This window comes from Phoca vitulina, unplaced genomic scaffold (genome assembly GCF_004348235.1).
Source record: "Phoca vitulina isolate PV1807 unplaced genomic scaffold, GSC_HSeal_1.0 scaffold7, whole genome shotgun sequence".
Taxonomy (NCBI): domain Eukaryota; kingdom Metazoa; phylum Chordata; class Mammalia; order Carnivora; family Phocidae; genus Phoca; species Phoca vitulina.
Window position 1 is genome coordinate 70,039,683 of NW_022589710.1, and position 63,461 is coordinate 70,103,143.

Consider the following 63,461-nt stretch of genomic DNA (forward strand, 5'->3'; position numbering starts at 1 on the left):
AACACCTCTGGCCTCTACCTACCAGATGTAAGTAATAACCCCTCCGGTTGTGACAGCAGAAATTTCTCCGGACATCGCCACCCTGGTTGAGAACCACCACTACGGAACACATTTCCCCTTTCTAGGATTTCATGTGAGGGGCTCATACAGGCTTTCTTCCATGTGTCCGGATGTCTTCACTCAGCATGTTTTCGAGATTCATGCATATTGCTGTGTTTAGTAGTTTAGTCCTTGTTGTGTGTTGTATTGATCCATTTACCTCTTGATGGTTATCTGGGTTGTTTTCAGGTTTGGGTTAATTATGAATAAAGTGGCGATGAATGTTTGTGTATTAATCTCTGTGAGGACACATACTTAATTCCTCTAGGGTAAATACTTAGGGTCACATGGTAAATATACAATTAATCTTTAAAAGAAGTTTCTCAGGGGTTTTCCGACTGGCTGCACCATCCTGCATGTCTGCCTACGGTATACGGGCGTTTCCATTGCCCCCCGCTCCCCCGGTGCTTGGGCCTGCAGCGTTTGAGTTTTAGTCTTTGAGTGGGTGGGTAGTAATGTCCCATCGTGATTTTAATTGTGTTCCTCTGAGGAATACTGATGTTGAGCATCTTTTTTTTTTTAAAGATTATTTGAGAGGGAGTGAGCAGGAGCGGGGGGTGGGGCAGAGGGAGAGGGAGACAATCTGAAGCAGGCTCTGAGAGTGCGTGAACCCAACGCGCAGGGCTCGATCCCACGACCCTGAGATCATGATCTGAGCCGAAACCAAGAGTCAGACGCGTAACTGAGCCACCCAGGTGCCCTGGTGTTGAGCATCTTTTTGTGTGACTATTATTTGCATTTCTTGTGAAGTATCTGTTCCAGATATTTTCCCCATTTTTAATTTGTCTAATTGCCTCTGACCTTGCACTGTTTGTGTTCCTTCCTGCTGCGTCAGGAAACGTTTGCCTGTTGAGGCAGCTTAATGTTGAAGGTGACAGGCTCTGACACTGGGCTCTGCCGGCAGGACCTGTGTCCTGGCTCCTGGGGAACCGTGGTTCTGCGGACCTCCTTCGGCCTCCCAGGCGTGTTCCTATTGCTGCTCTGGCGCAGGGGTGCAAGTGGAGTTGACTGAGTTTGTTAGCTGCTCTGGGTACAAATTCTTTGTCAGCGATGCATATTTTGTAAGTGTTTTCTCCCAATCTGGCTTGCCTTTACATTTCCTAATGGTGTATTTTGAACCGTAAAATTTTTTCATTTTAATATTTAATTTAGTCATTTTTCTTTTATGGTGAAGTCCATAGTGCAATAATATTATGTTTAAGAAAATCATGTCAGACCTTACTTTAAAAATACTTTATTGCTAAAAAATGCTAACCATCATCTGAGCTTTTAGCAAGTCATAAGCACTGATCAGTAGGTCACCATGACAAGTACAGTATAATGGAAAAGTTTGAAATATCATTAGAATTACCGACGTGCGACACAGACACAAAGTGAGCAGATGCTGTTGGAGAAATGGTGCCCACTGATGTGCTGGAGCCCGGGGTGCCGCGAACCTTCAATTTGTGGAACACACAGTATCTGCAAAGCACAGTAAAATGAGGTGTGCCTGTATTGTGAGGTTTTCCAGCTGTTTTTCTGTTACTGATTTCTGTGGATTCCACTGTGGTCCGAGAGCAATTTTGTGTGATTTCTATTAAATGTATTAAGGTGTGTTTTGTGTCTCAGAATGTAGTCTGTCCTGGTGAATGTTCCACGTGATCTTGAAAAGAACGTGTGTTGTGCTGTTGTTGGGTGAAGTGGTCTGGAAATGTCCGTTAGATCCAGTTGACTGGTGGTGCTGTATCCTTGCTCACGTCCGCGCACTGGGTTCGTCAGTTACTCGTAGAAGTATGTTGAAGTCCCCAACTGTGACCGTGGATTTGTCTATTTCTGCTCGCAGTTTCATCAGTTTTTGCCTCATGTATTTTGACGCTCTGCTGTTAGGTGCACGCACATTGAGCCCCATCATGCTTTCTTGGCCTGTTGCCCTTCCTTATCCCTGCTAAGTCTCCTCTTTCTGAAGTCTGCTTGTCTGAAATTAATTTAGCTTTTCCAGTTTCTTTTTTTTTTTTTAAGATTTTATTTATTCATTTGAGACACAGAGATAGAGCACGAACAGGGGGAGGGGTAGAGGCAGAAGGAGAAGCAGGCTCCCCGCTGAGCCAGGAACAGGACTTGGGGCTCGATCCCAGGACCCTGGGATCATGACCTGAGCCGAATGCAGGTGTTTAACCATCTGAGCCACCCAGGCGCCCCTTCCAGTTTTTTTTGATTTGTGTTACCATGATGGATCTTTCTCCACCCCTTTACTTTTCTTTAAGTCGAGGGGGAAATCACACAACTTAAAATTAACCATTTTAAAGGGTATGATTCAGTGGCATTTAGTGTATTCACAATGTCGTGGAACGCTGTCTCTCTAGTTTCAGAATGTTTTTGTTACCCAGGAAGAAACCCCATACCCATTAAGCAGTCATTCCCTTTGCCCCTTCTCCCCACTTCTTTCTCCCCTCCCCTGGTAACAGCTCATCTGCCTCTGGCTCTGTGGGTGTCCCTCTTCTGCATGTATTATGTAAAAGGAATTCTACAACATGGGATCTTTGGTTTCTTTCACTCAGTGTAATGTTTTCACGGTTTACCCAAGTGGCAGCGTGTGTCACACCTTGTTCCTTTTCGAGTCTAAGTAATACTCTGTTGTACGTCTGCACCACAGTTGGTCTACTTACTCTTCTGTTGGCGGACATTTGGGTTGTTGCCATCTTTGGCTATAATGAATAATGCTTCTGTAAACATTTGTGTACAAGTTTTAGTGTGGACACACATTTTCATTTCTCTTGGGCACATACCATCAACCTTAAATAAAACAGGCAAGGATTATACCAGCAAAATGAGTTTCTTTGGAAATAGTAAAGGAATTGCAGTTTGGGACAAGCAAGCTATGGTGAACCATAGGCAAGTCTGGAGAGCAAAGGGGCATTCTTGTGTAGAGAAAAAAAGGGGAGTTGGGAGGGGCTGCTCAGAGCCGAAGTGCCCTGGAGGGGCGCGAGAGCTGCAGGTGCGCGGCTTCTCTTTGGCTCAGGCTGGGCCGCGAGGACATCTTCCTTCTTCCTGCTGCTGCAGGACGCCATGGGCGTGGGGGGCGGCTTCCCCTTCAAGCCTTCCCACCTCCATTTCAAGTGAGGTCTTCTTGGCTCCTTTTCACAATACCTAGGACGAGAATCGCTAAGTCAGGTAGTCGATTCTGTGTTGAACTTTTTGAGGAGCCACCAAACTATTTTCCACAGTGGCTGCACCATTTTACATTCCTGCCCGCTGTGTGTGAGGGGTCCTGTTGCTCCCACATCCTCGCCCAAACTTGGTGGTTTCCTTGTTTTGTTTTGTTTTAAATTTAAGCCATCCTGGTGGGCATGAAATAGTGTCTGATTGTGGTTTTCATTTGTAGTCCCATACTGACCAGTGATGTTGAGCATCTTCTCATGTGCTTGTTGGTCACTTGTATATCTTATTTGGAGAAATGCCTGTTCAAGTCTTTTGTGGGTTTTTTAATTGGGTTGCCTTTTTGTTTTGAGTTGTAGGAGTTTTTAATATATTCTGGATAGTAAATCCTTATCAGGTACGTGATTTGTAAATATTTTCTCCCATTCTGGAGGTTATGTCCCTGAACTCTTTTTTTTAAGATTTTATTTATTTATTTGACAGAGACACACGGGAGAGGGAACACAAGCAGGGGGAGAGGGAGAAGCAGGCTTCCCGTGGAGCAGGGAGCCCGATGCGGGGCTCGATCCCAGGACCCTGGGATCATGACCTGAGCCGAAGGCAGACGCTTAACGACTGAGCCACCCAGGTGCCCCAAGGTTGTGTCCCTGAACTCTTGTTAGTGTCCTTGGATGCACAAAAGGGTTTAATTCTGATGAGGTCCAGTTTAGCTGTTCTTCTGTTGTTCATGCTTTTGGTGTTGAAGACTCTGTTTTCAAATCTGAGATCATGAAGATTTACTCCTCTGTCGTCTTCTAATAGTTTTATTGGTTCTGCTTTCATATTAAGTCATTGATCCATTTTGAGCTAATGTTTGTATGTGGAGTTAGGCAGGAGTTCAGCCTTTAGCTTGCCAAGGAAAAAACAGAAGACACAAGTAACAAATCAGAAATGAAACCAGAAATTCCTACAGAATTGAGGATCTCTTTTCCTTACTGCCAACCTCACAGAAATGAAAAGTATTATGAGATAATACTGTGAACAATTACACACCAGCAGATTAGATAACAGCTTTTCAGAAACACGCAAGTCGCTAAAACTGAGTCAGGAAGAAAGAGGGAAGCTCAGCCAACCTCTAACAGGAAAGAGATCGAATAATTGAAACCTCCCAGCAAAGGAGAGTCCAGGCACAGATGGCTCCGCTACCAAATGTTCTTGGAAACACGAGCGAAGCAGTGACACTAACCCCTACTCGGACTCTTCCAAAAATGAAGAGGAGAGAGCACTTGCTGACACGTTCCATGAGGCCAGCATTACCCGGACACCAGAGCCAAAGACACCACAAGAAAAGTACAGACCAAAAGCTCTTAGGAATATCAACGTAGAAATCCTCAACAAAGTAGTAGCAAACTGAAATAGCACCCTCACAGGCTCATACACTGTGAGCACGTAGTGTCCTGCCCTTGATTCTGTGTGCTGTCACTCCAAGGGAGTACAGTCCTGCCTCTGGTCACTGTGTACCTGCCATTACAGACTGTCTTCAGCAAGGAGGCAGAGGCCTGGGGACTGGGACTTCGGTGCTGATAGACATTGGTTTGGGGATTCACTGGATGTGCATCCTGATGGGGCCTGAGGTTGCTTTTGATTGTTTTTGATGTTGATGTTATAAACTTAGTAGTGAGGTTGTGGAAGAGTAGGACAGAATTGAGGATCTCTTTTCCTGTGAACCCCACATTTGTTTATGCCACCAGAATTAATAGTTCAATTATGCTGCAGTCATTTTTAGATTGCTTTTTATGGGTTATAGTTAAATGACCCAGCTCCTGAGTAAGTGCTAAGCTTCCTAAGAGAGGAGTTTTCATACTGTATTATAGGTCTCTTGAGGGTCAGATCTATGTTTTATTCACTTCTGGATCTGAAATACTTGACACCTAAATGGTATTCAAATACAATTTGCATAGAACCCACACCAGCTTGGGGAGGGGATTGTCTGCATGGGAGGGCCTGCCCTCAACGGTCAGGAGAGGAGAGGCGTCCAGGGCACACAAAACAGGGAGGTGATCTTCCGTATCCCAGGCCCTCTGACCTGGATGGCCTCTGGCTCTGACCCGTGTGCCTTGGTGTACTTCCCTCAAGGCAGCTGGCAGAGCCCCCTTCTCCTCGGTCACAGGGCTCATTGCTGTGGAGATGTCAGAGCGAGATACTGAGATGTAAGTGTGGCTTGTTAAATGTAGGATGGATTACGGAGTCATGGCAGTTCACAGTGAAGTGCAGAAATAAATCATTATCAACGTAAATAATGTTAGAAAAGGACAGCTTTCTAAACAGTTGAGTACCTACTGGTCCTAGGTATAGGGTGCTGGAGATAAAACAGAAATAGGAGGCTTGGGCGCCTGGGTGGCTCAGTTGGTTGAGCGACTGCCTTCGGCTCAGGTCATGATCCTGGAGTCCCGGGATTGAGTCCCACATCAGGCTCCCTGCTCAGCAGGGAGTCTGCTTCTCCCTCTGACCTTCCCCCCTTTCATGTGCTATCTCTCTCATTCTCTCTCTCAAATAAAGTCTTAAAAAAAAAAAAGAAATAAGAGGCTTTCTGCCTAGAAGAGCTCATGATATCGTGGAGAGACAGACAAACAGACCATTGAGAAGGGACGTGATCTGTGCTGTCCTAGGGGTAGACGGTGTGGCGGGAACTCTTATGAGGGCCTGGCCTTGACCCAGAGGAGGTGGGGTGTATGGGGAGGTTTGTTTCGGAAGTTTCCTTAGGTGTGGCATTTCAGCTGAGCTCTGAGGGAAGGTGGAGAGTCAGGTGACAAAGGAGGTTGGGGCAGGGACAGAGCATTGGAGCCCTGCTGAGAACCTGCCTGTCAGAGGAAAAATGGCCCAGAAAGGCTGGGGCCTAGGAGCAAAGGGAGGAAAATTGGCCAGAGGGAAGACTGAAGAAGCTGGGAGCATTTAATGTTTTGTCTGCTCATTACCACCACACCCTCCATTCTGAGAATTCCAGATACTGAACACCCCATTCTGAGTATGCTTCTCCTCTTATGCCACCTATATAGTGGAGCTGGTACTGATCGAGATTGTGGCACCTGCTGGCACTGGACCAGTGCACCCTTCAGGTTTTTAAATTGGAAGTTAGAGTGTCAGGCCCTTCTCCCTCTTCTCTTCTCCCCCTGTCCCTGTTTTGGCTGAAATCAGTAAGTGTGGAGCTGTGCTGAGAAGGCCAGAGTGATGGCTGGAGCCACCGTGCCCAGAGAAGCAGGGACAGGAGGAGCAGGAGGGTTGGTGGACATTTGAGTCTTTGGTTCTGGCCACCGTCGTGCCCCTGGGTGGGTTCCATGATACGGTTCAGCAACCTCATAATAGATTCTTTTTTTTTTTTTTTTTTTAAGATTTTATTTATTATTATAGAGAGCATGAGAGGGGAGATGGTCAGAGGGAGAAGCAGACTCCCTGCTGAGCAGGGAGCCCGATGCAGGGCTCGATCCTGGGAGTCCAGGATCATGACCTGAGCCGAAGGCAGACGCTTCACCAACTGAGCCACCCAGGCGCCCCAGATTCTGCTCTTTATAAGCTGGATCAGGTTGGGTTTCTGTGTGACATAATGTCAGTAGACAGTGGCTGTCTAGAGAGAAGCGTGGGATTTTATCATGGAGGCAGATCCCAGCAGGGCAATGACATCACATGCGAGCTTTAGGCGGTTCCGGCTTCAGAGTGCAGAAGAGAGAGGAACCAGCAGGAGCAAAAGGTGATGAGACCTGTTAAGCTTGAAAATAAAGCTGCCAGTTATCTCACCAGCAAAAGATGAATTTATATGGGAATAACAGAATTTCAACCCAGGACAAGCAAGCTACGGAAAAACCACAGACAGGCAAGTCCTGAGAACAAAGCACAGGAGGCTCTTTTTTGGGGGCAGGGAGTGGGGCTGTTGTAAACGGAAAGTCCACTGGAGTAAACTGAGAGCTCAAAGTATAGAGGTTTCTCATTGGCTGGGCTGGGGCAGTCTCTTATTGGCTAGGCTGGACCACCTGTCATTGGCTGAGCCGGGACTGTCTCCCATTGGCTGGGCCGTGACGGTCTCTCATTGGCTGGGCTGTTGCCAGGGGAGGAGGAAACCTTCCCTCGTCCTGCTGGGAAGGTAACATAGTATCCATGGGCAAGGGGCGTGTCTTCCTGTTGGGTCCGCTGTGGTGAGTGAGTGGGGGGCGGCAGCGCTGCTCCTGCCGGCCTCCTGAGGCCATTCTAACTCCGTGCTAACCGAGGTTCCTTTACTCCATTCCACAGGCCAGATTGGCAGAACAGGTAGCAGGGCAGGAGGGGGTGCCTTCTGGGAGGGAGGCAAGCAGCGACCTGGCCTGAATTCAGTCTGTGGAGCTGGGGAGAGAAGAGTGGATTTTCAAAACTCTGGCGGAGGCAGACTTGATAGAACAGGTTACTGAGGGAAGCCTGGGTGGCTCAGTCGGTTAAGCATCTGCCTTCGGCTCAGGTCCTGATCCCAGTGTCCTCGGATCGGGCCCTGCATTGGGCTCCTTGTTCAGCAGGGAGTCTGCCTCTCCCTCTGCCCCTCGCCCTCTCCATACGTTCTTTCTCTTAAATAAATAAATAAAATCTTAAAAAAAAAAGGACACATTACTGACCAGAAGTGAGTGGTGAGCAGTTTTCTGGGGTGGCCTTCAGGGCTTGTTAAATAACTGGGTCAGTGGTATTTGCTAGGAGAAGAAAGAACAGAATTGGAGCAGGGAAAGCACCTGTGCTTGGTGAGTGACATGTGAGAAGCCATGAGGTGTCCGTGGTCAGGGGAGGGGTCTGGGTGGAGGGAGAGGTCTGTGATGCAGCAGTTCACACGTGCAGTCTGAACTGTTTTATGTTTTCACATACTCCACGTAGAAGCCTTTGCAGATTTAAATTTCCAAAACACATCTTAAAATTTGTCACCTGTCACCATCTCCATGGCCACCGGCATCTCCTACCAATAGCATCCTAACTGGCTTCTCAACAGCTTCTGTTCTTCCTCCCCTCCTGTCCATTCCATCTATTTCTTTGTGAAATAAGGATCAGATCATTGAAGTGAATGTTCCATAGGTCTCATGTCTTCCAGCATTAAGGGTATAAAGGGAAGAAAACACAGTGTGGGTAATAACTTGGGAACTAGTCTTCACAAGGCAGCAGTGATCATGAGCCCAGGGAAGGGGCCGCGCCCTGAATCAGAACTTCCAGCAAATGGGAGAGGTACAGCAAGATGCACTTGAGGAAATAGGGAGAAGGAATAAGGAATAATTGTGCATAATGAACATAAAGTAATAAAGTTAAGGTGAACAGAGGCAAATATGTTAGTTATTACAGAGAGTGAATTTTCCCTCCAAAAGACAGACTGTCATATAGGGCTGAAAAATAAGCCCAGCTCTGTGCTGTCTACCAGAAACACCAAAGCCGTGCAGTAGAGAGTAAAGGCAGGCAGTGACGCCGGGACCCGCAAACAAAAGGAAAGCTGAATCTGGCACTGCTAATGTCTGGTGAGGTGAGGTGGAAGGTCAAGAGTGCCAGATAACGGGGAACGGCATGTAACATTGAAGGCAGAATTATGGTATGTTAGGAATACATGTGCACCAAGCAGCATAGTGATGAAATGATGTAAGCAAAATTTTTTTAGGGGTGCCTTGGGTGGCTCAGTCGGGTAAGTGTCCAACTCTTGATCTCAGCTCAGGTCTTGGTCTCAGGGGGTCGTGAGTTCAAGCCCCATGTTGGGCTCCATGCTGGGTGTGGAGCCTACTTAAATAAACTTTTAGAAATGCAGAGAGAATTACATGAAAATACAGTGACAATGGGTGATAATGGGTGATCTGGTCAATTAGGAGATGGCAATGAAATGATATAGTCCAACATCCTTCAAATTGAAAGAATCCTCTTCCTTATGTTTGTGAAATGTTCACAAGAATAGATTGCGTGCTTGACCACAGAGAAACACATTTAGTAAGTGAGGGGATTTTAAAGGTCAAATTTTTTGGTCATTATCCATTAAAATGGGAAATAAATAATAAAAAGCAGGTCCCTCCTTTCCCAATTTTAACTGCTTGGAAATTCAAAAAAGAAAATGCCCTTAGATAACTCTTAGGTCAAAAAGGAAATTAAAAGAATAATTACAGACTATCAAGAAGGCACGGAAAGGATACTAAAACTTGTGGGTTGCTCAGACTAAAAGTAAAAGGAACTAAGTATTTTTAAGCAATTAGAGAAAAACAAGTTGCTGGGAAGAGAAACATATTAAAGATAAAAAATCAGAAAATAGAAATTAATCAGGATAAATAGATCCAAAAGCTGGTTCCATAAAAATAGATCAGCCTTTCACAAGTCTAAGAGAAAATAAGAAATGGAACAGAACAGGTTACATGCAATAAAATTCCACCACTGGAAAATGGCCTGGCTTCAGCTGGGTTCACAGCTTCTAGAGAACAGAGCAAACACTGGATAACCTGTCCCAAGCCACAAGACAGGAAGTACTTCCCATTCATTTTAAGAAGCTAGTGCTAGATTCAAGATCTGCTGCTGAAGGGGCATCAGCAGTAGAAAACCACACGATGCCCATTTATAAAGTAAAGATGGAAAAAAAACTAAGTTATTAGTGAATAGAATCCAGTGATGTTCAAAAAAATAACTGAGGAAGCAAAGCCTATTCCAGGAATGTAAGCGCGGCTTGCTATCAAGAACTGGCAACCAAGTCCAACACAGTGGGCAAGTCAGATGGGTCTGTTCTGTGGGTCCTGAAGAACAATTCATGAGGTCGAAGACCCATTCCTCCACTAAGGGAAAGCAATGTGGTCAAACAGAAGTAGGGGAAGCTCCAGGCCTCTCCTGCTCCGTGCGGTGGGGCAGGACCACAGGATGGCTCGAGCTGGAGCTGCAGAGCCAGGAGAACAGATTGTTCCATAACCTTAAAAGGTCTTGTCAAAATAATGAAGACCCCCCCCCCCACTGCCAGTTATAAATATATAGAATGAGAAAAGAGTAGTACAACTATTTAGTACATTAATTTAAAAGAGTAGAAACATTGAGAATTGTTTTATCTCTTCGTGAAAAACTGTCTGTAGCTTCTCTGTCCCGTGGTATAACCTAGGATGTGCAGTGAGCATCTTTCCCGCGCCTCGGTCAGCTGTCACGGTCCCTCCCGGGTTATCAGCTTCTGGCGTGGCCTCTGCACTTGGAGTGATGGGAAGCGTCTCCGAGGACTCCTCCAGCGTGAAGTTTTCACGCGTCCCTACCTCGGGACATGGTCCTTCTAGACTCAGCCTCGCCAGGCTCCTCCGGCTGCTGGCGTCCCTGCTCCTCTGCAGCGCTTTCCTCTGGGACCCCACTGCTGGCGCATCCAGGTGTGACCTCCAGGGTTAACACTTCCTGCTCCTCGCCGCTCTCACCTTTGCTGGCCAAGTCCCGGCTTCACGGATGCACTTTTGCAAAATAGCAAGTGTATTCATCACGGAAGGCGGCGCAGCTCCCGACCGCCGGCTGCACGGGAACGGAGTAACGTGCGCGGTGACCAGTGACCCACGGACTTTGAAAGAAGCGCCAGATGGTCACTGATGATGACACACGACTGTGATGTAGGTAGTGATTTGCAGGCTGGAGAGCTCACCACGGTCCGTACCCGGTGCAATTACTCAGTTAATACACAGGGTGACGGGTACTTGAACTGTGCGGTTGGGGGACCAGTTTTACTTAAAAGTAATGAAAACCTTGGGGTGCCTGGGTGGCTCAGTAAGTTAAGCATCTGACTCTGGATTTCTGTTTAGGTCATGATCTCAGGGTGGTGACCTCAAGCCCCCTGTGTGCTCCGAGCTGGGTGTGGAGCCTGCTTGAGATTCTCTTCCTCTTCTTCTGCCTACCCCCCCCACCCCCGTGCACACGCACGCATGAACTCTCTAGAAAAAAAAAAGTGATGAAAACCAAAATCAAAAGCAAATGTTCTCTTAAATAGCAAAACATTGAAACCATGTCAGTTAAAATCAGGAATGTCCACTATCCCTACTGCTTAAAATGACTTGAAGGTTCAAGCAAATACAGCAAGACTCTAGAAAGAGAAAATAAGTGGTATAACATTAGACAAGATGTAAAGCTGTTTTTGCTGATATGATGTGATGGGGTCCCTAAGACCACCTCCAGGTTTGGTCATTCACTAGAAGGACTCACAGAACTCAATGTATAGTTGTCTTCACAGCCAAGATGTATTACGGTGAAAGGACACAGTAAAATCAGCAGAGGGAATAGGCACATGGATGAAATCCAGAAAAAGCACGTGCAAGCGTCTGAGTCCTCTCCCACTGAACACGTCGAATGTGTTGTGAAGTGGTGTCTACCTGAGAAGCTGATTAGAGTCTCAGTGCCCAGGGGTTTTATTGGAGGCTGCTCACATAGGCACCCTCTGCCCAACGTGTACCAAAACTCCAGACTCCCAGTTTGGCATAAGCCACATTGTTTATGCAAACAGGCACAGTGAGCCTAGGTAAGGCTTCTGGATGCAAGCTAAAGATACAAAAGTCATTCGCTTTCTCCACTGTGGCAGTAAGAGCCTATAAAACATTTCGTGTATATGATAAAAAAAAAAAATACACTTCAGAATAAAGGTGTAGGACTCATATGAAGAAAACAGATCTTACGGAAATCTGAACAGATGTGAAAGCATACTTAGGAAAATTTTACACCGTAAAAGATATCTAACGTGCAAATGTAATACAATTCCAGTTAGAATCCAAAAGAGGTATCTTTTTGGAATTGGATAAAAACATCTTAAGGTTTATATGGGTGAACAAATGTCCAAGGATAGAATGTCACTATAGAATATGTAGGGGAACCCTCATTCACCCAGATTGCAAGACCAGAAGCTATTCAAGAAGATACGAACATTATTAAACACCAAAGAACTTTGTATGCAAAGATTCCATAACCAATCAACAGATAGATTGGAAAAATATTTGTGATGTAGATGACAAAAGGTTAGTATATACTATGAAGAAACTTTAAAAAAATTGTCAAGAAAGAGCAATAAACAGAAAAACAGGACAATTACATGAATAGAAGGTCTGTAGGAGAGCAAATCTTAATGGCTAAGAAACATGAAAATGCCCAAATTCCTTAGTAGTAAGGGAAATAGAAATCAGTTGTGTACCAAGGGACTGGCGGGCAGGATTTTCAAAAGACTGTATAATTTGTTGTTGATGGAGAGGTGGACGGAAAAAATACTTACACGGTGCTGGTAGAATACGAAGTGGTGCAGATTCTATGGAAATCAGTCTGCCAGTATCTGAAAATTGAAAACAGGCCCCCTTTGAATTCACGGTGTCCATGGAAGAATACTAGGAGTAGTGAATGCCCGTCGGGGGGCGGCGGTTGACATCAGGGGGTGTGTACCACCCTGAGAGGAAGGGGGTGAGCGCTACAGCCAGCAGCCTGCTGGGATGGCCACAAGGTGTGGCCAGTGGGAAAAGAAAGAGGCAGAATTGTACATAATACCTCATTTGCAAAACAAGTAATGGAAGATGCCATGGATGGGTGCGTGCATGGGTGTGGGTTTGTGCTTACGCACGCCTGGGTGAGATGAAGAACCCAGGGAGGGAAGGATGCACTCTAGATAATGACCTCCGTCATCTGGGATGGGAGATGTGGGCCATTTGGGGTTTCTTCCTGCTGCTTTCCTGGAACGCCGGCCTGATGACTGGCACTTCAGCAGCCATCTTCTGCCTTGAGAGCTCCTCGATGTGGAAGCCGCCACAGTGGCAGAACCCGGCTTCCCGTCAGCCGTGGGCCATCCCACTGGACCGCCTACCTCCAGACTTCTTCTATGTGTGAGAGAAATTAGCTTTTTAAAGCATCTGTTAATTTTGGTTTGTGTCACAACTAGCCAAACATAATTCCTGTTTGATCAGTGTGTACTAAAAAAATAGGCACTTAAAAAGTAGAAGAATACATTAACAGTGCTGAGCTGCTGAACGAGTATTAAAAATCACGAGAAGAGACCAAGGCAAATGGATATACCCCTAGATCAATCCTGGGTTCATGCGGTCATGGGTATTTGCTTCTGGTCTATTTATTGACTTGCCCGAATTCACAGTAACTCTTGACCACCTGTTCACCACTCTAAAGAGTCCAGGCTTCCTTTTATCATCAGAATTAAAGGACGTAAATACGAGGGACCATCTTTTCTCTCCACCGTGGGGCTACCGCCTGCTTTAAGGAGTGTGAAAGACACACCTGACCCGGCCCCGCCAGCAGGTTCAGACTCACTTGGGAACGAGCGCCCTAGCAGAGCGGGTAGTGGTGCAGAAAAGAGTGCCCTGCCTGTAGGCGTGTGCTGGGTGGTTCCCTGCTTCTGTACTGCTTTGCTTTTGTGTTGGGACAATTACTTCAGAGCATCAACTTGAAAAGATTTTTTTTTTTAAGCAGAAGAGAGAAATGTCACTCTAACCTCAGAGAAGTGGCGCGATGATGAGAGACAATGGGCCAGGACGAGTGGGGTGTTCAGTTAGGCTGTGCTTTGAAGACCTGTGATTAGAAGGTGGTATATCCTCTCTCACGTAAAGTTTCCTTGCTCCAGGTGTATGTGGTGCCGTGCTGCGTGGGTCTCGGCCCGGCAGGTGGAGCGAGCTGGTCCCCCCCCACCCCCCCACGCGCGGGGAACCGTCCGCAGGAAGCAGCGCCACCTGGTGGTCGCTCTCAGGACTGCAGGCAGCCCTTGCGGCTCGTGTGCGTGCCGCTTGCAAACCAGTCCTAGCACGCATGCCGCATAGATGCAAACAGAAGTGCAGTTGGAAACTGGTGAGAAATGGTAACAAAACAACTTCTTCCAGCTTTTTTGGGGGGCATTTTTGTAAGCACCTTGTGTATGTGCTGTTGCTTGTGTATCGGTTCAGGTTGGCTGTGAATGACTTGACTTGAGGTGGCATCAGTTAAGACCCCGCCACGGGCGCTTCTGTGTCCCCCTGCTCCCGCATAGCTCGCAGTTGGAGGTTCCTTCCTCCCTGTTAGGGTGTCTGCGGTCTGGTTTACCTGCAGGGAAGGGCGCGGAGGGAGTGACCATCTCGCCGGGGACGAGTGGTGACTGCTGTGCAAGTTGATAGGGACGGAAGCCCGCCGCGTGCACCCCTGTGTGACACTCCAGAGGTCCGTTCGTGGGTCGTGTCAGTCCGTGATTTGTCCTTTTATTTTCCGTTGCGTAAATACACTGATTTCTTCATACTCCGACTGGCGAGCGTGTGCCCAGTGCTCGCGTGGGCCCATTGTGAATCAGGCTGCTGCGAGCAAGTCTTCATAGATACGGGTCTCCATGCCTCTTGGATCTCTCTGGGAGTCGTGGTGTTACTGGGTCGCGGAGGGGCTGCCGGTCTGACTTGGGAAGAAACGACCACACGTTCCAAAGGGACTGTAACGCACTCTCCCTTTGCCTGTGGCCTTTTCCTCTGAGCTCCGGACCCCACTTCTCTGCCGTCCTTGGTCGCCCGAGCCAGACCCTGGGCTTCCCCAGCCGGTGCGGCGCTAGGCCCTGCCAGCAGAGGGCGCTGGGGGCGGCGGCGGGGGCAGGGAAGGAGCCAGGGGCGGCTGGCGGCTGGCCGCTGGCGGGGGCTTCAGCAGGTGGTCTCCTTCCCCTCTCACCCGCACCCTCAGCCCTTGGGCGCCTCCGCCGCACCCCCTCCGAAGAGGTCTGGAGCTCATCCTGGGGCGGCGAACGGGGCCTCCGGTGTCCCTTCTCTTCCTGTGTTCTCTAGAGTCCGTTCGCCCCTTTAGTAGCTAGCCCTCGCTTACCGTAAACTCTTCAGGCTGCATTTTACCCGCGTCTGCCTTTGTGAGCAGCAGGCGGGGCTTGTGCGCCATTTGGGGCGTTGTTTGCGTTTTGGTTACAGAGTTGTAGGGGTTGACGATTCCATACGTCTTGTTTATGAAAGTCCTTTGTCAGATACGTGTTTTACGAACGTTTTCTCCTAGTCTATCCCTGCCTGCTCATCTTACTGTGGTAAAAAAAAAACACATAGAATTTGCCATTTTAACCATTTTTCGGTGTTAAGTACGTTCACATTGTTGTAAAACAGATCTCCCGAACTTTGTCATCTTGCAAACCTGAAACTCTGTCCCCACTGAACAACCCCCTTTCCCGTGCCCACCATTGTTCTTCTGCCTCTGTGACTGTGACGACCCTGGATCCCTCCGGCAGAACAGTCGTGCAGTATGTCTCGTTCCTGTGACGGGTTTATTTCATTCAGCCTCGTGTCCTCGAGGTTCATCCCTGTTGTCGCCGTGGACTTGCTTCCTTTGTACGGCTGAGTGGTGTTCCATTGTGTGGCTTGACCACGTCGTGTTCATGCCTCATCCACCAAGAACACCAGCTCGCCTCCAGTTTGCGGCTGCTGTGGATGGCGCTGCTCTGAGCGTGTTCGTGAGCATGAAACATGTGCATCTCTCTCTTTAAGACGCTGCATTTAATGCCTTTGGATAAATACCTAGAAGTGGGATTGATAGGTCTTGTGGTAGTTCTATTTTTAATTACTTGAGGAGCCTCCATACTTTTTTACACAGTGACCATACCATTTTATAATCCCACCACCAACATCTGAGGGTTCCACTTTCTCCATATCCTCACCGACATTTGTGGTTTTCTGTTTAATAGTAGCCATCTTAACGGATGTGAGGTCATACCTTCTTGTGGTTTTCATTTGCATGTCCCTGGTGATGAGTGATGTGCACCATCTTCTCATACGTTTACTGGCCTCTTGTATATAGTCTTTGGACAAATGTCCATTCAAGTTCTTTGTCAATTTTTTGAGTTATTTGATTTTTTATTGTTGAGTTATAAGAATTCTTTATATGTTGTGGATATTTAACCCCATGTCAGAGAGGTGATTTGCCAGTGTTTTCTCTGATTCCGTAGGCTGCTTTTTCACTCTGTGGATCGTGCCCTTTGATGCACACAGTTTGTAAGCTTGATGTCGTCCCGCTTGTCTTGTCCTTTGTTGCCTCTGCTTGGGCGTTGCCCCCAGGAACTCACTGCCAAGTCCAGTGTCCTGAAGCTTTTCCCCTGTGTTTGCTTCTAGGAGTTCTGTAGTTTTGGGCCTTACATGGAGGTCTCTAACCCATTTTGGGTTTCTGTATGTGGTGGATTCATTTTTTAACAGTGTCTTTAGGTGAGTAGCAGTTTGGGATTCTGATGAAGTTTATTTTATCATTTTAAAAGTTTTATGGTTTGCCCCTTGTTTTCTTAATTAAGAAACTTTGCCTAACCCCAGGTCACAAAGAAAACCTTTAGTGTTTTCTTCTGTAAATATTACAGTTTTAGCATTTACGTTTGGGCTTAGGACCCCTATCAAATTCACTTCTGTGTGTGGTGACATAAGGGGCAAGGTTATTTTCTCCACGTGAGCATCTGTTTCGAGAGTTGAGGACGTCCCTGTCCCACTGGATGGTGCGGGTGCCATGCCACGCACCCATCGGGCCCCCTCAGGAGTGACAGATGTTCCCCCTAGCTGCCGGGGGCTGCTGGAAGACGGCCCTCAGTGGCCAGTCATCTTTGGGGATTTTCGTTGCAGAAAAAGCACGGCACCGCCCCACCCACGATCACGCCGTGCTCCAGGGGACGTGTGCGTCCAGTGACTGATCCACACGGGGCTGGAAGGCACCTTCACTCTGACTCTGGAGGCTCCGAAGGTTGTCCCCGAGGCCCCAGGGCTGGCTGAGATCTTCTGGGAGGGGCCTGCAAGCCACCCTCCTCTCTCCCCTACAGGCCTCCTCCCAAGAGCACTTGCTAATGGACGTGCTGCACACCGCTGGCTCGCACGGCCGCTGCGGGGGAGACCTGGCCCGCGACAGGTGTCACACGGCAACCTGCCAGCGCCTGAGGCTTTGCCTCTGGATCCTGTCCTGCTGCAGCCATCCCTGTGAGGGCTCTGCCGCCTGAGTGTGTGGAGCGCAGGGTGCGGGCCCCCACCGCAGGGGGCTTGACTCATGGGGGAGGAGGGGGAGAATGGGCTCAGTATTTTCAGAGCCCCTTGCCACACGCGTGTCCCTCTGTGAGATCAGGCACACGGGTGTCTCACGCGCCGACTCGGGGCTCGGCCTCGGTGCTATTCGTGCAGCTGGGCCCGCTGGAGGGGCGGGACGTACGTACCGAGGATAACCAGACACTTCGGGTTTGTTGAGGGGCTGTCTTCTCCAAGACTTACGTGGTACTGAAGGCCCCCTCTTGACCCTGCGGGGCCCTCAGTGTACAGCTCGGAAGGGCGTGGCCTGGTGGCCGGTGCCCCGTGGGGAGGGCAGAACTCACACCCAGACTCCTCCCGCCTCTCCCCTCCTCGCCGCTGCCCTTCTCTGCAGCAGACCGAGGTCATGGGGGATGGCCCGAGTGGCCCCGTGGTGCAGGGGCGGCAGGAGACCCCACCCCTGGTTGGTCAGTCTGGGGAGCCGCTCCCACCTGCCTTCCGTCTTGCATCTGCTCCCACCAGTGAGCTCAGGTCGCGGGGAGGAGCAGGTATGCTGTCTCTGCAGGGGCTGGGGTGGGGCGCCGTGCTGAGTCTCTGGTGTCACGCTGAGTTCGGGGCTGGGATTGGACCTTTGCCCCCAGGACTTGGCCCTGTGTCCCAGGGCACCTCGTTGCCCGCGAGCCTCCTGTTGCCGGGCCAGCCTCGCTTTCCACGGCAGCCTGGTCCAGGCTGGCCTGTTTCCGTACAGCGGCCACGGCTGCTCGCGTGGTGTCCCTCCCTCACTGGGCCAGTGGGGGACATCCTCGTGTGCCCCCGGGCGGGGGACAAGGACCGCAGCGTTCGTAGGGGCTCCTGACGGGGCCTGGCCAGCAGCGCGCTGCACGCAAGTCTGTTCAAGTGCCCATCGGAAACTGGAGGGGCTGGAGCGGCCGTGCCCTCGCATTAGCAGCGCTGGGCCTGGGGGCCGGGGGGCCCTGAGGGGCGTCCTTGCATGGCCTGCCGCCATCGGCAGAAGCTGCATGGCGGCGCCCAGTGTGCCTGCCTGGGGCTGCAGCTCGCCGAGACCTCGCTGGCCTGGGGCCGCCGGGCGTTCCGGTTACTGCTCCGACCGCTGAGGCCCCCAACCTCAAGGGGGGGCAGCCGGGGGACACAAGCCTGCCTCCACGAGGGGCTTGAGGGCACAGACTGAGTCCGAGGGGTTCCCTTGAGTCCCCACTTCGCTCGTTACCTGCAGCTTGGCCACTGGGGCCCGGCTCCGTGGTCCTTTCCTGGCCTCTCCCACGCACCATAGCAAAGTGAGGGGGCATTCCTGCTCCCATAGACTTCATTTACAAAACCAGGTGGGCCTCACTTGGCCCCGAGTCCCTGGGGGCTGGCCGCTGCTCTAGCCCGGGGTTCTCCAGCTTGTGCTTGCATCAGAACACTCTGGAGCGTATGTGTGCAGCATGGACCCCTGCGCCCCCAGAGCTTCTGAGTCAGGAGGCCTGGGGAGGGGCCCAGGGGTTGGCGTTGCCCACAGGTGCCGGTGAGGCTGCCAGACTGGGGCTGCATGTTGAGAAGCGCACTCTAGAAGATGAGCAGGAGCATGTGGAGCGGACAGGGGCGCGACAGACGGGGCTGCACAGCAGGGCACATCGCGACCGCGGGGGAGCTTTAGGTCCTGCTCTGGGGGGGTTCTGACCTGAGCACCCCCACTCTGCATGGAGGGACGCGGGAGAGGAAAGAGTGTGCTACAGGCACCCTGGGCCCCTGGGGCCTAAGCAACAATGCTCCTTTGAACAGTTTGAGAGAGAGATACAGGCGGACAGTGACCTTGGTGAGAACCGATGGGCCTGTCCAGGTCCTCCAGACTCAGCTCCCAGTCTTGATGTCATGGAGACTTGGGGATCCTGGAGCAGTTCCCCACCCCAGGGAGGGGGCCACAGACATCATCCCCTGACCACAGAGCCAGGGAGCCCAGTCCCCATGGGAGGAGTGGTTCCTCCAGCAGTGGGGAGCTCAGGGCCCATCAGAGCAGCCTTCTGGTGGGGGTCAGGTTGCCCAGAGCCTCCATCTTGCTCAGTGCAGTCAGCCCCTGAGCTGCCACACCCAAACCCTGGGCCTTGGTGTACAGATCCCCCACCTTCACCCCTGGCTCTCCTGGCTTCTCCCCTTTTTCTGGTCTCTACAGCTGGAAAGCCAGGCGCAGGCTGGGCCTCGGGGTCCCTGCTTCTGCTTCTAGGCAACCTCGTCATGACTTTAAATGCCATCCCTGTGTTGATGACTCCAGAAGGTACAGCTTTCGTTTCTTCTGGGGCGTCCAAGTGCCGTGTCAAACACAGTGCCCCCAGCGCAGCTCGCTGCCTCCTGGCCCCCCACACCCCTGCCCCAGGTTTGCCCTACGTGGTCAAGAACTCGGTCCCCATCTAGCATGAAGCTCTGGCCAAAACTTGGCGTTGTCCACTCTAGTCTTTGCCTCACACCCAGGCTTCAGAACGTGCTCCCAGTACGACCTCACTCCTCCTCAGCCCCTGGCCCCTGACCGCTTGGCCTCCTGATGGTCCTTAGGACCCCTCGTCTGCCTCTCTCCACACAGCAGAGTTCAAGACAAACCAGCGCAGTCCTGGATTTGTTTTAATCCAAAGTCCTAACCTGCCCCTGAATCCCCGTAGCTAGTGTTCCCTCCCTCAGAGGGCCCTCCCTTGACCTCCTGGGCATTGTGCAGACTCCCCAAGCTCCTTCCTGCCTGGGGCCCTGGGGCCTGGCCCTCTCTGCGCAGCGTGCTCTGCAGACTGCTCCCACTGCAGCTCGCCAGACGATCCTTTGCCACCTTGTCAGGAACAGTCCCTTCTGTTACACCGTTGCCTTATTTTTCCCCACAGCACTTGTCACCCCAGATGCTGCCCCTGCCCTGGAAGGGGGGCTCCAGGAGCACCGGGGCCAAGTCCCCAGTGCCTGGAGAGGCCCACAGCGGGCCTTCGTACATGCCACAAAAATGGTTTATGGGGCGCCTCGCTGGCTCAGTCGGTTAAGCGTCCGACTCTTGATTTCAGCTCAGGTCGTGGTCTTGGGGTCATGAGATCGAGCCCTACATTGGGCTCAGTGCTCAGCGGGGAGTCTGCTTGAGATTCTCCCTCTCCCTCTGCTCCTCCCCCACCTCACACACTCTTTAAAAATCCTTAAAAAAAAAAACCATAAAATTCATTTAAAAAAATGGCTAACAGCGATGTAAACGTTGGTAGCCGAAGCCAAACTGCAATGAAAGCAGAACAGGGAAGAGCGGCAGAGTGGCTGAGGCCCGAGGCCCCAGATCGCCACAGCCCCGCTGCTCCCGTAGTTGACCCCTGAACCCGGGAAGAGAGACCACCGCTGGGAGATCACTGGAGAAGGCCTGCCCGGCCTCTAACTCCGTTTCCTGGGACGTCCAGGGTGTGGTGGGCGGGCTAAGGGGTGGCTTCCCGAAAGGGTGACTGGGGAGCTTCCTCACCCCACGGCGAGGGGCCCCCGGCAGGTGTCAGGACAGCCCAGAGCAGCGGCCCAAGAACAGACACAACAGACCCGGAGCAGTGACAGGAACCAGCAACGGAGGGAAACCAGGTTTTCGGGGGGAGGCGCTGAACTGTGTCCCTCCCACATTCACATGGTGAACCCTGACCCCCAGCCCCTCCGAAGGTGACTGTATTTGGAGACAGGCCTTTAAAGAGGGGATGAGGGTAAAATGAGGACCTTAGGTCTGAATCCAGGGTGGCTGGTGTCCTCGTAAGAAGAGATTGGACCCAGGAGTCAGGCAGGGGGACGCGCGCACGGAGGAGAGGCCTCGGGAAACCAGCGTGGACACCTTGATCTCGGGCTTCAGCCTCCGGGACGGCGGCGCTGTTTCTGCCCTTGAAACCCGCAGGCTGAGCGGACGGGACAGAATTCACCGGCTTGTGCTTAGACAGGAATTTTGCACTGTTGGCAGTTACCAAAGTAGCTTCCCGGAATGGGATCAGATAGGCGGAGGGCTCCGCATGGAGACAGCGCAGTTCCCGCACCCACGCCGGGCGGGGTCCTGGCCTTCGCGAACCCAGCATCGGAGGGAAGCCTGCTCCGGAGCCCTCTCTGCCCTCCAGGGCTGCGTGTGGGGAGGGGGGCGTCTAGCCCTGGAGGGGTCCCCTCCCGCCCTCCTCCTGGACCTGTGTGAGTGCGCGGCGGGGGTCAATGCCTGTCCCCTCCCCCGCCGCCCCCGAGGAGGGCGCCGCCTGGGAGGGGAGGGCGGCCCCCACTGCGCCGGGGTCCTCCAGGCCAACCGTAAGGCACGTGGCTCTTGTGTCACGTGTCCCAGCCCTCCAGCACCTGGGGCCGCTGCACGGGTCGGATGTCCAATAGCCCGGGGCGCTCAGGCCCCGCCCCCGCCCCGGACAGGCCCCGCCCCCGGACGGACCCGCCACTCCGGGGCACACCTAGCTCTCCGCGTCTCCCCGCCGCAAGCACTGCCCCCAGGCAGGTGGACGCCCGCCCTCCCCGGGCTGCCCTCGACGCGCCCGCCGCCTCCCCTCGGTCCCCTCGGTCCTTCGGTCCCGAGGTCGCATGGCGCGCGCGCTGGGGCCCGAGCGGCGGCTCCTGGCCGTCTACACCGGCGGCACTATCGGCATGCGGAGCGAGCACGGCGGTGAGTCTGCGGCTTGGGGGCGGTGGATGGGGTCGTTCTCACGCCCAGGGACGTCTCAGGCCTCGGCCGGCACGGGGAGCCGTCTGGGGCCGCGCTCAGCCGCTCCTCCCCGCGCTGTAGCCGGCACCCTTCAGCGCTGAGGCACGGGGGCCCGGGAGGTCCCGGGGCTCCCGCCCCCCCCTTCCCGGACAAACGCGGAGGCGGGCAGGTGTGTGAGGGCTGTTAGAGGCGCTGAGATGACCCCACCGCTTCCCCAGGGTGGCTCCCAGCTTCAGGGCTCCCGGCAGCTGTGGGCACCCACTTTGGGGGAGTGTGTGGGGGGCAGCAGGCGGCTTGGGCAAGTGGCGCATTTTGTCTTTGCCCCCGTGGCAGGGGCTGCTGCTGGCGGTGGGGGGGCGCCAGGCCAGGGCGCTGGAGCTCGCAGGCCACCCTGGACAGGGACGCGGCCGCAGGGGCTGAGCACCTGCAGCGAGGGACCCGACGGGGTGGGAAGAGGAGGGCTGCGCACCAGCATCCAGAATGTTCTGGCGTTCCCGGGAGAGTGGGGAGCTGCATGTAGCTTCCACAAAGGCCCCTCCTGGTTCGGCGATGTCCAGGCGGGCCAGCACGAACCCTCCGCCCCATGGAAGCAGCGACTCAGACACTCCTGGCGCTTTCTTGGGGGCTCCGGCAGCCGCTTTTCTATCCTCTGTCCCCGTTAGCCCATGTGCGACACCAGCCGTCACTTCGGACATTCACTGAGGCCCCACCCCCGTGCCGGGCCCCAGGACTCAGGCCTGTGTAGAGGAAGCCCTGTCCTGGAGGGGCTCAGGCACGGGGGCCATGGCTGTCCACCCACCCTGGCACGGGCCCTCCCTGGGCTGCCGGGAGCCTGCCCGCTGCGGCTGTGCCCTCCGCCTCTCCCACCCGGTTAGCTGGTGGGCGACCTTCTGAAGCCTGGAGGCCCCAGCGGACACTCCACCTGCAGGGCGTGGCTGTGGTCGCTCGGCAGCCCCCAGGCCAGAGAGGGGCTGACATCAAACCAGCAAGAGCACGTGATGGAGGTCACAGAGGCCGCGTGCTGAGGAGATGCAAGGCTGGGGGCGCTGCTGGGGCAGGAGGGCCCAGGGGCTGGACTGAGGTGGGACGGAGTGGGAGGGGCCGGGGTGGGGGGAGCCTGGGCCCAGAGAGGGGAGCTGCCCTGAGCCCACCCCGCACGCTGCCCCTCCAGGCATGGCACGTGGCCAGCTGCGATTCTATTGAGCTCAACACACAGTTCCCAAGGGTCTGGGCTGCAGGGACAGGTGGACTCCGACCCTCTCCCCCAGCATGGAGCTGTGCCTCCCTGCCCTGGCTCTCCGGGGCAGCCCTGGGGCTCGCTCCCACAGGTGCTGCTTCTCTCAGAGGGGCTGCAAACTCACATGTTCAGAAGGTGAGCTAGAGACCCTGACTCAAGAAAGATAGGCTGTTGGGGGGGAGGGTCGGCTTCCAGACGGGAAAGAATCTTCCAGAAGCCTCGGAGCCTGCTCTGGCCTGGTGGAGGTGAGGTCGGCAGACACCTTCTTGTGTTTGGAGCAGCTCAGAGGGGTCAGCCTGTCCTAGCCGGCAAGGACGCGGGTCTTCTGAGCTCCGGCCCTGGGGCAGGGGCGCCTCTCCTGGGCTCCTGGCTGAGGGCTTTGCCTTTGTGAGGCCGGCTTCGTCCCCACGGCAGCTGCCAGCCCTCCCACTTCTTCAGGGAGCCCGAGGCTTAAGCCCCAGAGGACAAAGGAGGAAGAGGCGTGGGATCTGGTCCCTGCTGTCGCTCTACCGTCATGCAAGCCCTGACCCCCGGCCCTTGAGACCAGAGGGTCCTGGGGCCTGCTCTGGCGCGTGACTGGCTCTCCGTGTTCTTGAGGGACACGCATCTCCTGCTGGCTTTTTTGGCTAAGTGTGTGTGGCGTGGAAAGGTGTCCAGGGACCAGGGCAGCCCCAGGCCAGGGCAAGAGCAAGATGGGGATGGATGGAGGAGCCAGGCCCCTGTCGTCTCCCAGCCCCGCTGGGGTTGTTGAACTCGGGACTCCAGGCCTTTCCCCGGAGTTCTGATCCAAACCAGCATCAATGATTAACTCGCCCGGCGCTGCTGACGGGGCTCCAGCCTCGGGAGGGCGGCGAGGGGCGCAGGCCAGCCACAGCCAAGCTGTTTGGATCGTCACTGTTGGCGTTTCTGCGCCTGGCAAACAGTGGCCTGCCGGGCACACGATGCCGCGTGTCTGAGCCCTGCCAAAGGTCAGGACAGCAAGTGGGGGGTGGAGGCTGCGGCAGCTAGGGACACCCCCTTGACCCGTCCCGTCTCTGAGTTTAGCAAAGATGTCACTGGTCAAGGGGCATCATGAACGGAAAGTCAGATGCTAACCCCGAGCCCAAGGCTGAGCAGCATCCGGGGCCTCCTACTGGAGGCTGAGGAACCCAGGAGCCCCTCTCTGCCCCGCCCCCGCCCCCCCCCCCCCCCCCCCCCCCCCCGCCGGCACTTGCACACATAGCAGGGCGAGCAGAGCTTTGGGGCCAGGCATCTGCAGGCGCCGGGACAGCCCGGAGGGTTGCAGGGGGTCCTGCAGCCAAGCCCTGTCGGCAGGGGCGACGTCCGCAGCCTTTCGGTCACCAGAGTACGGCATCGGAGCCCTCGGCCTGGAACTCCTTCCTGAACACGATTTCACATGCTCACCAGTTCCCGGTTTGGGAGCCCAAGCCTGTAGGTGGTTCCAGGGGGACCTGCGGTCCTAGGGCGCAAACCGTCCCTTACGGAAGAGGGGTCTGGCAGGAGCTGAGCGGCATCCTCTGCCAGTGGCCGCCTGTCTCCGTGGCCCAAGGACGAGGCCACGGTCTGGTTTTATAGGGGCCCGGGGCGGGGCTCACTGAGAAAAATAATACAGTTCACAGAATCAGAGTTCCATGTGAAAGTGGGCATTTACTTGGAACGATTAAGGAAATCATAACAAATCACCAGTTTTAAAAAGGCAAGAATGTCACAAAACCCAGAAGACTGTTTTGTTCATTAACTTGCTGACACTCTCTCGTGGCTGCCCCCCCCACACAATTTTTTTGGCTGCATGTTTCCCCGTGCCGTTTTGGTATGACCACGCCGCGGCAGGATTTTGCAGAGAGAACAGAACGGGAGAACATTGCCTTTTCTTGGGCCAGTTTGGCCTGTGCTCCCCACGTGCTCCCTGGGTGGGCACAGCGGGGTCCTGTCCTTGGGGGGGGGGGCCCTGTGGCCCCACCCCTCCCCACCTCGTGGCAGCAAAATGTCCCTGGTCCCTGGCAGCCACTGCCCCTCCCGACGGCTAGCAACGGCCTGGCTGTGGGTGGAGGCGACCACGCACAAGGTACGCCTGTCCCATGAAACCCAAACCAAGTGGATCCCCACTTCACCTGCCCCGCACATGGATCCCCAGCTTTGCAGATACCCCCGTGCCACCCACCACAAGGAGCTGCAGGGGACAGTGGCTGTCTGTTTCCCGGGGTGGTTCCCACAGCTGAGCAGGCGGGTGCCCCCCCCCCCCCCCCCCCCAACGTGCAGTAGGCAGGCGTCTGACCTCGGGCAGTGAGGGTCCGTCCTTCCCACTTCCTTGGCTGTGGCCACACCGCAGCAGTCTCCGTGCCTCTCCCTGCCTGGTCCTTATGTGGCTGCCGCCTCCACGTGTCCCGTCTCCCTCTGCTCCCTCTGAAGAGGACACGGGATTACCTGCGTCATCCAGGGTCATGTCCCCACCTCCAGACCCTTAACTCCATCACGCCTGCGAAGGCTTTGCATTCAGGCCGCACTCACAGGTCCTGGGGATCAGGGCGTGGACACCTTTGGGGGGTGCCTTTCAGCCTGCTGCAGCTGGGGGAGCTTGGCGGCAGGGTGGCGGGGTGGCTGTGAGCCTTCCTCCGTGCCCGGGACCTGAAGTTCTGTCCACGATGCTGGCAGGGCTGCTGAGTCTGGACCTTCGTGGAGGCAGGCGCACGTCCTGGTCATGCTTCGGGTGTCTTGGGAGTGTGGCCCAGCCGGCATTCGTGCGCTGATGTCCCGTCTGTGATGCTTCTCGCCTGCATGGTTTACTCCTGCGGCAAGCGTGCGTGCAGCCCCTGCTGGGGCTGGCTGCGGGGTGGGGACAGCGTTGTTCAAGTGCTCCCTGGGGCCCCCTCTGGCTGGGGCGGTGGCACCACAAACATCCACGAACAGCCATTGGGCCAGCGTGCCCGTGCTGACCAGGGGGCTGGTGGGAGCTGGGGCCCGGGATTTAGCAGGTGGACGTACGGAGCGGGTTTGGGCGTGGGGAGACCGCCTGAGCAAAGCAAGTGGGTGAGGAATGCGGACCCTGAGTCGGCCAGGCTTCTGACCCACAGACGCTGCGAGATAGAGCGGTGCTGCTTCCGTTCCCTACCTGTTTGGGGTCATGTGTTAAGCAGCCGCGGGAAACCGATACGCCCACCCGCGCCGCAGGTGAGGTCACAGCCTGGCTGACACCTGAACCCTCCGCAAGTGGGAGGTGAGGAAGGGGTGCTGTTTTAATCAGCTGAGCAGCAGCGGGGCACAGATAGCCTGCTACACCGTGAAGGCCGGGAGCGGCGGCCGACCCTGGTCTGGGAGGTCTTACTTGTTTCAGCTAAGGATGTTTCTCGAGGAGGGGGACCCCGTTGTCCTCGTCACCGTGTCCAGGGGCCCAGCAGCAGGCCCGTGGGAGATGCCCAGAGAAGTTAGCTGACCTGTCCAAGGTCATGGTGCTGGTAGCGAGCAGGGTGGAGCAAAAGGCCAGGACCTCGATGCCTGGGAGCCTCTGCCAAGGCTTGTTTCTAGGAAACACACCCGTAACCTTTCAGGGTTTTCCTAAAACACAACACTCTTTCTGCCCAGTGCCTTAGATGCATGTTTCTGGGACATGGAGTCTGCAGGCAGAGGGCCTGGGCTGCGTTGTGCAGGGGTCGCCCGCAGTCTGGTGAGGGAGCGAGGGCAGCTGGGCCTGGACATCAAGGAGGGCTTCCTGGAGGTGGTGACCTGAGCTGGGGTACAGCACATGCTGGGTTGGAAGGGGGATGGGCCAAGGGCTTGCAGACAGAGCCCACAGTATGTCTGCAGGCTGTTGTTACTGTGGGCATTCTGGGAAGTGGGGGAGGAAGTGTGGGTGTGTTGGGCTGCATTGTGAGAAAGTGTGGGAGACGGGGTAAGCTGGTCCTGGGTAGAGTGGCCGGAGCCCCCGGCAGGGCCCCTGGGGCTGTCATGCTGGCTCCACCGCAGGAAGCCATCAGGTCCAGATGCAGAACAGCTGCCCATTCTCCCCAGGGCCCCAGGTCCTGTCCCCCCCAAACCCCTGGCTCCTGTGCGGGCCTGGCCCTCAGCATGTTGGGTAAATGTCCTGATGAGGAGGGAGGAGCCAGCGGTTACAGGAGTCGGCAGTGGCTGTGGGCCCCTCACCCCACACTGCCCCCAACCTGGATTCTGCCTACAGTGCTCGTCCCTGGGAGTGGCCTGGCCGCTGTCTTGAGGACACTGCCCATGTTCCATGATGAAGAGCACGCCCGGGCCTGTGGCCTCCCTGAGGACACGCTGGTGCTGCCGTGAGTGTGGGCTCCGTGGGGTCCCAGGGGGGGCTGACGACCGGCCGTCATCGGGGTAGAGCTGTCCTGAGACGGGGCGGCACCTGCAGGGTCTCTGGAGCGGGCTGTGGTCACTCATGTCGTCGGAGGCTTTCACGGCTTTAGAGCTGACCAGCAGCCCCCTTTCCAGGGAGCCTCGGACTCCCACCACCTTGGGCGTCCCCAGCCACGTGTGGACGCAAGCCCATCAAGAGAGGCAGGGGCTGGCCCCAGGTGGCCCTGCCTCCCCCTAGTGTAAGGTCCCTCTGTTCCTTAGCTCTCGGCCAAGGCTGCCTGGTGCCCGTCACGGCTGTCAGGCGTCCTGGCCCCTGAGCTCCCTCCTGCCAGAGATTCTCCTCCCGTGGTCGTCTCCACTGAGGGCCAGGCCCAGCCTCCCTCTCAGAGCTGGGTCTGCTAGGGAGCAGCCTGTCCTGGCCCATCCTTGAACCCCCTGCGGACCAAGGTCCCTGTTCCTGGGGACTCGGGGCCCCGGGAGGGGGGGGGGGGAGGCCGGGCCCTGTACTGGGGGTGGGAAGGGGCAGAGCAGGAGCCCTTGTTCTGCCTCCCGCAGGCCCGCCAGCCCCGCCAGCCCCGCCCAGAGAGTCACTTACACGGTGCTGGAGTGCCAGCCCCTCTTCGACTCCAGTGACATGACCATCACCGAGTGGGTTCAGATTGCCCAGACCATCGAGGTAGTTGGGGGGTGTGGGCGGGGCTGGGGTTGGGGTGGGGACCGGGAGTGTGCGTGGGGCTGAGAGTGGGTGGGGCTGTTTACTGGGCGGGGCTGGGAGTGTGGGCGGGACTGGTGGGCTGGGCTGAGTGAGTGGGCGGGGCTGTGGGTGTGTGGGTGGGACTGAGAATGTGGGCGGGGCTGGGAGTGTGGGCTGGGCTGACGGGCTGGGCTGAGTGAGTGGGCGGGGCTGGTGGGCTGGGCTGGGCTGGGGGTTGTGTGTACTGAGCGGGGCTGAGTGTGGGTGGGGCTGTGTGTACTGGGCGGGGCTGGGAGTGTGGGAGGAGCTGGTGGGCTGGCCAGGTCTGAGAGTGAGTGGGCGGGGCTGTGTTACTGGGCGGGGCTGGGAGTGTGGGGGTGGGACTGAGTGTGGGCGGGGCTGGTGGGCTGGGCAGGGCCAGTGCTGCAGAAGCCGGGCACTGGGGTCTGTGGTGGTGGGGTCGACCTGCCTGGCCCGAGAGACTTGGGAGCATCAGGAAATGGCAGCTTCAGGAAAGTGTCGGACCCTCGGGTTACATCTCAGCTGCAAGGCTCCTGAGGCCCTTTCCCCCATGCAAGCAGAGGGTGGGCAGTGAGGGCCACGTCCACTTTCCTGGTGAGGAAATGTCCTTGACAGCTGTCCCGGTTAGTATCCTGGGCTGGATGCTCGCCGCTTCCCTGAAGGTTGACAGGGAAGGCCCACCGTGCTTGGCCCACCGTTCTCTGTTCACCCCACCCTGAAGGTAGGGACTTAGTGGATTTGGGGCCCATAAAAGGCACAGAACCGTGTGCAGGTCTCGTGGTTTACCTGGTGCCAGAGCGCCCCTCCGTCAGCCTTCCTCTCTATTCTGTCCAACCTCATCATCACCAGCCCCCCTCATGCACAAGCCTGGCCCCGTTACCTGACTGCCTCCCACCCCCTCCCTCCGCCACTCTCCTCTACCACCTCCAGGCCCAGCTCTCCCCTGCCTCCCTTAAGAAGCCTCAGAGGCTCATCACACAGGCTCCCCTTCCCTGCACCTAGGGGCTGGCCCCAGCTACACGCTTGTGTTCTTCTGCCTTGGGGGCAGAGCAGCGTCCTGGGCCACGTCCCCTCTCACTGTGAGCAGGACAATATGTGGTCCTGGGCCTGGTCCTTATGTCCCTGAATGGGCCCACTAGCTGACAGTGGGCATGTCCGTGGCCATAGTCTGGGGCAGTCTCCCTGGTGTGCGGCCAGCAGCGTCCTCTGCTCGGGGCCTGACAGCTTTGCTGAGCTCCCAGGACTGCTGTCCTGGCCGCAGTGTCCAGCCACATGCAGACTCAAAGGGCCTTCAGGGCCCTGGCGGCCCGGCCCGTGGCAGTGCCCCGTGTGGCCAGCAGAGGGTGCCCCAGCCCGCCACACGTGGGGCTCAGCAGCCTCAGTTCCAGGTACAGCCTGGCTTGGTCTTTCAATGGGCCGCCAAGGATGGTCCCCTCAGGAGGGGCTGGCCCCTTTGGTTCCCAGAATTGTGCCCCTTGCATCCACAGCCTGGGCCAGCCACCCTCCGAGGCCCAGCCTTGGCTGCCCTCTAGGTGGTGGCCAGAGGATGTCCTTGCAGAGATGGCCAGCATGCCTGGGAGGCCTTCTAGGCTATGCGGCCTGGAAGGACTCTTCCCCATGTTTGCCCGCCAGCGTCCTGCCCTCTTGCCACGTTCTGTTCCAGCCGGCCTCCCAGATCACCTGCCAGCTCCCAGCACTGGCTGTACCTTGTGCCCTTTGCTGTGTCCACGCCTGGCCCTCCTGCTAGGCCATGGGCTCACAGGCTCACTCACCCCTGCAGACACCTGCCCTGGAGGCAGGGGTCACACAGCAAGGGGCCCTCCAGGAGTCCTGAGCTGAGTTCTGGTGTAGTCCTCCAACTGACCAGTGCTCTTGGGAGCCCTGATTGGGCATCATTTGGGGGAGATGCTGGCCAGAAGTCTAGAGCAGACCCTCTGATCCTAGGGTAATGTCCGGAGACCCCCCCCGGTGTCGTGCAGTCAGGAAAGGAAGCTGTCCTGGGTGTGGGGAGAGCAGGGAGGAGTGAGTGGGACTCCAGGCAGGGACTTGCTTTCCAGAGAGTGTCTTCCTGGCCAGCAGTGACCAAGATCCCACCAGTTCCTCCCCGACTCCCTCCCTCTGCATCTGGGACCCTTTCCTCTCTTTGCCTGGAGGGGACCGGCTAGCCGCCTGTCCCCAGGAGGAGGCCCATCCCTGGGAGGAGGCCGGCCTAAGCTTGCTGCCCCCGCAGAGACACTATGGGCACTATGACGGCTTTGTGGTCATCCACGGCACGGACACCATGGCCTTTGCGGCCTCCGTGCTCTCCTTCGTGCTGGAGAACCTGCAGAAAACCGTCATCCTCACTGGCGCCCAGGTAATGTCCCAGGCCGGCTGGTGGGCATGAGGGCCTTCCCGAGGCCACAGGGTGAGTTAGCACTCCGGGGGACCCAGGCCAGACCCCGGGCCTCTTTCTAGTCCCGCGGCTCCCTGAGGCAGTGCGTGTTGGTCGGCGCTGGCCGGCCAGGCTGGGCGGCGCCTGGGTTCTGCCGGTGCCCACTCTGCTGTCCCGGGGTGGGCTCGTGGCCTGCTGTCAGCCTTGTCCAGCTGCCCAGTCTTTGTCCCTCTCTTCGTGCCTCCCCCCAGGTACCCATCCATGCCCTGTGGAATGATGGCCGGGAGAACCTGCTGGGGGCCCTGCTCATGGCCGGCCAGTACGTGATCCCTGAGGTACCCTCCCCCTCCCTGGAGTGGGGGGTGGGGGGCCTGGCCTCAGGAGCGCAGGCGAGGGGTGGGGTGGGCTCTCAGGTGGGATGTGCGGGGGAAGAGTCAGGCGGGGTTTTAAAGATGCGCCTTTCGCCTTATGAGTGACATACGCTGTCACCATAGAGAAACTCGGAAAATAAAGAAAGCGGAAGGAAACAAAGCCACCCACGTTTTACTTCCCAGAGAAGCTGCTGTTAAGAGCATGCTGTGTTTTCTTCCAGATTACGTATCTTTTTTTTTTTAAGATTTTATTTATTATTTGAGAGAGAGAACACTTGTGCCCGGGTGGGGGGAGGGGCAGAGGGAGAAGCAGGCTCCCCGCTGAGCAGGGAGCCCCAGCCAGGACCCCGGGATCACGACCTGAGCCGCAGGCAGAGGCTTCACTGACTGAGCCAGCCAGGCACCCCCAGATCTTATGCGTGTCCACGTTATCTGTAGGTGTTCATGGAAATTTCTATAGAAGTAGACTGTGCCGAGCATAGTTGCCGAGCTGTCGTTTCCTATTCGGCATGCCCCCTTCACGTGGGGGCATGGGGGAGACCTTACGAGACGCCCTCACATTGCAGGGGAGCCCGTGCTGGGAGGTGGGCACCCACCCACGGGGGTGGCGTCCCCGAAGTACGGTGCCCACCGTCTCCCTGCCACTGTGCCCCCGCCCCTCCCCAGGAGAACAGCTCGAGAGCGGCTGGAAGATGGGGGCAGAGCTAGAGCCCCCACCACCCGAGCTCTGGAGCAGGGCTGCTGGGACCCCACCACTGTGGGGAAGGGTCTCTCTCTGCACCCTTGGGCTGAGTTCACAGGGGCTCCCTGGGAAGCAGGGGTGGGGGCAGTGGGCAGGTGGGAAGGGAGGGGTGGCAGGGCCCTCGCATGACCGGCCCCCTGCCCAGCTCTCCCCAGGCCCCTGTGGGGCGGGGGGCAGGGTGGGCAGGTGCCCTGCTGGGGCAGCCATCTGCAATGTCTGGGCCATTTGCAGTGGGTGCTCTGCGGATGGCAGGGGGGAGCTGGAGGGCACAGGGGCTCCCCAGGGCTGAACCACTGCCTCTGCCGTCCCCTGCAGGTCTGCCTGTTCTTCCAGAATCAGCTGTTTCGGGGCAACCGAGTGACCAAGGTGGACTCGCGCAGGTTCGCGGCCTTCTGCTCCCCCAACCTGCCCCCTCTGGCAGTTGTGGGTACCGACGTCACAAGTAAGCCCGGCAGGGAGCAGGGCCAGCGGACCAGGGCTCCTGCCCTGGGGTTTGTGCAGAGAGCTCGGGCTGGAAAACTGTGTCTGGGTTTGAGGAGCATCCCCCCAAATTGGGAGCGAGCACAGCACTTTGTTCTGCCCTGGGCTGCCAAGTCAGGGGCTGCTCCAAGAGGGTGGCCTGCGTGGGCCACTAAGGTGGGGGGGGTGTCCCAGCAGGTAGCCCCAGCTCAGGCCCTGGGGATCGGCCCAGAGGAGGAGCAGGTTTGGGGGACCTGCCCTTCATGTGTCCCCACTCCCTCCCCCCCCCAGCCACGTGACCCTGAGCCCAGGAGTCCCTCTCTGTGACCGTCTCTGACCCTGCCACACACCCAGGGGGACGTGGTTCCTGTGTTGTGACCTCCTCCCTGGGACTTCCCGGGAGTCCTCTGCCTCCTGGGCCTGGCAGGCAGCCCAGCCCCTAGGGAGACCCTTCCCCTCCCTACCTCTGACCTTGCTCTCAGCCAGGACTGCTGGCCCGGAGCTTGGGCCTCACTGACCTGGGGGGAGTCACTCCCAGGGCTGCCATCTCTCCACCTGGGATGTCTGCCCTCCTGCCGTGTCCCCAGTGTGTCCTGGCTGCACTCTGGATCCACAGTGGGCATAACCAGCCCCTCCACTCCCACTCCCTGGTGACTGAGGACAGCCCCCACGTCTGCCTGGTGTCACTTCCTGACTCAGCTGGGAGGTCCTGCGCCTTATGTTGGCCTGGGCATCTGTCCCCACCCCACCAGCTGTGGGATCCAGTCCTGGAGACCCCGTGGGGGGCGGGGGGCTGCAGGGCCTGGCAGGACCAGCCTTCCTCTGGGGAACTTTAGGGCTTCGCAGCCCTGCTCCAGGTAGGCCCACCACGGCATGGGGAGACGGGGCTGCTTCTGCGGGACTTGGGGCTCGGGAACCCAGCACCAGCAGGACCAAGGTGGCTCTTCTGCTTGGACTGCTGGCTTCCGCCCAGGGCTGGGGCCCGTGGGGGCTGTTCCAGGAGACGGGCACGGGAAGAGCCCTTGGGGGTCTCCTGGTGCAGCAGCCTCTGTGCCCCCAGAAGGAGGAACAGATCAAGACCAAGGGAGGAGGGGGCTGTGGATGGGCCTTGACTTCCCAGGGCCGGGAGCTTCCTGGGATGCTCTGGCACAGGCAGGGTCTCGGGAGCGCCAGGCCGGGCCAGGCAGGGGTGCAGGGCAGGAGCCTTTCTGGGAAGGCTGCTGATGGGGACTCAGCAGGGAGGCGCTCTGGCTGGCACGGCTGGGCCATCCGTGGAGAGCAGATGATGGGCAGGCTGGTCACGTAACTCTGAAAGCCCCCAGTGCCTTTGGATCCCCACAGGACAGACAGACGTGGGAATGCCGGCATGGCGATGCACAGGACCTGGCTGACCCCTGGGTCCTCTGCCGGGCAGTTGTGGGGCCGCGGCAGGCCAGGGCAGCAGGAGACCAGAGGGTGGGCCGTCGAGGCGGGGCGGGCCACACGGCAAGGTGTTGGCTCAGCCCAAGCCCTGACTCCCATTCTGATGGTCTTATCCTGCCCCCATCCCCCCATCCCCGGGTGCCCACCAGGGCTTGTAAGACAGCCACATGCCTGGGGCTCCAGGGGCCAGGCGGGGCTCCACCTGCTTGCTGAGGGTGCCCGGGGGAGGTGGTGCACGCACCGGGGCGGGCAGGCAGATCGGCTTCCTTGCCATGGGGGGTGGCGGTGCTCAGGCCCTCCTGCCCTGGTGCCGGCCAGCTGAGGAAGGAAGGCCTGGGCGGCTGCTCTGCAGGCCTGGCTCCCCTGTGGGGACTGAGTCGTGCTTCATCTGGGGCTCAGGAGCGGAGTTTCCGGGGATGCACCGGGCCGGCAGGCGCGGAGCCGCTCCGTGTGGACGGCAGGGCTGTCTGGGCCACACCGGGCCCAGGCAGGCCACGGGGCAGCTTGGTGCGCGCAGGGCTGAGGCCGGCCCTGAGGGGAGAGGCCACCCCTGGAGCCCCGGGCCAGGGACCCCAGCAGGATGGCTTCCTGCCGGCGGGTGCCCGGTGCCCTGCGGAGCGTGGGAACGTTTGGCCCGGCCCGTCCCAGCGGCTGTCAGGCCCCCAGGCCGGTTAGGCCCCTGGTGTTGAGTAATGCCAGGCTCTGCCCAGGATGTGGCTGGCTGGCGGGGGGTGGGGTTGGGGGGCACTGGGGAGGGGCTGGGGCGGAGGGGGGTGGACGGTGCCTGGGCTAGCACCCCCACTCTCCTGCTGGGGGTGGCCCAGCCGGAGCCACCCTCTCCTTGTGTTATTATTTCTCTCTGTGAGGCCGTCAGAGACAGGGGCTTGGGGGTCAAGAGGGGCTGTGGGGACACCCAGGGGCCTTCTGTGCGGAGGGCAGCTCGGTCTCCCACAGTGAGGGTCGGGGGTCTGCGCGGGGAGCTGGCCCGGGCTCGGCGTGCCCCAGGCTGCCGTCCCTGCTTCCTGTCTCTGCTCCGGCGGGGGGGGGCAGGACTTGGGGCTCCATGGGCTGTCAGGGGCATGGTCCAAGCACGCAGGGAGGGGGTCGTGGGCTCTCTTTGTCTCTGCAAACCCCCCCTGCGGCCATAACTCCTGCGGCTGGCAGCACCCCCACCCCGGCTTATCTGCACGCCCAGATGGGGCACACGGCCCTAAATTAAAGGACGCCTCTCACTGCTGATGGATGCTGCGGGCCCCTCCTGCTGCCCATCCCCCAGCACCCCCTCGGATGCAGCGCGAGAGGGCAGCATGTGTCCGGAATGTTCCCTGGTTTATTATCTCCCATGAATTGCTCTGGTGGCAACAGCAGGAGGCCTGGAGGCTTCCAGCCCCCACCCCAGGGTGAGGGTAGGGAGGAGCTCTGGGCCGGGGTCGTGGACACGCCCCTCCCCACCGTTCTCCTGGCTCTGCACGCTGGATGGGCAGCCTCGGTGGCCCTTCCCCGCTCTGGGCCTCAGTTTCCCTGTGTTGGATATGGTACCTGCTGCCTAGGATAGGCCCTAACAGTCAGTGCCCGTGGGGCCATCGACGCCCGGCCACTGCCCCCACCGGGGCTGTGCCCGGGATTGAGAGAGTGGGGTCCTGTGCTGGGCTCGGGGGTCCTCAGGGCTCAGAGGTGAGGCCTGCTGCCCAGCCCCACCTCCGAGAGTGATGCAAGAAGGTGGGGGGGCCTGTGCTGGCAGGGTCCTGGCAGAGCGGCGACCTTCCGACCCCTGGGGAGACTGGCCTTCTGGGACCCCGAATATCTGCCCCTCCACTTTCCACGGGGGTGGGGGTAGGCCTCTGAGACTTTGGGGTGAATCAGAGGGAGGCTGTCTTTCCCCAGAGCTGAGTGCTCCGGAAGACTCGCTCGTTCCTTCATTCTTTCATTCTTTGACTTGCGGGGCTGTGGGCAAAGTGGGGCAGGGGCAGGCGAGGCTGGCTGGACAGACTTCTCCCGGGACCCAGGACGGCACACGGCGTGTGGCTCTGCAGCTGCACTTCCAGGGCCGTGCGCACTCTGTTCCTGCTCCTGGAACGCCTTTCCTCCACCTTCCCTGCACACTTCCGTGCGGTCTGCAAGACTCAGGCACCCCTGTCCCTGAGGGGTCCTGCTTGCGCCCTGGGCTCCGTGCAGAGGCTGGGGCTGCACCCCTCCAAGGACCTGGGAGCTGAGGGCGGGCAGGACTTGTGTCGGGAGTGGGGCGGAGGAGCCCGGCGGGGGTCCTGGCCGACCGGTGGCCCGCACGTCCCACACGTGTGTCTCTGCCCTCACAGTCAACCGGGAGCTGGTGCGGAAGGCCCGAGGGAAGGACCCGCTGGTGGTGCACAGCAGCATGGAACGGGACGTGGGCCTGCTGCGCCTCTACCCCGGGATCCCTGCGGCCCTGGTAGGGACCCGCCCCAGCCCTGCACATCCCGCACGCTTCCCACGCACCCCCTGGCTCCCTGGTGCCTGCCTGCCCATCCTGTCCCCTGCACTGCCCCTTCCCATCACCCACCCCACCGCAGGCCTGGGCACGCAGGGACAGCGGCTGCACAAAGCCCCTCAGCTGTCACAGCCAAGGCTGACCCCTTTGGGGCTGAACCCGCACGTGTCCCCAGGACCTCTAGCCCCTCCCTCGCCTCCTCAGCTGAGGCTTCGGGGCCCATCTTACCCTATTTGCAACGTGGGCTTGACCCTGTGGATGCCGGATGCTGGTGGACTCACGGCGCCTGGTCCAGGGCTCTGCCGGGGCCGATGGGGCATGGCCCCGAGACTGCTCTTTCTTGTGGCTGCCCTGGCGGGCCTCTGTTTGCTCCCTGCTGGTGACCCCTCAGCCACCAGCTGCCACTGGGGGGGCATAACGCCCGACTCTGTCCTGCCTTGTGAATTGGGCTCAGATGCCGTGTGGCCCCTCACATAGAGGGTGTCTGAGCTACAGCATGCTGGGCATCGCTCGGGTCAGTGCGGGGGCTGGGTGCCAGCCTCAGAGGCACTGCTGGGCTGCAGGGAGCTGGGCCTGCAGGCACCTAGCTCAGAGGACACTCCTGCGCTGTGACCAGCCGGGCATGTGGACAGAGGTGGCTTCATGGGGACGTCCCCACACGTAGGGTGGGACTTGGCATGGGCTGCCCCTGAGCTCTGGGCCACAGTCTGTGAACCGGGATCTGATCCCCTGAGAGGGCACTAGGGACAGGCGGGGAGGTCTTTTCACCGTGTGTCCCCTGCTCATCTCGGGCTGGGCCTAGGACGGGTGTTCCGCAGTACATGGCGCGTGAGTGAAGCGGACCCAGCCCTGTGGAAGGCCGGGTAGGAAGGATGGGCCTTATAGTTCGAGTGAACAGGCACGGCCTTCCCAGAGACTGGACCCGAGATCTTGCCGGACGCTCCTCCTGTGAGCCCGGGTGGGGCCACAAGCACCAGGACTGCAGGCCCCCCCCCACACCACCCCCGCTTGTCCTTGGGGGCTCTGGGTCTTTCGTGGGCGGAGGATCTGTGATGGCCTTTCCTCGCAGGCCCCTCAGAGGGCCATTCTGTGGGCTCTGGGGTGGGACTGCGCGGCCTGCCTGGCTCAGGCGGCCTCCGGACGCCGGCTCTCGGGCGGGAGCCCCGGGTTTTCAAGGGAGGCCTGCTCGGGGGAGGACTGGTCCTGCACATAAGGGCCCAGGGGCTCTCGCTGGTGGGGGCGCTGGACAGGGAGCCCATACGCAGCACTCTCCCCACCGGGCCGGTCCTGGCCTGAGGAGGCCTTACGTTTGCCGTGGCCAGCGGTCGTGGCACGAGGCTGCCATGTTCTGGGAAAATCATGCCGCGGCTGTGAAGTCCCAGGCTGGTTTCTCGGGAGATTTCCAGAATGCCCCATAGCTGGGGAAACGAAGAGCCGTGGAGCTGGCCCCACAGGGGGAAGGACGCCGGGGGCTGGCTGTTGCCGGTCTCCGTGGGCTCCTGGGCTGTGGGGGCGGGGCCTGCTGGCAGCAAGCTTTGGCCTGCGGTGGGTCTTGGTGTCCAGTGTCCCCATTCTTGCGTGTCTACCAGGAACAGGTGTGCAGTCACCTTTGGCCTTTGCTGGAGAAGCACTTCTGGTGAGGGGTGAGAGCTCCCGCGGGGACACCGCCGGGTGGCGAGGTGCTCCTGCCTGCCTTGAAGCCCTACCCTGGGCCAGGGGCTCAGCCCTTGCGCTCCCTCCTGTATGGCGGAGTCTCGGACAGATATGGGCCCTCTGGGCCAGCCCTTCTGGTGCCCAGCCAGGCACTGCTGAGCTGGGAAGCTGTGTCCCTCCGTGGGGCCCGTCCATGGGTGGACCCAAGGCCCTGTCGTCTGTGTTCCGAGTGGAGCCTTGAACGCAGCAGGATGTGGGGGCGCTGCCCCGGCTGACTTGGAGCCCTAGATGTGTGTTCAGCTGTGGGGCACTTCCCCCAAATACTGCCTTGCTGGGGGCGTCCCCTGCTGTGTTTCAGACAGGGCAGGGTGAAGGGGCTGGACGGAGGGCCGCAGTGCTGGGAGCTGTGTGGAGGGGGCGTTCTGATCGTGGCCACACCGACCACGGCCTTCAAGCCTTGAAAGGGGACCAGGTGTCTCTCCGGGAGAACGAGGTGGGGAGCGGACCCTCACGGCTCTCCGTGTGGCCTGCTCGGGGCCGGGACGTCCTGGGCGTGGACGGCAGCCCGGGCTGCATCTGCCGCGGCCGAGCGAAGGTGCGGGACAAGCCTGTGGGTTCCCACTGCTGGAGCCAGAGGCCAAGGCCCTCCCCACCCGTGTCGCGGCCCCGCAGGTCCGGGCCTTCCTGCAGCCCCCCCTGAAGGGCGTGGTCATGGAGACATTCGGCTCGGGGAACGGCCCCACCAAGCCGGACTTGCTGCGGGAGCTCCAGGCCGCGGCCGAGCGGGGCCTCGTCATCGTCAACTGCTCTCACTGCTTGCAGGGCTCCGTGACCTCTGACTACGCAGCTGGCATGGTGGGGGCGGGGAACTGGGCCCTGGAGGGGGAGGGCACGGGCCCTGTGACCCTGCACCCCAATTCCTGCCTGCACCCCTTTCCCCACAGGCCATGGCAGGAGCGGGCATTGTCTCTGGCTTCGACATGACGTCGGAGGCCGCCCTGGCCAAGCTGTCCTATGTGCTGGGCCAGCCCGGGCTGAGCCTGGACGGCAAGAAGGAGGTGCCCCTCGGGCTGTGGGTGTGGGGGCACGTGTCACAGGGCTCCCGAGGGCATGGCGAGGGGTGTGACTTGGGCAGACCATGGGGCCCAGTCAAGTGGGGTGTGTGCCTGGATTGGAAGGGGGGCAGGGGTGCAGGGCCTCCCTGTCGGGGGAAGGTCCAGCTCTGGGGCCTGGGCTCCCTCCACCCCTTGCTAACCCCAAGCTCAGACTACCCGCTCTTCCACTGTCTCGGGTAGCCGTGGTCTGGCACAGGCCGAGGCTCCTCAGACTGCTCCCAGGATAGCCCCTCGTCCCCCAGCCTTCCCTGGGGGGCCTCAGACGCAGCCAGCCCGGGCAGAGGCCACGGGGTCCTTGGGAGACTCGGGGCTAGTGGGATGGAGGGTGGGGTGGGCCTGCAGGGACCTGGTTGGGGTCAAGCTCCGGCCTGGGGGATGGAACCTGAACCGAGGGGTTTCAGGCCCAGGGCAGCCCTCACTGCCTGCCCTGGGGGTGCCTGGTCTGGGAGGTTGGTCGGGGCTCCTGGGCTCCAAGCATCCCTGGCTTGCTGTGTTCTCCTCCCCCAGCTGCTGGCCAGGGACCTTCGGGGGGAGATGACGCTGCCCACCGGGGCCGAGCGCCGGCCCTCACTGAGTTGCAGTGCGCTGGGCTGGGGGGTTGCCCAGCTCCTCACTCTGAGCCAGGTATTGCCCAGTGTGTGGGGGTGTGTGCACGGGGGCCTGAGGGGCGGCTCCCCACTGGACACGCTGGGCACCGGCCACGGCCGCCACCATTCCAGCGTGAGCAGGAGACTGCCAGGCGTGGCCTGGTTCCGGGCCCAGTGGAGGGCTTGGGTCCGTAGCAGGGATGACTTGCGAGAACTCAGCATTCAGGCAGGGGGCAGCACCTGGGGAGCAGCCGAGACAGTTGAGTGGAGTCTTTGCAGCACGTGGACAGCGGACAGAATGTGGCCCCATCACCAGGGGGGCATGTAGGGGCATCCGGCAGCTGCGCTTGGCTGGGCCCGGCCTGCCGCCTGCCAGTCTCGGCCCCAGGTGCCGTGCGGCCGGTGGGGGGGCAGCCCGCAGGCGGGGTGGGCACGCAGTCTGTCCTGGGTGCTGGAAGGAGAGGGAGCTGGGGTCTTCCTGCACCTGCGGGGTACAGCCCCTTGGGACTCCCCCTTCACCCTCCCAGCAGGGGAGCTGAGGTCCTACTTCAGGGCCTAGGGTCTGGGGTTGAGGCCGGGCTAGGCCCACGGCGGTGATGGGGGCCTCCTGGTGCCCCACCATGCAGCCACCTGTGGCCGAGGCGTCCAGGCCTGGCATCCCAGTGCTCCCTGGGGTCACGCCATATGTGGCAGTTTCCCCCCTGCGGGGTGGGTGTGGGTGGATCCGCCATGGACAGCTGCGGTCATGTTCACCACCACGTGCCAGGGGCAGGCCACGGTCGGACCAAGAGGCTGGGATGTGTGGCCTGTTACTACGGTGGCTGTGTCGGGCCTGATAGCTCAAGGGATGAGGCCGACGGGCAGTCGCTTTGTGGTCAGGCCGCGCCGGCGCTGCGGGGCTGAGGGTGGGCTGGGCCGCGTGTGGGGCAGCCTGCAGGGGCCTCTACCGGCATTCGCGGCCCACTGGCGTCTTGGGGAGCTCCTAGACGACCCACGGCATCCCCGAGGCTGGGGGCAGCAGCCTCTAGGAGCTCTGCCCAGGGAGGAGTGCCCCTCTTTCTAGGTGAGGGGACCAGCCCCCCTTCCTGTGCTCCCCCAAGTGGGCGCCTTGTTGTGAGTCTGTCCCTGCATCCTCAGTGGTGGTGGCCACGGCTGGAATTGGATCTTAGCGGGTGGGTGGCCTGCGCTGGGGCACACGGCTGGGAAGGACGGAGCCGGACGGTGGTCTCGGGTCCCCTGGGGGCAGACGTGCTGAAGACCCCAGGGTGCCGCTGTCCTCCACCCAGGAGGCCGATGCCGTACGGGATGCTCTGGTGCCGAGCCTGGCCTGTGCTGCGGCCCACGCGGGCAACCTGGACGTGTTGCAGGCGCTTGTGGAGCTGGTGAGGCCCCCGCCCCTCCTTGGGGACCAGCCCCAGCCATGCTAGTCCCCGGGGGCGGGGGGGCGGGCAGGACAGCCTTTCCCTGGGGCCCTGCTCTGCCATGCCGGGCAGCCGGCTGCTGAGGGGCACACAGGGGCTGTGCCAGGCCCCACTCCCGGGATGCACCCTGACCCTTCCCGTCCCCTCTCCCTGGCCTCCCTGACCCTGCCCAGCCCTCCCTCAGCAGGTGACAGGCCTTTGCATCACCCCAGGGCAGTGACCTGAGCCTAGAGAACTTTAACGGTCAAACTCCTCTGCACGCGGCCGCCCGGGGAGGCCAGCCGGGGGCGGTCACCATGCTGCTGCGGAGAGGGGTGGACGTGGACCCCCGAGACGAGGACGGACTCAGCCCGCTGCTGCTGGCCGTGAAGGGCAGGTACCTGGGGCGCACCGCAGTGGGCGTGCAGCCTGGGGCGCCACGTGGGGTGGGCCTGGGTAGAGCCGCCTTAGAGACGGCTGCCGGTTTGCCTGTGGTGACCCAGCTTGCTGGGCAGAGCTGGGTGGGGCCAAGGACATCAGCTTCCTAGAGCCTTACCCACCCCCAGCCCGGCTGGGGACAGGGCCTGGGCAGCCAGCAAGCAGGGGGCTGGACGGACAGGCACTAGTGCCTGAGGATGCCCCCTGTCCTCTGCTGGGGCAGCCCATCTCCTAGCCGCCCCCCAGTCCTGCCTGGCATCTCTCCGAGGGCCGGGCCTTACCTGCTGTGGCCAACAGTGGAAATTCAGAGCAGGTGGTCATGAGGTGGGCAGGGCTCGGAGGGAGCTTGGCTCAATCTCCTAGGGGCTTATAACCTTATGGGACATGGAACTTGCTGGGAAGACCTTATGGGTGGGGTGGGACCCCTCTGTGTCTCCTTCCCCGTGGCCCATCTGGAAGCCCGGAGCAGTGTCAGATACAGAGTGCGTGCGTGCACACGTGAATGTGGGTGTGAGAGCTCGTGTGTGTGTCTGTGGGGCTCACAGCTCTTGTGTTTAATCCTTTCTTGGCTTACTTAGTGTCTGCAGCAGTCCCCAGATCCCCCGCTTCTTCTTGGGGATTTATTTCTCCCTGGGGGCACTCAGCCTGCCAGTGAGTGCTTGCAGGTCTCATGGAGAGAGGCTGAGGGTGTGAGAGTCTGGGGTGGCCAGACTGTCGGGCTCAAGTCCTAGGTGCCCCAGCGGTGTGCGCCCTGGGGTGGGCATGTCGGCCCCGGTGAAGAGAGTGATGGGTAGCACCTCCTTCACTGGACTCTTGCTCTTGTGAGTGCGGGGTCAGGGGGTTCCCAGGGTGGGGGTGAAGGGCTAGAGTGATCTGGCTGCAGATTCCAGGCTATGAGTCCTTGGGCGTGGGTGGAGAATGATGAGCTCACCATCCCGGTCCCGTCCCCTCATCCCTGACCCCCCGCCAGCACAACAGCTCCCCCCAAACCGGTCTCCCAGCCTCACTCTCCTGGCCCCACTCCCGGGGCTGGACCTGCTGTGCCCTGGAGGGCTCTTCGGGGTGGGGAGGACAAGGCCTGGGGGGCCCCACCCTCCTCCCCATGCCTCCTAAAAGTGGGGTGACCATGCAGTTTATAGTACGAGGACACTGCGGGGGAAGGGACGTGGTTAGCACTTACGCTGTGAGTCTGCCCCTGCACATTCTGTTTCCTTGTCTTGCCCACCCATGCCCCCACTCCCCAAGCCCCCACCCCGACCCTGCCCCCACCGCACCCCCAGTGGGTAGCTCCAGACTTGGCCCTGGCCAGTCAGCCTGTGGAAACCCAGACATTGGGGCCCACTCTGGGACCCTCCCGTTCACCTTTACCCACCAGTGTCTCATCCCCACCCCACCTCCAAGGGCAGAGTGCGGGCCCAACTGACTCAGTTTCCCCAGGCCCAACCTTGGCTGGAGCCCGTGTGTGTGGTGGAGCCGGGCCGCCCCCAGGGGCCCATGGGAGTGTGTTGGGCCCTCAGGATGGGGGCTGGGGGAGACCGTGGCAGAGGCCTCATGATAGGGGTGGAAGAGCGGCTCGGTCAGGGCTGATGCCCCAGCATGGGGTGCGTGCTGGGTGCCGCAGACCCGGCCCCACCCTGCAGACCCAGGAGGTCCCGGGAAGGCTCCTGGATGTGTGGAGGGGCATTGCCCTGGCCTGGCCTGGGGGCGGGGGGCCTGGGAGGGGCGGGGAGCCGGGGGGCGAGGCGCTCCCCGTGTTGAGCTGCAGCTGCCTGGGCAGGCGGCCAGCACGCGCTTTCTCGTGACAGGCATCGGGGTGTCATTGAGCTGCTGAGGGCAGCGGGGGCCTGCCTGTCCCCCCGGGAGCTGGAGGACGCGGGGACAGAGCTGTGCAGGTGAGGCTGCGGGTGCACCTGCCCTTCCGGGAGGCGGGAGGCGGCTACGGGGCTTCAGGAAGGGACTGCCAGCCGGGCAGGGGACTGCAGAGGAGGCGAGCCCACTGTGTGCCAGCCTGGCCGCTGGAGTCCGTCCTGGGGGCTGGGGTGGCTGGGGGAGGGGAGCTGACCCCCGTTCCGGCGAGGTGACAGGTCTCCTGAGTCTCTGTCCTCCCCAGTGTAGGCCTCGCAGTAGTGGGGGCCTGTCCCTGTCATGGGGTAAACAGAGCCATGGTCAGCGGCCGTCCTGCCCTGGCCCACCATCGCCCAGTGCTAGCAGGACTCTGACGTCACAGGTGCCCTGAGTGACACCCAGGCAGGCCTGGGGAGCCTGGGGTACCGGGGAGGCGAGGGTCCTGGGGCTCTCCGGCGGGGGTGTGGCGGTCGGCTGGGCGGGGGACAGGCCCGGGGCTGCGGAGCTCAGCTCCTTCCTCCGCTGGCGCACCCCCCCACTCCTGCTCTGCCTGGGGTCCCTCCGTGCCACCTGTCGGCTGCCCCCAGGCTGGGGCCGAGGGCCGAGGTGGGGAATGGAGAGAAAGAGGTGGAGGATAGGAGAGGCTTGTCCAGGAGGCGAGGCCGGGGCACTGGGGGTCGCCGGGGGTGGGGGGTACTGGAGGCAGCCTAGGTCCGCAGCCCTGAAAAGGCAGAGCCCCCGAGCCTGGGGAGTGGGTGATGACCGGCCAGGAGTGAGGGGTGGGTGAACTGTCTGCTCACAAGAAGACCCCGAAGCTCTGGCCCTCTTGTCCCCACTGGCCAGCGTCTCCCCCACCCCCATGCCTCGGTGGTCCCAGTCCCTGATGTGGGGTGGGGTGGGGAGACCCCGCTGGCCCCCAGCCTCAGGCCCTCCCGCCCTGACTTTCAGTGTCCCCGGGCAGACAAGCCCTGCTGGCCACCCCAGCTCCCACCCTTCCCGGGCGGCAGGCGAAGGTGGGCTCTCAGCTGTGATGAGGTGTTAGGGCCTCGAAAGCGAGGGCGGGGCCTGCTCACAACCACTGGCCTTGGCTCTGGAGGGACTTCTGGGCTTGGTTCAGGGTCGTGCGGCCCCGTGGGCGGGCCTCGTTGGCTCCATGGACAGGTGGGGAAACAGGCCGAGAGGGGCGGTGGTTGCCAGGTCCCACGGCGTCCAGGACCCTGCCTGGGGGAGGGCGCAGCCACCCCGAGCTGCCTGGCTGGCTCTGGGGGCCCCTCCGCGAGGCCAGTGTGTGGGAGGCTGGTGGTGCCATCTGGCATGATTCACCCCAGAAATCACAGGGTACCCCTGTGGGGGCTCATGCTGCTGTTTCCCGACCAGGAGGGAGTCATAGCCCCCCCACCGGCGCCCCCAGCCCCAGTCGGCACAGCTGGGGGGTCCCTTTCCCTGCTCGGCCCCTGCGTGGGGAGTGGGCTCCTCTGAGAGGGGTGGGAGGGTGAGCAGGACCCTGTGGGGGCCCCTCCTCCCTCTCTAGAGCAGGTGGGCCCTGGTCCTTCTCTGGGCGAGGCGGGCCACGCCGCCACGCCCCCTGCTAAGTCCAGGCCCCCCGCCCACATCTCCTGCCGCAGACTTCCCTCCTGCTTCTGGCGACCCCACCCAGGGAGGGCTGTGTTGTGAAATATGAAGCTGGCGGGCGGCACTCCTTGTGGGGTGTGTGCACGTGCGTGTGCATGCTTGGGTGAGTGCGTGCGTGTGTGCTTGTGCCCTTGGCCTGAGTCACGGTCACCCCTGCTGGGTGAACCCAGACTCCAGGCCACTGGCCAGCCCCCAGTGGATCCCGCACTCCGGCCCTGCTGCCCCAGGCTGGTGCTGGGCGCTGCGTGGGGCTGGCTTTGTGACAGGCCCTGGGGCCCTGACGGCTCATCCTCTCCTCTGCTCCCTCTCCCAGGCTGGCGTCCAGAGCAGACCTTGACGGCCTTCAGTCATGGTGGCAGGCGGGGGCTGACCTGGGCTGCCCGGGCTACGACGGGCGCAGTGCCCTGCTTGTTGTGAGTGCTCCAGGGCCCCCGCTGCCCCCTCCTAGGCCACCTCCTCCAGGAAGGCCTCCTGACAGTTCCATTGGCTTCCCCTCCTTCCCCTCCCCCTGCCCACCCACAGCCCCAATGCCCACACTCCTGCTCTCCCTTCCCATCCCAGGCCCCTCCCTGGGCCCAGAGCAGTGGGGACAAGGAGTCACGGGCATGGGTGGGAAGAGCCAGGGAAGGTATCCTGGTGGGTGGGGGGTGGGAGGGGAGTCAGGCTGGCTGCTGGTCACATGCTCCCTCCCACAGGCAGAAGCAGCTGGGAACCTGGAAGTGGTGACCTTTCTGCAGAAGCTCCAGGGTGGGGCTGGTGCCCAGGCCCCAGGCCCAGTAAGTCCCTCTGCTCCACGCAGGACTGAAGGCTTCCCCATGAGGCTGGACCCTGGCTTAGGGAATGTGTCTAAGGGCCAGTCCTGGGGTCAGAGCCAGAGGAGGCTAGGATGGGTCAGAGTCAGTCAGGCCTGCAGAGTTCTTTCTGCAGATGGGGCACGCACTGTGTAGGGTGAGCTGCAAAGTGCCTGAAGGGACCCGTCGGGGAGGGCTTCCCCTAGGAAGGGTTAACCTCACACCTGCCACACTCTGTCCTATCAGGCCACTCTGTGACGCACCTTCTCACAGCACTGGAGGGCCCCAGCCACGGCCAAGAGGTTCCTTGAGCCTGGAGGTGCCCTCAGATCCCTCTACTGCGTGTACCTGCCCATGCTGCCCCCGCCATGGGGCCAGCTCCCCGTATGGGGACCCACTGGGCCGGGTGCTCCCCCCCTGCCTCCCAGGGCAGGTGGGCCAGGTCCCCAGCTCACACCTCCTTCCCCCACTCCATCATCTGGCCGTCCAGAAGACTCTCCAGTCTGGCTGGATTTGCTCAGGTCCTCGGGTGCCTCCCTGGGAAACGCTGGGCCCCACTGGTGAGGTGCCCGGGCTTGCCTGTCTGCCCTTCCCTCATACACCACCGGTGCCGCAGGAGAGAGGTCTCTTGGGAGACGTCCCATTTTCAGGAAGTGCTGCCTGGTGTCTAACCTGAAGCCGTCCTGCTGCAGCATAAATGTGACCTGATGGAGGGACCGCAGGCACCCCATGACTCTGACTGTGATGTGCCCCTGCTGCTGGGACTGCTTCCCTCTGTTTCCGAGACTCAGCCTGAAGGTTTTGTTGGGCAGAGTGGCAATAAAATCTCTCTGGGGACCCCTCCCTAGGTCCCCAAGCCCAGCTCCAGTGGGTCCTTCTGAGTCCCAGGACTGTGGGCATGTGTGCAGGGACTTGCGCCCAGGCTCTGGGTCCAAGGGCGCCCTGGGGGTGAGGGACACCCAGCCAATCCTTCCTGGGGCAGCACGAGGGCGGTGTGGGGGCTGGGCGGCCCTCTGCGGCGGTCCTGCCTCCCCGTGTTTGCTCAGACAAACTGCTCCCTCCTCCAGACAGCCTCTGCCCTATCTCCTCTGGTCTGCTCCTTCTCCTCCTTCTTGAAGCGTGAAGCCCCTTCCTCCGGGCAGCCCCCCCCCACACACACACCTGCCTCTGCCTGACTCCCCCTGTGCAGACCGGACCGTCCCGTCTCTCCAGTTCTCCTGGCCCCTCCCAGTTGCCGGCTGCCTGCTGGGCAGGGTTCAGTCCGGCCCCCTTGTGCCCATGGCCCCTGCCTGGGGAGGCATGAGTGGGGGGACCTGTGCCGGCCCTAGGTGCCTAGTTGCGACAGCCCGGGTGGGTGGGCGGACAGCCCCGAGCCTTGTCAGAGGCCTGGCTGGGGCTGAAATCAGGTGTTTGGACCCCTGGCTGGTTCTCTGTCCAAACTCTAAGCAGTCCTGTGGGGCGAGGGCACCCTGGGGCTCAGGCCCGCCCCCATGTGACTCTGGGCCTGGCCTGACCTGGCCAGAGGCTTCCTGATCCCCACCCCCCACCCACCCTAACACGGTTCCTGGCCCCTCCTTGTTGAGCATGGGGAGTGGGGGGGAAGGGAGAGGGAGCATGGGGGGGTGGGGGGATACCTCTGTCCAGGTTCTCCACCACCTTGAACCTCTTTCACTGCCCACGTGAGGACTCCCATCCGTCTGTCCATCTGTCTGTCTGGCCCCTGGGTTGGAGGCTTGGGAGAGCCGGGCCCAGCCTGAGGGCATGGGCCCTGCAGATGTTGGGCACGAGTGTGACCCCCAAGAGCCTGCCCTTGGCTCCCACTGTGCAGCTGGGACCTCTCCCAGGTGGGCCGGGCCGGGGGTGGCTCCACCCGCAGCCCCGGGCTTCTCCGCCTGGTTCCCAGGCCCAGGCTGGCACCTTGGCTGGCAGCCTTCCAGATTCTCGCCCAGACACGGGTGTGCCTGGCCTTGCACAACCAGGGAGCACCGCATGAGCACGGCTGGGCCCGAGGAGCCTTTGCCCCACACCCTGATGAAGGTCCCATGAGTGGGGGGTGTGGGGGGGAAGGGGGCTCAGGGCTTGACAGCGGGGGGCTGCCGGCGGGGGGCAGGGGGCAGGACCAGAAGCCCGGTGGAGGCAAGGAGGGAGGAGGCTGCCTCTCAGGTTCCTTGGCGGCGGAGCACCCCTGTCCCCCGCCCTGCCATGTCTTCTCTGTCCCCAACACCCCGCAGCTCCCTGGAAGCACCCACCCCTTGGGCTCTGCTTGCCAGGGTTTGGGGTAGAGCCCGTTGCTCGAGGCCTCTCTCAGACCCCAAGGAGCCCCAGATTGTGAAAGCTGCGGGTGGCTCACATCAGCTCACACGGCAGCACCCTCCCAGAGCAGGTGTCAGCCTGCCGGGGTAGGAAGTCCCCCTGCGTGCCGGCTGTCCCACGGAGAGCACATGTTCACGGCTTTCCCCCAAGTGGGTTACTGACAGCGGGTGAGAAGCTTCCACAGCCAGGCAGGAGGGGGGAGCTCCCCACCAGGGCTTGCGGTGGGGGGAGGTCCCCTGCGCCCCCTTGTGGGACACAGGCCTCCAAGGAGCAGTTCCTGGACGGGGCGTGTGTCTCGGACAGCTGTGGAAAGTCACGGGCGCCTGTCTGGAAACTTCTGCAGAGCCATTTTGTATTCCTGGAAAGAGGCCAGTCTTCATCTATAAATCAGCTCCTCTGAGAATCATGGATTAGCAACAGGGGGGTAAAGAGCCAGTCCCCTAGGTCCCCACGCACACCACGTGAGGAGTAGCCACACGGGGACAATGTGGGAGGCTCACCTTCTGCCATGTGCTAGCTGCTTGCGTCCCCGCCACACTCCCCAGAGCGTACTGGTTCATCTTCTTTCCCATTTCACAGCTGAAGAAACTAAGGCCCAGTCCCGTGCTCAGGGTTGCACTTAGGCACACGGGCCTGGCACTGGGGCAGCCCCCTCGCCTCTGGAAGGTGCCACCGGGGGACATGGCATGGGGCCCAGCGTGAGATGCGGGAGCAGGGCTGGGCAGGGCGAGTGCTGGGTAGACGTGGGAGGCGCCCTGAGCCCCTGGGGTCTCCGAGGGCCCAGACTCCTTGGAGAGTTGCACTGCTCACAGCCACTAATTTCGCGTTGAGTGAGGCCCGGCTCCCAGCGGCCCCTCTCAAATCACGGGGATCCCAGGCTTATCTCTGGGAAACGTCTCTCTCGCTCTCTCACTTGGGCCACTATCTGTGTTTACCCAGTGTTTTCCATGTAAAGTCAGACTTCTCAGTCGGGCCCCCAGGCCATTCTGCTCCCAGCCACGGCTCACCTGACTCTTCACGGCAGGAAGTTCCCTGGCGGGGCTCCCCTCAAGTGGGAGCCACAGCTTCTAGTCCTTGTCACCCTTCCCTCCCCAGCCCCCTCGGATGCGGGACACAGGGTCCCGCCTCTGCTGGATGAGGAGAGGGCACCAGGGGCTGTGCCAGGGCGCTGGGGACGGGAGAGGCGGGCTCTTCCGGCCCGCGTGGTGATGGCAGTGGCCGCGGTGATGGGAAGAAATGCCCAAGGTCCGCTCCCGTTCCTCTGTGCCCCCCATCCCATCCCCACGCACGGACACTCAGGCCTGCGGACTCAGCGGGGTGCGGGGTGTGGAGTCCTGGCTCCCCACACGGAGAGCTTTCGGCCTCTGAGAAGTGATGGCCCCTCGGTGAGCCTGTTTCTCCAACTACAAAATGCAAAGAATAAAACCTCTGCCACTCACGTGGCAGGGTGGTGACAGGTGAACCACACACAGCGCGTGTGAAAATGCCTCGTGTCCATCATAACTTGGTGGTTGTGTCCTGGCTTGGGATCAACGGGGGTGGGGGCTCCTGGACTAAGAGGACGCTGGTCTCCCCGGGGCTGGGTGTGAGTGTGTGTGTGTGTGTGTGTGTAACCACCCTGAACCTAGCTGAATGATTCCGACCAGCCACATCAGTGGCTCAGGATCGGGGCTGGGGACTTCAGAGACACCTCCCTCCAAACTTGCTCTTTCCTGAAGCTGAAACCCCTACTAGCCCCCATTTGCCGCAATGGACAGCCTCCTGGAAGAGTCCCTGGAGGCCGCGGCTGGTCGGGCCCCAACATCTTCAGGTGACTAAGTGGGCAGACTGGAGCCTATGGGGCTCGGCTGACGCATGCTGGGGTGGGGGTTGGGCCTGGCGTGGGCTGTTGGCCTGTGTGGGGGATGGGGGCAGCATGGGGCTCCCAGAGTGGGCCCTGGGGGTGAGTGAGGCTTCCGGGCCACCCTCCTTACCCTCTGAGAAGAGCCAGGGTCTGAGAACCAGAAACCGGCTCGGCGTGTTCTGTCCCTCCCTCTGGCCTTCCGTCTAGTTTCACTTTCTCTTTGTTCCCCCTCCCACGAAGTTCCCTTTGAAGTGCGAGGGGCAGAGATGGGCGTGTCCACCCCGCGTCCTCCCCCCCCCCCCCCCCCGGGGAGTGCACCCGGCTGGGGCTCCCGCCGGCTCTGGGCCGCACCTGTCCCTGCCGCCCGGCGGACCAGCTCGGCCGGTGTCACACCCCCCCGCCCCCGCGGTGAGTCTGGGTGCTCGGGTCCCAGGCCCGACGGAGCGGGTGTGGTCGCCGGGCCTAGAGCGCGGAGCCGGGGACGCCAGGTGCGCCCGGCCGGGGCTGGAGGCGGGGACGCCGGGCGGGGCCGGGAGGCCGGTGAGTCAGGGCCACCCCCGCGCGGGCGCGCCGAGCAGGTACCCGGGCCGCGGACGACCCGCCGCGCGACCCGCCGGCCCGGGAGCCGCCCGGCCCGGAAAAACCGGTCGGGCCAGCGCGGCGCGGTCGCATTCCGGCGGCGGGGGAGGGCGGCCGAACGGCTTAAAAGGCGCCGCGGCCGCACGGACGCAGCCGCTGGGCCACGCGTGGCGCGGGCCGAGGGGACGCACAGCCGGGGCGCCCGGGCTCGCGGGGCTCGGCGGGCCGGCGGGGCGCGGGCAGGGCTGCGGGGCTGCGGGCGCGGGCAGGGCTGCCGGGCGGCGGGGCGGCCGGGCGGCCGGGCTTTCTCTCCACAGCGCGGCCACCGCGGACTTGACCCGGCGCGCTGGGTCCAGTGGTTCTTAACAGTTCAACAGTTCTGTAGCGCAATTGTGAAATGTTTAGGACCACTAGACCCGGCGGGCCTGGCGGCGACAGCGACCGCATGTCCCACGCGCGGCCCGGCGACGGGGACGGGGCAGGGGCACACCGTCTGCGAGGAGCCCACCGCCCGGCTGCGTGCGCCCCGGGCCGGCCCGAGCCCCGTGGCTCCCAGCGCCCGCACGCCGGGGCCGGGCAGCCGGGCGGTGGCGGGCGAGGCGGCGCCGGGCGCTGGGACCCGCGGGGTGCGGGCGCGCCGGCCGGCCCACGCTGCTGGCACGGGGCCCACCCAGAAGCCCCCGCCGAGCTCCTGCGCCCGAGGGCCCCACCCCCCGAAAGTCCGCCGACTCCCACCGGGACCTGACGGCGGCCCCCGGGCTGAAGGAGCGCGCCTGGCCCTCGGCCTCCCCGGAGCGGGGTCGGGTGAGCCGGGCGGGCTCGCTGGGAGCGCTGGGGCCTGCGCTGCGGCAGCTTGGGCTTCGGAGACCGAGCGCAGAGGCCCCGCGGGGCGTGTGGTCGGAGGAAGGACCTGCCCGACAGAAGCTCGGTGGGGAGGGAGTTGAGAGGCCACACCCCAGGCGGCGGGGATCGCCGCACCCCCGGGGTGGGCAGGCGGGAGGGCAGGCCTGGCGAGAGCGCCTGGCAGCCCCGCGCAAGCTCTGGGAGCGGCTAGCGCTGGGAGGGGCTGAGCAGAGGGTCCTTGCAGCCCCACCTCCCGCCGGGGAGGTGAGGCTGACCTGCTGGGGGCCCGTCGGGTCCACTGGTCTGGCCTCACCCTCCGGGGAGGAGGCGGGGGGGGCTGTCCCTCAGGTCCCTGCTTCCTCCACCCAGTGCTTAGAGGAGCCCCAGGGCAGCCTGGATGGCAGCGCGGGCAGGTCCGGGTTTGAGGTGTGAGCCCCGCCCGCACATGGGGGTGGGGGTTGCCCCTCGCCTCACAGGGTTGATGTGAGGAGGAGAGGTGAGGTGGAGGGGGGCTGGTTGCAGGGGGCTGTGGTCCCCGCCCGGACTGCGGGAGCCCGGGCTGCCTGGTCCGAGGAGGAGGGTGCCCCGTCCAGCCAGCACCTTCCGCTTCTGCCCAGCAAACTGCTCGGTGGCCAGGGCTCAGTGGTGCGGCAGCTCGGGCCGGGGCCACCCTGCTCTGAGGATCCGGAGGCTCCTGGCAGCGATGCGGCCCCCGACCTCCACAGTCAGTTGGTGGGGACTTAATTCTACAGCGTTCTCCCTGGGCCATCGGCTTGGCCCAAGTGAGACGGGCTCGCCTGCTGAGGCTGGGGCGCGGGGGGCTCTTATGGGGTGTTCCCTATTCTGTAGCTCGGAACCATTTTGTACGGTATGAGTATATACGTAACAGACGGATGAAAATAAATGTGCGTTCAAAGCTTCACCGTGTCCCGGGGCTGCCTGTCCTTTCTTCCCCAGACCTCATGGTGGCCCCTCCCTCTTCCTTCCAGTCCCGGAGGAATGGAAATGAGGATGGTTGAGGGTGGGGGGTGGCCAGGTTGTGGGTGAGGGTGACCCTGGGCCCCGCGTCCAGCCTCAGCCCTGCCCCTGGCCCTGTGGTCTCCCAGCAAGCCCCACTGCCGGCACCAGCCTTCTCTTAGCAGGGGAGACCCCTCCAGGACCCAGCAAACCCTCTCCCACCTCCCTGAGCCAGGCCCCTGGGCCGCACACCCTCCCGCCTGCCTCTCGGAACCAGGTTGAGGAGCGGAGGCCTGCTCGCAGCCTCGCCCTGTACTGGTCCTCTGGCTGCCACCCATGTCCGGCAGGAGGTCCTGGCCGTGGGCAGGGCCAAGGTTGGAGGGCTGAGGGGTTGGAGTGATGGAGGACCCTCTGCTCCCGGATCCCGACACAGACTGAGTCCCAGGTCTGTGGCTTCAGCTCTTCAGCTCAATCCCAGCTCTGCCGCCCACCAGCAAGTGACCTTGGCCAGCCCCCCTGCCTCTCAGAGCGCTCATCTCTTTCTCCTGCCAAGAGGGGTGGTGGTACCAAGCTCACGGGACTTGCCCACAAGACAATGCAGCCAGACTGTCGGGGCGCTGGTGTGGGACTGAGCGAGGGCTTATCCCGGGACTGGCATTCCCTCATGATGGACAGGTTGGTACGGGGGTCCCACAGATGGCAATGGGCTGGGGTCTCACAGTTGGCTCCCTCGGTCCCCCGAGGGCCTCCAAGAGCACAGGCAGCTCCTCCTTTGGGTCCCAGTATTCACTCTCCTTAGTCATGGAAGCCCCGTGTGTAGGCTGCACACGTGGCCCCCTGGGTGGTTAGTGGGAGACCCTGCCCAGAGCGAGGTGGCAGACGAGGCGCTGTCTGCCCCACTCCGTCTGTCCCCTTTCCTCGCAGAACTGGGCCTCTGGCGCTGAGCCCGCTCTAGCTATGCAGACAGAGGGCCGCCATGGGGATGGCAGTGCGTCCCTGGACAACGCCCACAGAATCGTCCCAGTTTGCCTGGGACTTTTGGTTTTAGCAGAGAGTCTCATGGCCCAGGAGACCCTCCCCCTCCCCCGCCCCATCTGAGCAAGCTGAGACCGTTGGTCGCTGTACCTGGAACCAGCTCGGGAGGCACAGCACCCTAGCTCCTTGCACCACTGACCAGCCTGTCTTTTCCACAGAGAAATAAACCCCTGTCTCGTTAAAGCCATGGTTATTTTGGTCTCTATTACAGTAGCTAAACCAGTATTCTGAGTCAGTGGTGTTCAAGCTTCACCATGAGGCTGAATCACCGAGAGGGCTGGTGAAGAACCCCAAGGCCTGGCTCAGTGGATAGGATGGGCCAAGGAGTTGGCGTCCCTACTGAGGTCCCTGGTGATTCTGATAGAGGCCCGAGGCTGAGAACAACCGTCTTAAGTAGGAGACCTCCTCAAGAGAAATGGGGTGGAAGAAGGGGAGACAGACCCTGAACCTATGGCTTTTGGAGCTGCCCCGGGCCACTACACCCCCAGGGAGTGGGAGCCCCCAGACAGAACCTGCCTGTGAGCCCCAGCTCCTATCGCATGGGCCACCTGCTGGGGGCTTATGCCTGGCCCCCCAAGTGTACCTCCACCCAGCTGTGTAGCTCCTCTCGGCAGAGAAGGGGGGGACAGATGATGGCATCTTACCTTCTCCACACCCTCAGCAATTTGGCGAGTCCCATGGGAAACAGATCTGTCCTCGCTGCCATGGGTCTGGGGCCAGCCGCCGCGGGCTTGCTGGGCTTCCACTGTGGGGATGGAGCGCACACCGCCAGCCCTCCCGTCTTGGGGGGTCATCCTTCTCTTCATTTTTCCCCGTTTATAGAGGTATAATCGATGTACGCTTTCAAAGGGTACAGTCTGACGACTTTGGACATGTGTGCACACCCACGAAGCCCTCACCACAGTCAAGGCAGTGGGCACATTGGCCACCCATCAGCATTCGTCTGGCCGCTTGGGACTCCCTCCTCCCTTCCCCACTTCCCTGTCCCTGGAGCTTGCTTTGTTGGGATATTTTCAGCGGCAATTTCAATATCTTTAATAGAATCAGACTATTCAGGTTATCTGTTCCTGCTCAGGTGAGTTTCTACCATCTGTGTCTCCCCAGGAATTTGTTTACTTAAGTCGTCAGATTATGAACTTATGCATGATACCCCGTTATCACCCTTTTACTATCTGTGGGGTCTGTGGTACTGCCTCCTCTCCCATTCCTAATATTGGTGACTTGTGTTTTCTCTCTCCTTGTCCTGGTCACCTTGGTTAGAGGTTTGTTTGTTCATTCGTTTGTTCATTCATTCATTCATTCACTGATCTTCTGAAAGAACCAGCTTTTGGCTTGATTGATTTTCTCTATTATTTTTTTTGTGTTCTATTTAACTGATTTCAACTCTGATCTGTTTTTTCCCTTCTCCTCACTTTGGGTTTATGTGCTTGGCTTTTCTGGTTTCTTAAGGTGGTGTGCGTTAGGCCACTTGAGCTTTGTTCATTGTTTATAGTATTTTGTTTTCTCTCTGTTTCATTTTGGATAGTTTCTGTTTCTGCCTAGATGCTTGCTTCTTCTGCAGTGGCCAATTTGTGATGAATTCCATGAGTGTAATTTCCATCCTGGACATTATATTTTCCAACTATGGAAGTTAGATTGGTCCGTTGTATAGTTTTGTGGCTCTACTTAATATATCCGAGCATTCCTAGATCTTCCTGAACATATTGGAATATAAATACAAAAATAGTTTTAATGTTCTTGCCTGTTAGTGTTACCACCTGTGTCATTTCTGGATCTATTTTTATGGATTGGTTTTTCTCCCCATTGTGTGACTTTCTGCTTCTGTGTATGCCTGGTAATTTTTGAGTGGTTGGCACACATTGTGAGTTTTATTCACATCATTGGGTGCTATGTAATTCTGTATCCTGTAAGTGTTTGTGAGCTTTGTTCTGGGACATGGTTAAGCTGATTGTGTCTGATCCTGTTGAGGATCACTTTAGCTTTGTTAGGACTGGTTCCACCTTTATTCCAGGGTAAAGTTTTCCCCAACAAGCAGTACATACCCCATGTCTTGTGAAGGCTGATTCCTTCTGATGAATGGGAACACACACCATTCTCAGCATGTATTTTTACAATAAATTCTGGGGAAAAAAATAAAATAAATTCTGGGAAAATATACATAACATAAAATTTACCATTTTAACCACTTTTAAATGTACTGTTCAGTAGCGTTAAGTACGTTCACAGTGTTGTGCCACCAGCACCACCACGCCGTCTCAACTCTTTCCATCTTCCCAAACTGAAACTCTGCCCTATTAAACACAAACTTCCCTCCCTCTCCCCCTGCGCCCCCTTTCTACTTCACGTCTCTATCGATGTGATGTGATGCCCCGAAGTACCTCATACAAATGGAACCATACAATATCTGTCCTTTTGTGACTGGCTTATTTCACTTAGTATAATGTCCTTAAGGTTCATGCATGTTGCAACAGGTATCAGAATTTCCTGCCCCCCCTTTTTTTTATGGCTGAGAAATGTTCCATTGTACGGGTGGACCATGTTGTGTGTGCATATGTCTGTTTTAGCTCCCAGCATGGTTTGAAATGCACGTGGCTTTCCCTCACCTCCTTCCAGGTGGCTCCTTCTCCGGCCTTGGGGCCGGGTGGCGGGGGGTTTGCTTTCCTTCGTGCATCGGTCTGCACTCAGCTGAGGATTCAGGGGGAGCCCTGGCAGATCCCCAGAGCCACATTTTCTTCTCTCTGACACTGCAGACCCGAGCAAGCTTGGCTTTCCCAGACTGGCAACCACAACCGTGTCTCTGTCCAACCATACCTGAGACCTCCCCCGGGGGCACCGCCTCCCCGTGCTGGGCCCATTGGCACTCTCTCTCTGGGCCGCAAGCTGGGGCGACTGCGGGGCTCCCCTCCTTTGCTGCCTGGCTCATATGACTCTCTCCTCTCCCGCCTGGTATCCAGTGTCTGTGCATAGCTCTTTCATATATTTGGTGCATTTTGAAGTTGGTTCTGGTGGGAGTGTGAATCTCTGGTCCCTGTCACTCTGTCTTGGCCCAAAGTGAAAGTCTTCCCCTTCTCCTTGTGACCCCAAGGACAATAGTAGCTCAAGCCTCCACTGTGGACTGCTGATATGCTCCCACCACATTCCTTTCTGGGGGACAGTTCTGGCTGTCCCCAAGGCATGCCACGGTTGTCACAGATATACTCTCAGGCCCTCATTTGCAGCTAGGCCTGTGCTGGAGGATTCATGGCCACCCCATGACGTTGGATCCCCCGGGGGCTCAGATGTACCAGGTGCTCAGGGTGGGGCGGGTGGCTCTCCATCACCCGCGTCCAGGGGCAGCACCTCACACCGACACAGGACTTCCCCGAAGGCCTGGGGGCAGCGGAAGTGCCGCCCACAGCGTCTGCCTCCCGGAGTGCTCCGCGGTGGCAGCTCAGTCCCTTTACAGGGAACTCTCCGGGTAACTTCTCTCCTGCCCTGAGACTCACCCACCAGCCTTCCCTTAACTGCAGGCAGAATCTCACTCGAATCCGCCCCAGGCCAGAACGGGGTTGGGAAGACACCCTGCCGCTCTGGCCAAGGACACACCCCGTGGCCAAAGCAACATTTGCTCATACATTTCGCTAAGTCGGGCTTCTTTAGTCTTTACTCCTTGTTTTCTGCTACGTACGTGTGAGGATTTAAATTTCCTTTGGCCCCTCTGACTAAGACCAGGAGTGTGCTGAAGTATAGCAGTCCAGTTGTTTCCTTGTAATTCCCGTCAGGATTTTCTCTGCGATTATTCAGAAGTATATTTTTCCTTTTATCTACATGTCTAAATTAAACAAATCATTTTTTGAAAACTGAAATTTAAACATGTATATAATTTAAAAACTCAAATAGTAATTATGAAGCTTGTTGAGAAACACAGGAGCCTCCTGCCCTCTGTTTTCCCGCCCCACGTTGGCATACTATGTTCACCACGATTGTACTCTGATATTTTCTGGTTCAGCTTTTGAATTTTTAAAAAAAATAATTACCTCGTTTAAAAAATTTACATAGTTTTCTATGTAATTGTGAGTAACTCTATGCTCTTTGATGTTTAAACCTTTGAAGTTTAAATCTTTCTTAATGTGTTCAAATACAGTAAATCATTTATTTTCTTCTTTCCTACCCTCCCTCCCTTGCTCTTTCCCAAGGGCCTCCCTGTAGCATGCTCTGAGTGCCTGCTCCCCTCTGCACCCCGTAGAATCCCTAAACCTTCTCTCACCACCAGCCAGAGATGCCCTTTACCCCCTTCTGGGTTTCCTTCCTCCCACAGCCTCTTCTTCCTTGGTTCAGTTCCTTGTATGGGGGGAGCCCATCTGCCAGGAGCTTTGAGAAAGGGAAGAAATCAAAGGTCAAGATGTTTGTCTTTATGGTACTTTTGTGCTCCGTGATGGTGACGGGCCGGGCGGGTGCAGAGTTCCCGGTAAGGAGTCATTTCCCTCAGAGTTCTGCAGACTTTGCTCGTCTCCTGGCTTCCCGGGGTTCCTGCTGAGACGTCGGATGCCAACGTGCTTCTGGCTGGACACGTGAATCCTGCTCCCGCCCGCCTTTATTGTGCTGGGCATGGGAGGTCCCTAGTCCTCGGCTCTGCCATTGTCGTCGTTGTTTTTATTTTTATTATCTCCTCACTCTGAGTTTGTCTGTTCTCTTGTCCTGGAACTCCTAGTATTCGGACATTGAACTTGCTGTTCTATTCCTGCCATTGTTTCCCTCCTCCCCGTCTCTTTCCTCTACTTTCCGTGAGATCTTCTGGACTTTGGCTTCCAACCCTTCTCTTGAGTTTTATTGCTGTTACCGTATTTTTATTTTCCAGTGCTTTCTTCATCGTTCTCTGGATTGCGTCTGTACTTAAGTTCACAGAGCTGGGGCTCCATACCTTCTCCTCTTCCCCAGAGCCCCCCTCGTAACCATGGCAGCCCTGGTCAGCGGGGCTGGGGCCCCAGGGTCTGGAGGGAGGGAGTGGCTCCCTCAGCAGCCCCTCCTTATTCCCTCAGCTCATGCCGTTCTCGCCAATGCTGCGCACTGTTGCGTGAACTGTATTACACATGCACACGTGCGCACACCCAGAGCTTATATTCACGCGGGCCTTCATGCCCAGCCTGGGTCCCTGCGGGTTCAGAGCTGCACTGCACTCCGCCCCTGCCCTGGAGAGGTGTTGGGGTTTTTTTGGATGAGCTCCTGGGAGGCAACAAGGCCCTTTCTTGCACAGTGGGAGGCTGCACTGAGGGGTTCCCCACGTTTTCCAGGACTCCCACCCCCCACGGGTCCCTCCGCCCCAGTCACTGCCCGTCCCTGGAGGGAGAGGGAGCAAGAACACGAGGGGAGAAGGAAGTCAGCGGTGTGTGGGGCAGGTGGGCTGAGGCCTGCGGGGTGGGGTGGGGGGAACACAGGAGGCCCCTGGAGGGGATGCTGGTGAGGCCACAGGGCCTCTTGGTGCACCCCTCACCCTCAGGGGTCTAGGGAAAGCCCCTGCCTCTCTCAGGCCTCAGTTTCCCTATCTGCACAAGTATCTTCTGTTGGTTCCTGGTGTTGTTTTGAAATTTCAAAACAGGTGATCTCGTACTTTTCCTTCCACCAGAGACTGTGGCCAAGGTGCGCCATCTGCTGGCCGTAGGTGGCAGTGCCCCGTTCTAGAGGCGGCCGTGTGACGGGCCCCCCAGAGTCCTGCCTCTTCTGTGACCCCGTGGAGCCTGGGAGCCGGGGAGGCGGGGGTCTGCTTCTGCTCCCTGTCAATGCTTGGCCTGAGCAGGGCTCCGGGAGCCCAGACATGAGTCTAATTCCTGCTCTGGAGGGGCACAGGTGCGGAAGTACCCGGGCTCGGGGACTGGTCCTGTCTGCGGCTGGGAGCTTTCCTGGAGGAGGGGGCATCTGAGTTTGACCTGAAGGTGGAGTTGGCCAGCCCTGCGGGAGAAGTCCAGGCGAGAGGGCGCAGCTGCAGGACTTGGCTCCTGGGGCATGCGAGTGGGCGGGAGAGGGGGGCTGAGCCGAGAAGAGGAGGGCCAGGCTGGCTGAGGGACTGCCCCTTCTGGCTCGGATTTCTACCAGGGGCCGGGAGCCCTGGCAAGCTGGGCGGGAGGGCCGGCGTGCTCCGTTGTCACAGTGAGGGCACCGGGCACTGGTTGAGGGGTTTGGGGGCCACTTGGTGCTGCTATGGGAAGGCTTCCATCTGGGCCCGAAAGTGTCGTCAAGGTCGTCAAGGCTGACCTGGAGGGGGTTGCTGGGAGGGCCTGGTCAAGTCATCCCAGGGGTGGGGGCTGGCACTGCAGCCTTGCTCTGGGTGGGGTGGGGAGGAGGAGGAGTCAGTTTGGGGCCGCGAGGAGGCCAGAGCAGAGATCCGGGCTGGGGGCCGGGCGGCTGGGCCAAGGTGAGGGATGGAGAGACAGGAGCCTCTCTGCAGTGGGAATTCACACAGGAATTGGCAACAAACACCATGCCCAGGATTCACTCATGCTTCTATTTCTTCAACAAATATCAGGGGGTATCTACTCTGTGCCAGGGACGCGGGAGACAGCTGACACTCTAATGGGGATGATGGACAATGAACGAGACAAAGAGGAAACATTTATAGTGGTTCACGATGGGGGCTAAGGAGGAAAATGAAAGCACCCCAGGTCTGGGAGATGGTGGGAGGGGCTGGAGTTGCAGGTATGGTGGGCAGGGAAGGAAGGCTTTGCTGAGGGACCTACCAGAAGACTCCTGAAGAGGGAGAGAGAGAGCCCTGTGGATGTCTGGGGAGCAGCACCCTGCAGTCGTCCCAAACGCCCCGAGTTTAGGAACGGTGAGGAAGCCTGTGGGGCTGGCGCAGAGCGAGGAGGTCGGGGAGGCCTTGCGGGGCACCAGGGCTCAAGAGATGGGAAGCAGGGGTTTGAGCAGAGAGGCCGTGTGGTCTCACCCACCTTCTTACAGGCTCCCCCCGCTGCTGTGTGGAGAGCCGACTGGACGGGCAGGCCGTGGCCGCAGAGCGCCGGGTGGGGGCTGCTGCGGTAAATGTGATGTCGGCAGAGATGGGGCCTGGGCGGCGCGGGCCGTGGAAAGTGAGTGGGTTTGGCTCTGGACCTGCTGCCAAGGTGGCGGGGCCAGGAGGTCCTGGTGGATACGACGTGGCGGCGGTGAGAGCAAGCAGGAGTCAAGGCTGACTCCAGGTTGACTGGACTGAGTGAATGAGCAGATGAATCGTGGAGAACCCACCTCCCCCCACTCCCTCGCCCATCCCCCTTCCTGGAGCCCCTCCCCACCGAGTGGAGGAAAGGCCGGGGCGGGTCCTGGAGCAGCTCCGCCCCCTGCTGGCGCTGGCCGAGGTGCTGAAGCCACAGCGCCTGCCCCGGTCTGAGAGCTCTGGGCCTGGGGCTCCTCCTGGCCTTGGGGTGCCCAGCAGGGGCGGGCACACAGCAGGACGGGCAGTGGGGCTGGCACAGTGAGGGTCCCCGTTCTACAGGGAGCCAGCCCGACTGCCGGTCTCCCTCTCTACCTGATAGACCCTGATCCCACCGTGCACTGTGGGGCTGACTGCCTTGGGCTTCTGCTTCTGCCCCCAGGCTGGGAGCTCCCAGGTGAGGGTCCCCATCCGTCCCGCGCCTCCACAGCGGCACTGCTGAGGCCACTGAGGCCAGGCCCTGGGGGCGAGCGGGGCGAAGAGGTAGCAGGACATAGGGGTTCTTGACCATGGGGGCACTGCCTGGGACGAATTCTGGCAGGTTTCTTTGCCACTCCGTGCCTATCTCCTCGCGTCAAAACGGGAATCACAGGAATATGGTCAAGGGGGCAACACAGAGTGTGGTCCACAGCTAATGCTAGTGTTTGCTTGTCCAGCAGAGCAGCCTGCCTTCCCACCAGCACGCAGGCCCCCCTGAAGGCTGCCCTCAGAGCTGGGGGGCTTCCCTCGTGGACACGGCCGGGTGGTCATCCCTGGCTGCTCTCCCGAGGCATCCTCCGCGCATCCTTCCACCCCCAGCAGGGGTGCCGAGGGGAGCCTGGTGAGCCAACCAGGCCTGCGGAAGTGTGGGAGGGTCCCAAGGCCCCTTTGAGACGAGGGGGAAGTTACCTTCTCTCCCCACTCTTGGAGGAGATGGGTGCATCTCTAGTGCTTGCGCCTCAGATCATTCGACCTCAGGCCCTCTGACACTTCCTTATCTCCTACAATCCCACAGGAGTTAAAACCACACAAAGGGAAATAAAGTGGAAGTGTAAGCCTCCCACTGACTCCACCGTCTCCTCTTCCCGGAGGCAATGACACTTCCTTATCTCCTGTGTCCTCACGGAGGGTCCAAGCCTTTATGGGCAGAACTCTCTAGAAAAGACAAACCTGACCATGCCCTAAAGTGTGTCTGGGGCTTCTTTCCAAGAGCTCCGGGTTTTGACCTGCGTGCACTGTCACGGAGGGTCAAATGTTAGAATTTGGATCCAGTTTTCCTCCACCGCAGAGACTGCTGGTTCTCCTGGGTGCGCTGTGGGGTGTGTCAGGGTGCCAGGGGACCTGCCCAGCCCTCCCATTGCTGGCTGAAAGGACTGGCCCCTTCTTTTAAAGGCTGCCGTGGGATTGAGCTGGAGGCCACCACAGGGCATTGGGCCCAGGAGGGACTAGTCTGTGAGTAAAGCAGGGGCAGGAGGGCTCCCACTGTCTCCGGCAATCCTGGAGAGATGGTGGTATGCTGGGCTCAGGGCTCCCCACACCTGACGCTGGAATCTGACCAGTCCAGCCCAGTATCCTCCTGCCTCCTTGAAATATTGCCACGTGGGTTCTGATTGGAAGCTGAGTCCAGCAATTAATCCCGTCAGAACTCCACTCAGTTGCAGGGGGTTTTCTGTTTTGCTCCCTTGGCCTAGATTTCCCCAGGGACAGCTCTGACCGGCGCCGCGTGCTTGGTAAATTAAACATTAAAAATAATCTCCACGATGACTCTAATCAATCCACTGAGATGGCGGGCAGCCTCCTCCCAGAAGAGCTGGGTCCACTGGAGGGACCCCCCCCTGGCCCCAGGCTCGGGGTCTTGAAGGGGGGCAGGACAGTTCTCCCTAATGCCTGCCTATGGGGGAGGGGAGAAGGTGGGAGGTCCCCAGGGTGGCCTGTTGGAGCCCAGCTCCCCCTAAATCCAGACTGTAGGAGCCCAGAGGAGGGGGCTGGAGACTGGAGTTGGGGGGGGACTCGGGCCCCTCTTACAGCTTGTCCTGATCTCTGCCCCAGGCCAGTGGGGGCCGTGGGGGCAGAGAGGGGGCAGCTCCTGTTGGGGTGTCTCTCCTCACTGGAAGCCTGGGTGGGGGCAGGGTGCTGGCAGTAGCTGGCCCTGTGGCCCACAGATAAGGTGTTGACCATGTGTCTTTTGGGTACAGTCAGGTGGAAACAATGTCCTTCAGCGGCCATCTGTGGGAGTCAGGGGAGGTACCTAGGGAGCAGGAGGGTCTCCTGGCCCACAGGGGCGTTGGGGGGTGGGAAGATTCCATGGTCCTTCCATGGGGCCGAGGGGATGGCCTGGCTGGCCCAAGGGTAGCACACTAGCCAAGCTGTTGTGTCCTGCCATCTGGACAGCAGGGCTTCTGGAAGGACCAGCGCTCTGACCTCCAGGCCCCCGATTGCTCTCCAATCTTCTCCCCCTTGGCGCTTACCTTCCAGGTCCTGTTCAAGGCCCATCTTCCTAGCACTGTTCCCTGACACCTCCTCCCCTTAACTCTCAGACCTTCCCCAGGGGCCCAGGTTATGTAGGCAACCTTGTCTCTCTGCTCAGTCCTCCCCAGGCAGGTGTCCCGCGGACCCCTCCCCCCCCCCCCCAGGGGCCGCACACAGTAGGAGCCACGGATCTGGCTCGGACTTGTTATCTGGGCAGATCTACCCTTGATCCAACCCGAACTCCGACCATAATTTGGCCTGGCCAGGCGACTAGCAGGAATCCTCCAGCCCGTGGGGAGTTACCAGGGGGGCCAGAGGCAGAGAAGCTGCTGGTGGCGGCGGAACTGGGGTCCTGCCTACAGGCCGAGGCTGGGGCTTGGGATGGGGGCTTCGATGCAGCCGCCCTAGACAGGGGCGTTCCGGAGCATGGGCAGAGTGCGGAGCACAAAGCCACTGGGCTCCCTACGCGTCTGCAGGGACGGGGACTCCCCGGGGTGGATTCGAGAGGGGAAGGGCTGAGGTCTGTCCTCTGTCCACAGAGGTTTCCGGAAGTCCTGCTCAGCGCCGCCGCTCCCCCCCCTGCCCCCCCAGCCCTGAGCTCCCGGCCAGGGCATCTGGCAGGGGCCCAGAGTCAGGGAGTGAGGACCCAGGCCGGGTCCTGGTCCCCGCCATCAGCCGCCCCACAGCAAGCGGGCCTTCGGTTCCCCGCGCCCCTTCTCCTCGGGTCCGCACGGCCGGGTGTCTGGCTCGTCGGCCCGGCGGAGGGGGCGCTGTCGGCGCGGGCGGGCGGGGCCGGAGCGCGGGGGCGCGCGGCGCGGCGCGAGCGCAGGGGCCGCGGGCGCGGACCGCGGAGGACCGGGGCCTGGCGGGCGG

General features: G+C 59.8%; 1 protein-coding gene across 1 annotated transcript; it reads left to right on the forward strand.

Moving 5' to 3' along the window:
• The first annotated feature begins 21,710 nt into the window (after positions 1-21,710).
• On the forward strand, positions 21,711-46,064 carry ASPG (asparaginase). Its single transcript, XM_032404669.1, has 16 exons — positions 21,711-21,792; positions 27,240-27,348; positions 27,947-28,058; positions 30,328-30,453; positions 30,723-30,806; positions 31,900-32,026; positions 35,781-35,893; positions 38,258-38,440; positions 38,530-38,643; positions 39,208-39,324; positions 40,574-40,669; positions 40,921-41,084; positions 42,931-43,017; positions 44,916-45,015; positions 45,298-45,378; positions 46,044-46,064. The coding sequence occupies exons 1-16, from the start codon at positions 21,711-21,713 to the stop codon at positions 46,062-46,064; spliced, it is 1,716 nt and encodes a 571-aa protein (XP_032260560.1).
• Positions 46,065-63,461: the final 17,397 nt, after the last annotated feature.

Bases quoted from the DNA above. Each gene is read 5' to 3' on its own strand.
- ASPG (XM_032404669.1), top strand. From the start codon at position 21,711: ATGGCGCGCGCGCTGGGGCCCGAGCGGCGGCTCCTGGCCGTCTACACC. The intron at 21,793-27,239 runs GTGAGTCTGCGG...TTCTGCCTACAG, and splicing joins CATGCGGAGCGAGCACGGCG to TGCTCGTCCCTGGGAGTGGC. The intron at 40,670-40,920 runs GTGAGGCCCCCG...GCATCACCCCAG, and splicing joins TGCAGGCGCTTGTGGAGCTG to GGCAGTGACCTGAGCCTAGA.